At 48.7% G+C, this 70,381-nt stretch overlaps 3 protein-coding genes across 3 annotated transcripts; all 3 read left to right on the top strand.

The window, feature by feature from the left end:
- The first annotated feature begins 25,585 nt into the window (after positions 1-25,585).
- On the top strand, positions 25,586-52,895 carry MTMR8 (myotubularin related protein 8). Its single transcript, XM_058032740.1, has 14 exons — positions 25,586-25,632; positions 27,417-27,539; positions 28,414-28,576; positions 30,675-30,832; positions 32,331-32,459; positions 33,880-34,014; positions 36,322-36,454; positions 37,854-37,963; positions 39,605-39,730; positions 41,292-41,341; positions 41,951-42,151; positions 42,500-42,628; positions 43,824-43,950; positions 47,682-52,895. Exons 1-14 carry the CDS (start codon positions 25,609-25,611, stop codon positions 47,907-47,909), a joined length of 1,836 nt encoding a protein of 611 aa, XP_057888723.1. The 5' UTR covers positions 25,586-25,608; the 3' UTR covers positions 47,910-52,895.
- Positions 52,896-60,199: 7,304 nt separating this feature from the next.
- Positions 60,200-62,012, top strand: ASB12 (ankyrin repeat and SOCS box containing 12). The gene is made up of 2 exons (XM_058032876.1): positions 60,200-60,992; positions 61,851-62,012. The coding sequence occupies exons 1-2, from the start codon at positions 60,200-60,202 to the stop codon at positions 61,982-61,984; spliced, it is 927 nt and encodes a 308-aa protein (XP_057888859.1). The 3' UTR covers positions 61,985-62,012.
- Positions 62,013-66,058: 4,046 nt separating this feature from the next.
- Positions 66,059-69,241, top strand: AMER1 (APC membrane recruitment protein 1). The gene has a single exon (XM_058032813.1). It carries the CDS (start codon positions 66,059-66,061, stop codon positions 69,239-69,241), a length of 3,183 nt encoding a protein of 1,060 aa, XP_057888796.1.
- Positions 69,242-70,381: the final 1,140 nt, after the last annotated feature.

Below are 70,381 nucleotides of genomic sequence, written 5' to 3'. Positions count from 1 at the left end.
TGCATGCCCACCCTGCCCCAGGTGCTGAAATCTCTGCTGTTCTCAGCTGCCCCACAGCCCCCACCTGGAACAGCCTGGATTCCAGCACAAAGGAACATCCTCTGGATTTCTGTTGCTCTTCAAACCCCAGAGCACGACTGAAACTTCAATTACTGAGGCAAAGACCTCGGGGAGCTTCAAATGAGGATTAGACAATTACCTGAATAAGAATGGGTGAGATAAAAAGATAAAGGCTGTCGAGTTCCCTGCATCTGCTTATCAATTCCTCACCAGCATCCAAGGAAAGCAGAAATCCCACAAGCACTGGCACCAGTGCTCTCCTGCAGCAGTGACTTTGGGCTATCTCTGGGTTGCTAAGAGATGTTTTGAACAGCCCTCATGTTTCAGGTTTTGCACTCTCTGCCATCCAGGCTTCTTTGTTGTGGGAAGAGATGATGCCTGAAATAGCTCAAGCTCTTGGAACAAGAAGGGTGTTGCCAGTCATCTGGGGCTTAGCTGAGCTCCAGATAGGTCGATTTTGCTCATATTTTTAAATTTCTGCCTAATATATGTAGCAATTATTCCCCAATGCCTGATGGGAAGGGAGCAGGACCCCAGCAGTCTTGGCACTTGCACAAATGCTACAAAATCTGGAGGAAAAGTTTTGGTTTTAGGTTTGTCTTCCCCCAAGTGCCTGATAGTGAAATATCCTTCTGAAGGGAGCAAAGAGGTGCAGCTCTCTGGTAAAAGCTTGCCTTGGTGTCTGAGTCAGCTCCTGCAGTGCCTCTGTCCAGGTTCTGCCTCCAGGGAGAGCCAGAGCTGGGATACCCAAGTGCAGCTGGAGTTCATGGAGGCTTTGTGGTTCTCCTGCCTTCCCAGTTCCCATCCCTGAGCCCAACTCTGTCCCAGCTCTGTCCCCCTGGGCTGTGCCAGCCTGGCTCCAGATGTGTACCAGCATCTTCAGGGATGTTTCCCAAACACATCTTTCTGTTTTCCCCTCTCAGGACAGCCCTGAACCACATTTGTGGCTTCCTGGGCACTCCCAGTGCCAGCAGCACATCCACTGAGGTGTCTTAGGGCACAGGATGTTATTGGGGTGTGTGTTCTGTCCCATCTGTCAGCGCTGGGGCAGTTCCCTGCTGTCCATGGGCAGTTTTTCCTTTCTCTCTCCCACACCAACCCTCCCTGCAGGAGATCTCTGCTGTCCATGGCCACTGAGTGTCCCTGCAGGGCTGATCCAATCCCAGCATCCCATGGGGAGCTGCTCCGCCCAGGGGAGGAGCCAAGCATTCCTGCCTGGATCCAATCTGGGCCTGGCACAGCACAGCAGCCTTTGCCCCCTGCATTGCCAGAGGAGCAGCTTTCTGCTGCCCTGCATGGCCAGAGGGAGCCCAGGCCCATCTGCAGCAGCCCTGGAGCTGCAGAGGAAAACTCCCCCCTTGTGCAGGATCCCTGCTGCAGCAGAGCCACAGCTGGCACTGCAGGAGGGCTGAGCCCCCATGGCATGGGGCTGGGACACCGCCCTGGCACACAGGGGGCAGGGACTGCTCTCACTCTGGCAGTGGGGTTTTGTACTATTCCACTTGTATTTTAATTTTCCTAATAAATAACTGTTATTCCTCTTCCCATGTCTTTGCCTGAGAGCCCCTTAATTTCAAATTTATAATTATTATAATAATTATAATGTTATAATTATAATATAAGATTATAATAATTATATAATAATATAATTATTATATAATAATGTTATAATATAATAATTATATTATAACAATTATAATGTTATAATTACAGATTATATATATATATATATATATATATATATATATATATATATAATATGCTGTTTGAGGGTCTCCAGAATGAGGGAAGAGATGAGAATCTCGACTCCATGTTTCAGAAGGCTGATTCATTATTTTATTATATACATTATATTTTAAAAAATGCTATACTAAAACTATACTAAAAGAAAGATAGAAAGGAGACATCAGAAGGCTAGAAAAGAATGAATAATAAAATCTCATGACAGACCAGAGTCCTGACACAGCTGGACTGGGATTGGTCATCAGGTAGAAACAATTCACACGACAGCAATCCCAGATGCAACTGTTGCATTCCACAGCAGCAGATAACCATTGTTTACATTTTGTTTCTGAGGCCTCTCAGCTTCTCAGGAGGAAAATCCTAGCAAAGGTATTTTTCAGAAAATATGTCCATGACAATATAATTATATATTATATAATATTGTAGATTGTGTAATATTTATGTTATATAGATATATATATGTTATATAGATAATTATTTAATATTTATATTTTATGTATAATTATTTGGAAGGAGAGGATTTATATTTTCCATTTCAATGCAAGCTCCTGTCTTCTTTAGCAGACACCTGGCTTTTCAAACCCAGACAGTCAGATCCTCCTGAGGCAAAAAGAGGCTCCTCCTTCCCAAAATGGGGATCCTTTCCCAAGAAATGGGGAACACATTTCCCTGAGGTTGTGTCACCCCAGGATTTGTGGCACACAGGAACAGTTTGGGTCTCTCCAGCAGAAAGAACTGAAGCACACACAAAATCAGGTGAGAACAATGTTGTTCCCTCTGGTTTGTGAAATGCCACTCACTGAGGGGCTAAACCCACAGAAATAACATCTAACAAAATCCAGTTATTTTAGATAAATCTCTATCTCAGTTACCTACAGACAGCCTCTCTCACTGTTCCCCTCATTTCATGCATCATTGGCCAATATTCCCATGCAGCCATCTCCTAATAGAAAGGAAAGATTTCCTCCTAGGCGAGGGGAAGAGAAATGAAAATATTATTTGCCGGCACAGATCATGTGGAGCAGGGAAATCAGGTGGGATTATTTATTCAGCAGAAGAAGCAGGAACACCAATGACAAAGAAAAATATCATTTATAACCCAGGAGACACAAACACTTTCCCTACCTGTGGAATCTTGCTTTTATTTGTAGTGCTTGTGGCACTGATGCGTTTATTTAATTCCAATACTGATGTAAATGTGATTTCCTGTTGTGTTGTTATCACTCAGGCAAACTTCAGGGTTGCTGGATGGGCATCTTTGCTCCTGAATTCTTTTGTGATTGCAACTTGAGTAGTTGTGTTTATCTCTGAATAACTGATTGCAATAATTGTCTCATTGATCAGGGCATCCTGCCTTTCCCAGCTCTGGGGTTCCTCTGGCAGGGATTTCTGTCTCCTTTAAGCCCTCCCAGCACCCTCTCCATGGCACTCTGGTGTGCTCAGCAGCTCAGGGACATTCCCATGCAGTGTCTGGGTATCTGAGCTCACTGCCTGCAGCTCCTGTGGCAGCCAGGGCTCAGCTCCCAGGGGATTTCCAGCCCCAGAGCGGTGTCAGGAGGTGCTGAGCCATCTCCTGCAGGCAGCAGAGCAGCTCTGATCTCATCCTGCCGCTCTCCACAGCCCCAGCCCTCACTGCCACTTTCTGTAGGGCCAGCTGGATTCTGTGAAACTCCGGATTCACCCCCCTGAAAGAGCCAGGAATGATCAAATTATGACTTTTTCCCTACAAATGAGGCCACTTGGATATAATAGGAGTGTAACTGTAGGACTTGGTGCTTACCACAACTCTGATGCAACACTCTGAAGTAAAATAAATCAGTGTAAGGTCACTTTTGTTTATCCAGAGTCTGTGAATGCCCGAGAATTACAGGAGACATTTCCAAACTTTTGATTTTTCCAATCTGCTGTTGGATAGGCAGCACTTGGAGGGGGAAAGCTCCAGCATTTCCTTCTATAGAGATAAGATTTGTAAGGGCTCTGCTCCTGCTGGTGACACCTGTGGAGTCCTTTTAACAAGCCAATCCCTGAGGATTCCCAGCTGGCAGGAGCTGCTAAAACACTCCAGCAGAGACTTGTGGATTTTGACAACTCCTTCCCATCAGCATCCCACTGGGAAGGGCCTGGCTGCAGCCAGGAGTTGCTCCTCAGGAAAACTGCCTGGAATCTCACTTTGTTCTTCCCTCACCCTTTAATTCTTCAGGCATTTGCAGTGTCCAGTTATGGGAAAAAAGGAAAAAAAAAAAACCACCACCAAGCCACTGGAAGAGAGGAAGCAACACATTTGTGGTTTTTTATATTTGCGTAGCATCTGTACTGAATTACATTTCAGTGAAATCAGAGCACTGAGAGTCCATGAGGGACAGGGCAGTTTCACCATCAGTTTCCTCCTGGAAGTGAGGGGTTAAGCCCAGTCCTGCTGTGCTTTACAACCCCACAATTAAAAGCCCCACAGAGGCACTGCCCTGTCCCGAGCTGCTGAGCAGTGACAGCCACAGAAACTGAGCCCAAATCTCTGAGATGTCCCCAGAGGGTGGCATGGCAGCCTGAAAGGACCAGGGGAGGCTGGAGCTTGTTTTTACAGCGTCAGTCAGGCCTTGAGCAGGTGTGCAGGCACCAGGATCTCACATTAAAATAATCACAGAATCACTGGGTTGGAAGAGACCTTCAAGACCATCAAGTCCAGCCCAGCCCAAACACCTCAGCTAAACCCTGGCACCCAGTGCCACATCCAGGCTTTGTTAAACACACCCAGGGATGGGGACTCCACCACCTCCCTGGGCAGAACATTCCAGAAATTTATCACTTTTCTGTAAAAAACCTTTTCCTGCTATCCAGCCTGCATTTCCCTTGGCACAGCTCGAGGCTGGGTGCTCTGGTTGTGTCAGTTCCTGCAGACAGAGCCCAGCCCCAGCTGAGCACAGGCACCTTTCAGGAGCTGTGCAGAGCCATGGGGGCACCCCTGAGTCTCCTTTTCTGCAGGCTGAGCACCCCCAGCTCCCTCAGGGGCTCCTCTCAGGGTTTGTGTTCCCAGCCCCTCTCTCTGGATGTGCTCAGTGTCCCAAGGTCCTTCCCAAGCTGAGGGGCCAGAGCTGGGCACAGCACATTCTTGTGGCCAAAATGCAGGACTGGGAACCTGGACTTATTAAACATCATCTTATTGGACTTTGCCCATCCACCCAACCATTCCAAGTCTCCCTGCAGAGCCCTCCTACCTTCAACAGATGGACACAGCTCCCAGCTCAGTGTCGTGTCCTGGTTTGAAAAGCCAGGTGTTTGCTGAGGAGGGCAGGAGCCTCCCCTGAAATGGGAAATGTAAACCCCCTCCTCTGAATTATTATAATTTTGAAATGAAGGGGCTCTCAGGCAAAGGTACAGGAGTAGGAATAAGAGTTCTCCTCATCTGCAGTTACTAAGTTCTCTCCAGCATCCAATAGAGAACAAAGGTTGGTCTTACCCTTCCTTTTCCTATTAATGTATTTGTAAAACCATTTTTTATTATCCTTTACAAAAGTTGCCAAATTAAGTGTGAACTGAGCTTTGGCCTAATTTTTCCCCTACATGCCCTAGCAACCCCCTTAAATATTTCCTGAGAGACCTGACCCTCCTTCAAAAGATGATACATCCTCTTTTTATTCCTAAGTTCCTTCAAAACCTCCTTGCCCATCCAGGCTGGGTGTTTGCCTCATCAACTCATCTTTCAGCACACAGGGACAGTGTGATCCTGTGCCCTCAGGATCTCTGCTTTGAAGCACACCCACCCTTCCTGATCTCCTTTGTTTTTAAGGGCTGCTTCCCAAGGAACTCTCTGAATAAGTCTCCTGAATAGGCCAAAGTATGCCCTCCAGAAGTCCAGTGTGAAAGTCTTATTGATGTTCCTCCTCATTTCACCAAATATTGAGAATTCTATAATTTCATGATCACTGTGCCCCAAGCAGCCTCCAACACCCACTTCTCCCCCCAGCCCATCTCTACTTGCAAACAACAGATCTAACCTAGTTCCTCCCCTGTGACAAAAAGTTGTCCTCCACAAACTCTAAAAACTTCCTGGACTGCCTTTTTTCTGCTGTATTGAGTTCCCAGTCAATATCTGTCAGGTTAAAGTCACCTACAAGAACAAGGGCTGATGGTCCTGAAACATTCTCTAGCTGTTTATAGAATGAGTTCTCCACATCCTCTTCCTGGTTGGTGAGCGATAACAGACTCCCAGCAGGATGTCAGCCTTGTTTGCCTTCCCCCTAATTCTCACCCAAAGGAATTCAACTTCATCATCATTAATTTCAATACCCATGGCATCCAAAGCCTCCCTAATATAAAGGAGCACCCCTCCACCTCTTCTCCCTTTCCTGTCTCTCCTGAAGAGCCTGTGGCCATCCCGTGCAGTGCCCCAGCCATGTGAGCCATCCCACCACGTTTCCCTGATGGCAATTACATCACAGCTCTGCTGTTGGACCATGGCCTCCAGCTCTTCTTGTTTGTTACCCATGCTGCATGCACTGGTGTTACTGGGCTTGCAAGGGTGTTTCAGGGTGAAGAGAGAGACGAGAATGTTGACTTCATGCTCAGAAGGCTGATTTATTATTTTATTATATATATTACATTAAGACTATACTAAAAGGAATAGAGAGAAAAGTTCTCAGAACCTTACTAAGCTAAGAATAGAAAAGGAATTCTAAACAAAGGAGCTCTCTCTGATTCTGTCCCAGAGAGAGCTCGGTCTTTGATTGGCCCTTAATTGTACACATCTAACATGGGCCAATCACAGGTGCACCTGTTGCATTCCACAGCAGCAGATAACCATTGTTTACATTCTTTTTCTAAAGCCTCAGCTTCCCAGAAGGAAAAATCCTAAAGAAAGGATTTTTATGAAAAGATGTCGGTGACACACTGGTATACATGAACTCAGCTGGGCTGCTGATTTCACCCCTAACTCATCCTTACCCCCCTTGGGCCTGCTTCCAGCCAGCCCAGCTGCATCCCCTTCCCCTTCAAACCTAGTTTAAAGCCCTCTTAACAAGTTCTGCCAGTTCATGAGCTAAAATTCTTCTACCCTTAACAGAGAGATGGAGCCCACCCAGTTCCAGCAGGTCAGGTGCTGTAAAATTGCCCTGCAATCAAAGAATCCAAAATTCTGCTGATGACACCAACCCCTGAGCCACTCGTTGACAATGTGGGCTCTCCTAATCCAAGTTTAAAAGCCCAAGAAGAAGTAAGTTCTAAAATGTTACCTTCAGAGCTGTAAAAAGCCAAAATCAAGGCACAAAATTGCTTAAGATTGAAAATTTTTGTTTCAGTCCCAGAGAACTCCTTATGATGAGGTGGGATCTGGCTGAGTGAAGCACCCTCAGACATGAACAGCTGGGACAGGACAGGGTCGGCCAGTGTCACCCCGATGGGGACAGTGCTGGCCCTGTGTCCATGGGTTTTGGGGAAAAGAGGGGCCCCAAGGGCAGAGTGGTCATTGGGGACCCTGTGGTGGCCACGGGAGGGGTGTGAGGGCTCTGCAGAGGAATCGAGGGTCTGGAGCCAGCCCTGGGACAGGAGGGGACAGGGACACACAGGGGCTGCTGCTCTGGGGGCACTGCCACGGAGCTGGGCAGGGCACAGGGCACATCAGCTTCCAGCAGCCACATCTGGCCAGCCCTGAGTCCACCTGGCTGCCCCTCAGGCAGAGCTGAGGCATTTGCAGCAGCAAATTCCAATGCAGGCACTGCCAGCAAACATGACAAACACAGAGCTGAGCGGGAGGGAGGGCAGGAACCCGGGCACTGCAGGGCACAGGGACAGCAGCCAGGCATTCCTGTGGGGTTTGGCTTCTGTTCCCAACCCAGTTCCAGGTTCTATCCCCATGCCCATCCACATTCGAGGTTCTATTCCCATCCCTTTAGCAGTTCCAGGTTCTATTCCTGTTCAGATTCCAGGTTCTATTCCCATCCCCATGGGGGAGTTTCAGGTTCTATTCCCATACCCATTCAGATTCCAGGTTCTATTCCTATCCCTGTGGAGTTCAGGTTCTCTTCCCATACCCATTCAGATTCCAGGTTCTATTCCTGTTCAGATTCCAGATTCTATTCCTATCCCCATGGGGGCATTCCAGGTTCTATTCCCATTCACATTCCAGGTTCTATTCCCATTCAGATTCTAGGTTCTATTCCCATCCCCAGGGGGTTCTAGATTCTAGCCCCATCCCCATAAGGTTCTAGATTCTTTGCCAATTCAGATTCCAGGTTTTACTCCCATCCCCATGGACTTCCAGGTTCTATTCCCATTCCAAGTTCTATTCCCATTCACATTCCAGGCTCTATTCCCATCCCCGTGGGGTTCCAGGTTCTATTCCTGTTCAGACTCCAGATTCTATTCCCATCCCCGTGGGGTTCCAGGTTCTATTCCTGTTCAGACTCCAGATTCTATTCCCATGCCCGTGGGGTTCCAGGTTCCACCCCCATCCCTTAGCATACTCCTTCTCTAGGGTGGTTTTACTCTCAGCTCTTCTCTTGCTGCAGCAAGGAGGTTAAAAGCTGGCAATTGCTGCAGCACCTTGAAAAAACTGAAGTACAGGAGCTCAGAGCAGGCAATTACTTTTTTGCTTATTAACAGGTTGTTATTCTGTATTGATTGGTCACTCCAGCCCTCGCTGCCACACTTTAATTGTGCACCAGTTAGAAATTCAGACTGCTGACCCAGATTTGCAGTTAGGGCTGGCACTGGTGCTGGCTTCCCTCTAGCTCGGGCTTTGGGGGCTGCAGGGCAGAGCTGGAGCTCAGCCCAGAGGTGTTGGTGGGGCAGTGACACCCAGGGACACCCAGTGCTCACCAGGGACAGCCACTCCCAGCTGGCTTTGGGGGCACCTCCGAGGCTTCTCCAGGAGGAGAACTGACAGAAAACTGAGTGGAACCCCCCAGGTTATTCCCTGCTCCCAGAGACTGGAACAGAGCAGCTCTGGCCATGAACAAAGGCTGTGTCAGGTGGGACAGGGCGGGAGGTGGCAGTGCCACAGGGGAGGGATGCCCAGGAGTGCGACCGTGTTCACAGGGGTTTGAGGGTGAGGGAAGAGACGAGGATCTGACTCCATGTTTCAGAAGGCTGATTTATTATTTTGTCATATATATTATATTAAAATTATACTAAAAGAATAGAAGAAAGGATTTCATCAGAAGGCTGGCTAAGAAGAAAAAAAGAAAGAATGATAACAAAGGTTTGTGGCTCAGCTCTCTGTCCATGCCAGCTGACTGTGATTGGCCATTAATTAGAAACACCCACATGAGACCAATCCCAGATGCACCTGTTGCATTCCACAGCAGCAGATAACCATTGGTTACATTTTGTTCCTGAGGCCTCCCAGCTTCTCAGGAGGAAAAATCCTAAGGAAAGGATTTTTATAAAATGTGTCTGTGACACAGGAGCACAGCTGGCAGTGCCCGGGGCTGGAGGCCCTTACCTGGCACAGGTGTCCCTAGCATGGGCAGTGCCCCAGCCCAGCCATGGCAGAGCTCCCTGCCCAGGCACAGCCATGGGAGCCACCGCCGGCTGCCCTTTGGATTTTCCCGGTGATTTTGGGAGCCAAAGCTCAGGGACAGGAAGTTTTGTGCCCTGCCCTGGGACCTGCCCCAATCCCCTCTTTGCAACAACAAAAAAGGAGCCGCTGATTGAAACCCACTCGCAGCTCCTCCCGCTCCACGTTCCTCATTTCCCTCCTGCATTCCCACTCCCAGTCCTGCTGGAAGTGGCACTGAACTGGTTGGACTTTTGTTCTCGGGTTTCTGTGGTTGAAATGGCTCCCGAGGTATTAAAAAGTCTCTTTTTTCCCAGCCCCGCGACTGAAGAAGTTGAGATTCCTCAGCTCTGTTTTCAAGGTTGTTTATTTTCTCTTTTCTGTTCCATTCTTTCTCTGACCCTCTGAGCTCTGTCCAGCAGGTCGGGTTGTGGCACAGCCCCTGCCCTTGGGGTGGTGTTGGCTTTTTATACTAAGAACTACCTGTACTTTATTTACAATAATTTTCCAATACCTACCACCTATGTAAGACAGTCTGTCTCTACTCTAAACCAATCCAAAAGTGTCACCATCCCAGCAGGAGATGGAGGCCAAGAAGAAGGATAAGAAGGACAGGACACACTCAGATTCCTCCATCTTGCCTCTTGAACCCCCATTCTAAATCCCCAAAATTCTACATTTTCACCCTGTGATAAATTATCATTCTACTCAAACTTTTGTGGCTTGTAAATCTTCACATAAAGTTGGTAATTGTTTCTATGGACTAAAGTCAAAGGCCCAGGTGTTTTTGACTCCATGCCAAGGTCTCTGAGCCCCTGTCAGGGTCTCAAATCACCCAGAGGAATGTTCTGGGTCCCGATAGTTTCCACTTGTAGGGAAGTGGGATATGGAAAACCCTGGTGCCAAAATTTCATTCCTTCAGGGTCTCTTTAGTGGCTGAAGTGTTAAACTTGGGACAACTCATGGTGACAAGCAAGAAATCAAATTTCTAGAGCAGGAATAAAACACAGGGATGGATAATCAGCTCCTGGTGGGCTCTGAGGTGTAACTGATTCAAACTGACTCAAGGTGATTTTTACCTGGTTAACATGGATAATCCATGGCATAAATATAAGGATTTTCATCTGAAAAGGCAGGAAAAAATAATCTTGAAAACTTTAAGTTGGTTTGGTTTCTGTCTCTATATTTGAAGAACTGGAGGCTGAAAATCTGAAAAGGTCTTTGACATTTCTGCTTTGTCCACACAAGGTGCAATCCCTAAGTTAAACTCTGTGGGTCAGAGAATAAAATGTCTGGTTTAAGATCTCCAGAAGTTTCATCTACACAGGAAAACCTGAAAATATTCCAAAGACCCCCTGGCAGCACAGGAATGGTGGTGACCTATGAGAATAAATCACACAGACTCCATTTTCTCCATGGTGGAAAAGCCCCTTCTTTATCCACACAATTCCTTTTTATCCACTTCTACAGACCTCCAGCTGGTCAGGAGCTTTCTTGCCAATCACTTTATTGGTTATTAACACGTTGTAATTCTGTATTGATTGGTCACTCCAACCCTGGGGTGGATGTGCAGGAAAAGTTGTTAGTGAGAGGCAGTTTTCATTTCTCTATCTCACGGTGTAAAGCCACTTTGTACAGGTGTAAGTTGTTTTTTACCCAGGAACAGATTGTTATGCTAACAAAATGCTCACACCAGGATTGCTTCCACATGGGAGCTCACAAAGTGCCAGCTTCAGAATGCCAGCCATCGATTTTATAAGGCTTTTCTTTATAATTTCTCTACCTTTCTACACCAGTGACCTTTTCAGCTCTGAACTAAAATTAAACCCAAAATTGGGTCTTTCAGAGCCTTCTGCCATGTCCAAGTGCTGCTGGATTCCCAGGGCCCTTGTCTGGAGGCCTCCTTGAAGACCTCAAACATTGAATGTACACAAAAGCTGGGCCCACAGGAATTTTTTTAGCAGTGTTGCTATTGATTGTTAAGGGAAGCTGTCCAGTGATGCCAACTTTTAAAAAGATTTGCACCAAAATATCTCCTTTCTGATGGCTTTTGTTTTAATATGTGAAAACAGCTTGTGCATTTCTGCTTTATTAACTGTGCTGTAGGTTCAGCTGAGTGGTAATTTAACCTGCTTAAGACATCAATTGCTCATCACCTCTTGTGCATCATTTTTAGTTGGCTTTTTGGCAGATCCTTGGATTCAGGGATGTTCAATGTTTGGAAGCAGGGACACTTTGGGATGTGCCTTTGCCCTGCTCTAAGGTTGGCTGCCCGTGTGGGACTAATCCTGCAAATCCCTGGGAAGGATTCGGGAAATCCTGAAGCATTTCCAGGCAGCCAGGGATGAGAGATGAGCTACCAAATCACTGAGGTGATGCTGCAAGTCCAAAGCTCCTTTTGCCTTCAGGTAAATCCTGGTTCATTCCCACATTCTCTCAGCCCGGACCAAAGCCCAGCTTTCATTATTTGTTGCTGTGGGAAAAGCAGCCTGAGCCAGGCTCCTCCAAGTGCTCAGAAGAAAATGGACCTCGGTGAAGATAACTGGATGCAATTATTTCCTCCCATTTTCCAGGTTAAAGGAGTTCAAAGCCTCCTGCCAAGGCAGAAATTCAAATGCAGGAGATTCCTGGAGGTGAATTCCATTAACACTTCTTGCCTGCCCTGGCTGATCACCTCTCTCTGCATGCACAACAATGTGGATTATTTTCCCTCCAAGGGATTACCCTGCCTCATTTTGCAGGGATAAAATCCTGGAAACTGAATGGAGAGTTCCTGTTCAGGGTCAGAGTGTGTTTGGGTAGCTTTGTGAGAGGTTTCTCTGTGTGCTTCAGGGGGCATTTTTTCCTCATTTCAAAATATTTCACCTTTATTTTGCCATGGACTGTTGTGTGCTGAAATGTCCATCAAACCACTGCAGGGGCAGATGTATAATTGTATAATATCACACAGAATTGTGTATAAAATCACATATTCTTACATGACTTGGGGCTCCCTCCAGGTTCTGCCAGGATCAAAAGGGCTGCATGGATATAGGGATGATGGCTGTGAACTACCAGGTGAAACCAGGAAGAATTTTCCCAATTTTCCCCCTAGTTCCTGCTGTTCTGTCACTCTCAGCTTTCTTAGCTTGCAGCTGCCAGGGTGGAATTTTGCAAGCTTGTCCCCTGCCAGCTTTGGGGAGGTTTTAAACCAAATCCAGCCTGATTTGCATGAGAGGACAGTGATGGTTTCATAATTAACAACAACCTTGGTACCTTTGCCAGTACTCCTGCAGCCAAAACAGCTGGAGCTTGGCATTTACACGTTGCCATGGAAATAGCCCTTGGAGAGAAGCCTTTTTTCCATGTGAGGCTTGTTTCTCTTATTTAGGGAAATGCTCATTCCCCTCCTGTCAATTTGATGTAGGCAGGAAGGTGATTAAAAATTCCTGTTATTCTCCAGGCACAAACTGGAAACTTCCTAATGTGCAGCTGCTCTGCCTTCCCTGCAGAAGCAGGGAATGGAATCAGGATTTTCCAGGGAATTACTGAGTGGAGAGAGGCTCAAAGGTGGAGAATCAGACCTGGCTGAGCAGGGAAACAAATGAGCTGGAGGTGGGAGCTCATTCTCAGCAAAGAGAGGGGGACAGAGGTGGCTGAAATCCATGGATTTATCCCCTCTGGGTGTTCCTGTGCTCACATCCATGGATTTAACCCCTCCAGATGTTCCTGTGCTCACATCCATTGATTTAACCTTATCACATGTTTCTCTGCTCAGATCCATGGATTTAACCCTATCAGATGTTCCTGTGCTCAGATCCATGGATTTAACCCCTCTGGGTGTTCCTGTGAAAATTGAATCATTGCTCAGACAAAATAAACCTGATTTTCCAGAGCAGAGTCCTGGTGGCTTCTTTGGGAGGCAGCAGGAGCTGCTGGAACTCTGTGCAAGAACCAGGTGAGCTCTGTCTGTGCTGGAAATTAACTAATCTTTAATGAATTGTTTTAATTAATGGTAAGCCATGCCCACTTTTAGCAAGCATCAGTTCATTTTTTTCACAGCCTTTTGTTGTTACATTGATCATTAAATCACCAAAACTTTAAATCTGCTAAAAGTAACACTGATGAGCTTCAATAAGCAGAGCCAAAGGGGGTGAAGGTTGGACATCTGGGATCTTTAATTTATGACCCTCCAAGGATGTTGGAATAACCAGAAGATACAAGAAATTAAGGCCTGGAAAGTTGGAAATTCCTTGTCTGAGCTAAAAATGACAGAAGGACTAAAGAATGTGGCCCACCCTAGCTTGAAGAGAGAAAAAAATCAATAACCAACAAAGGGTTAGTTATTAATAGTACTGATTAATGAAGAGAATTATGTGACTTAGAACCAATGAACATTCATTTCTTTGTTAGAAATGTAGAAATAAATAAAAAAGTTTTGCATCAGGGTCTCTGAGGAGGCTGGGACTTCGTCAGCCACACACAAATCCTAGCCAAGAATAAAGTAATGCCTGACTTGCAGTCAATAAAAAAGACACTAGAAAGTTAGGGAAGCTCATCTTTTCCTGTGTTTTCAGAGGATTTTGGTAACATCCATGGAAAGCTCTGGCCCAGGTGGTGCTGAACATTGCAGGTGGAACCAAAAATCAAACCCAGGAAGAGCTGAACCAAATCTCTGCTGCCTCAACGTCTTTGGATCTCAGACAGGGCTGCAGATTTCTCAGGTTAGGCAGCTGTAAGTTTCCTTTTCTGAGATGCAGCTCCTCCAGAACTGAAAGGATTAGAAGCCTGAAATGCTGCAAATCTCCCAGGAAAACTTGCTCTTAAAATCTCCAGCTCTGAACTGGCCGAGTTGTTTTGCGGAGATAATCAAAACTCTACAATTTTTGTGAAAGTTGTAAAGCTGGTATGTTTATTACAGGGCTGGACATATGTGGGAATTGTTCTTTTAAAATGACATGTGTACTTCTGGGAACTTTTTTTATCTTTTCCTCAGATACATATGCATACAGTTTCACAATAGGTTCATACATGTTTATTTTTACGAATTTCTTGTAACATTTGCTGCTAGTTTTTCTTCATCAGAAAGAATTCTTAGGTTAGGTTGATTTGCTCTTATAGCAGTTTCTCTGTCTCTATCACTTTGTGTCTTCTTTCTCTGTCTTTCATTGAAGCAGTTTCTTTTGAGCTTAGGCTTTGCAGTCAGGCTACACAGACTTAAAGATGTACATTTTACTTAAAGTAATTTTTACTTAAAAATTGATTTCTATTCTGGAGAATTTTTACTCTGTCTTAGAGTCTCTGACCCCTGGGCTCTGATGATTTTCTGCTGAATTTTCCTGCAGCAGGATTGCTGAGCTGAGAGTTGAACACTGCTGCCACAGCTTGGCTTTGCAGCTCTGAGGGGACCCTGACAGCTCCAGCTGTGCTCTCTGCACCACTGGGGCTCTCCAGAGCACAGCTGTCAGGCTGGGGAAGAGCAAATTAATTTGTATTTCTGGCTGTGCATTCCCTGCCAGACAGGAGAGCTGGGCAAGGTGCTGGAAAATAACCCAGGAATGATTTCCTGAGGAGCTCGTGATGGAGCAGAGGGGCTGGGGATGAGCTCAGGGTGAGATGCAGCTGCCAGCACAGCAGAGATGCTCTGGAGGAGGAGCTGGGCACCTTTTCTCAATCAGGGCAGTGGAAAGTGCACAAAAACCCAATTTCACTGAAGCTTTAACAAGCTGGAGGCTTTCTGTGGGCTGGCAGGGAACTGCAATGAGCAACCTCAGAGCAAAAGGTGAAGAGCAATCATGAAGGTTTTGGAAACTGGTTGAGGAAAAAGCTGTGGAGATGCTGGAAATAAAGAAAAGAAAGTTATTGAGAGGAAAATGTCAGCAGGGAAGAGTCAGAGAGAGGTTGGAGCAGACAGAACTGGGTTATATTTATCAAGGTGATAACCATAACAATATGCTGGAAGTCTGGCAGGGCTGCTCCCAAGAACACTTGAAACACTGAAAATCAAGACAAGAAAATTACCAGCTAATTTCATGCAGGAACACATCCTTCACAGTTATGTTAAGAAAAGAAGATGGGATAATGGAGAAGCTTTGCTAAATGGCTCTTTTTTTTTTTTTTTTTTTTTTTTTTTTTTTTTTTTTTTTAGACAAGGAATGAGGTGGTGCCACAAATGGAGATTTGGGAGCCCAGAGCTGCAGGACAGACACAGAGAATACACAAAGAAGCAAAGAGCAATTCTGAATAAAACACTCAGTGTGCAATGGCCTGTGGGGATGAAATCTTGAAACTGGGCTTGAGAAGGCTGCAGAGCCCTCCCTCCAGGCTGCTTGTCCTGAATTCTCCCAAAACAAAGTCTGGGCAAACCCTGGGAATGTGGATGTTGTTCCACACTCCAGCCCCATCACCCAGGCTGGAATAAAAGCAAGACTCAACGGGCTACAAAATCTGGGATAGCACAGGGATCAAATCTTTTCCTGGTGCCCCTCTCTCCTTTTCCCTCAAAGTTTCACCAGGGATGAATTTGGATCTGGAGATCTCAAATATCCTGACAAGATCTATGTGAACACAAAACAGTGAGCTCAGGAAGGAAAAGCAGCTGGGAAGTCCCTGAACCACAAACTGTGGCATGTCCAGTACAACTGAGCACCTGGAATTTAAGCAAAGGCAAATATTTAAGGCCAACAGTTCACCAGACTGTGCCCACAAATATTTTAAGAAATTCAGAAAAGTTCCATTCACTTGGTGTTTTTACTGTATTTTAATTTTTGCTCCATGGCCATTAAAATAAAATCTGATTGATTTTGAGTAGAAAAGGAAAGAAAATGGCCACATTTCATTGTATCCCTATGCCCAGGGAACAACAGAAAATGTTGGAAAACTGAATTGTCCTTCCTGTCCTGTTAACCAAGAGGCTCAGAGCACTGGTATTTAAGGATACTCAATCAGAGCCAAACCTCAGCCTCTGAGCCTCTTTCAGCTTGATGATTACTACTATAAGTGATGTTTTAATTTTCATCTAAAGCCAAGAAAAGTGTTTTATTCTCCCCAGCTGGCTCAGAGATAAGGACTGAATCCCCAAAGAAGAAGTCATTGAGCAGTTCTCATGTGTTTCTTTATTCCCCTGCTCAAAGCCCTTCCCTGGTCTCTGATAAGAATGCAGAATAATCAGAAAAGGAGGAGAGGGTTTAAAATGTGGCTTTGAGGTCTCTCCCACGTTCAGGGCTGTGGCCTTTCTCTCACCTGCCACCTGAGGGGTTAGCTCAGATCCCTGAATTGTGTCAGGGAACATTCCAGGAATTGAAGTGTTCCCTGATGGAATGCCCACTTTTAGCCAGCACCAGTTCAGTTTTTTCACAGGCTCCTGTTGTTACATTGATCATTAAATCACCAAAACTTTAAATCTGCTAAAACTAACACTGATGAGCTTCAAAAAGCAGAGCCAAAGAGAGGTGAAGATATGAGATCTTTAATTTGTGACCCTCCACTTTCACTGGGATTTGCCTCTGATTTCACCAGTGCAGGGAGGCTCTGCCACGCTCCCAGCAGAGATCAGCCCTTGCTGGTCCCAGGATCTTGCCAAGACCCACCACAATTCCAAGGGCTCCAGGACAGGTTCAGGCAGTGCCTTCAGTGCTAAAAGAAATTCCTCTCCAAGAGCCCAGCTCTGCCCTGGTGCCTGAGCAATGAAACGCTCCCTGAGAGCCCTCTGACACCAGAGGGTGCCAGGCACTGGGAAACACGGATTTCAGAGCTCCCAGTGCTCCTGAGCACGGGGGAATGCACAGAGATGAGAAAATCGGCTTTTACTTTCAGCTCCCTCCCTGGAAGGGGAGGTGTTGAGCCTTGGCAGAGCTCAGGAGGGCTGGACACAAAGCCCCAGCACTGGCACCGAGGTTTTGCAGGGGAACAGCCAGGTCCAGCCCCATTCTCCATCTGGATCCACCCCCAGGTGTTCTCAGAGTGTGCAGCTTGTAAAGGACCTCTCTGCATTCTAAACCACCACCAAGACCTTTGGAAGGCTTTCCCAGAACCACAAGGCTGGAAAAGCCCTCCCAGACCATGGAGTCTGTTCCCCCAGCACTGCCAAGCCCAGAACAAACCCCTTTGCTTTCCCCAAGTAAAGGGAAAATTGAAAGGGCAGTTCCTCACGTGAAATAAAACTTTTCAACTTGATAAATTATCAGCTGAAGGTTTGGCCTAAAATCTCTCATTTCTTTGACAGAGAAGATAAAAATAATTCGTCCTTCTCTGTTCATATATTTTTACCTGTCCCAGCAATGGCAAATTTACTCCTTTTTCTCCTACCAGCCCTCTAGAAAGACCAAGGTGAGAAACCACCAGGCTGGAGCTTGTTTGGCCTTGCCTGATACCAACCTGTGGGTGACAGGAATTTCAGCTGCAAACCCAGAAGTGAAATTCCCTCGTTTTCAGATCCTGTTCCCATTGACACATCCCCTGACAGTGGCAAGGTTGAACATTTGAAATGAAGGGTGGTGTTTGGTCTGGAAATCTTTAATTCTAATCAAAGGGCTGAGCATGGAGAAATATCCATGGGGTGAGTCTGTCTGTGCTGGGATGGGGATTTATACATAATGGAGCTGGAGCTCTGGGATGGGATTTTATTTCCCCATTTATTTTAGAGAGCTCCCCTTTGGTGCTGTAACCAATCCCTGAGCTCTGCTGCAATGTCAGGCAGGAATCACCTGCAGCAGTGAGAGGCTGGGGGACAGGGACAGGCAGGACTAATGAGGCAGCCTTCATGTGCTGGGGGGAGGCAGATGTGATACAGGAATGAGCCTGAGTCTCATCTGGCTGGCATTTCCCAGCTGCACAAGTGTCACTGGAGTGAGTGGCACTGTCCCCATAGGAGGGTGATGCCAGGAAGGGCTGGTGGTGCTGGCTCAGGCACTGGGAGCCCTGGCACTGGGTGAGTCTGCAGAGTCGTGTGGGCAGTCCCTGCCCTGCCCTGGCACAGAGAACCCTGAGCACGCTCTGGGACCACTCGTGGCATTCCTGGCACCCCCAGCAGCTGTGGCAAACCTGGGCTCTGCCAGCTGCTCCTTAACTCAGGAGCTGGAACTGAACTTAGAGAGGCACAGAATTGTTCAGGTTGGAAAAGCTCTCTGAGAACATCAAGTCCAACATCCCCCAGCACTGCCAGGTCCCCCAGTGCCACATCCACACAGCTTTTAAATCCTCCAGGGATGGGCACTCCAACACTGCCCAGGGCAGCCCTTTCCAGGAAGGAATTTCCCCCAGTGACCCATCTAACCCTGCCCTCTTGCAACCTGAGGGTGTTTCCCCTTGTGCTGTCACTTGTTACAGGGACAAAGGACTGACCCCACCTCATGCCCTCCCCAACAGCTCCAGCAGCCTCTGGAGATGTGGCTGCCCCAGGATCAGGGAGCTGGTGCTCTGTACACAGCTTTCCTTGGCCATGGCACAGGAGAGTTGGTTCCAGAAAGAAAAATCCTCATAAATAATAAAAAAAAAATAGCTTCAAACCAAGGGGATGTGGCAGAACATCCTCCCTGCCCCTCGGGGTGCTGTGCTCCTGCTCTGGGGGTGATGGATGGGGTTTGAGTCACACAGGGACTGACAGAAATCACTGCCTGGCATGAGCTCCCCAGCCAGGCTTTTTTTGTTTATTGACTCCCAAATTGCAATCAAATCTTGGTTCTTGGTGAAGCCACTGCTGTCCCAGCTGATGGCCTTGGAGAGGGGGTGGCAGCTCCCACTGGGGCACATTAAACTGGCTCTAGGACACACTGATGGATGGCTGGGCTGCCTGTTTAAGGCTTGATGTTCTTCTTCTCTGTCTTTAAAACTGCTCTGGTTTGAGTCTCACAGCCAAAAGCAATCAATATAACCCACAAATGTGCATGTTAGAAAAGAAAGGTGAAATAGGAGAGCACAAGGAGGGTGAGGAATTGTTCACACTCAAGGCAATAATGGATTTCCTGAAGGGGATGTCAGCTTTAGGGCTGTGAGGCACAGAAGCACAGCTCATCTTGTGGCAACTTTCCTTCCTCCTGCATTTCCCAGCCTTTAATGGAGGTAATTATCATATTTCCATTAATTGACCCTGTCAGCAGTGAGCAGAGGTAGCATGGAAGTTCTGGGATGGTATTCCAGATGGGAAATGGAACCTGAGAAAGCACTCTGCCCCTCTGGAACAGGGCAGCTGACTCTGGAAAGATCAGGGAAACCCTTGGGATCAGGGGTGAGTGGGCTGATCAGGAGAAACACCCACGTTCAGTTTGCCTTCCCTTGAATCTGCCTTTGTACCTGTGGATAAAGCCACAAATTTCAGCAGAGTGTGTTTGGTTTTCCTGGCTAAGGACAAAGTCACCTCGCTGTCCTTTCTCACCCAGAGCCTGAGTCCTCCCCACGCTGCTGGTGACACACCCTGCACTTGTCCCTGTGTCCCCCTGGTGCTCCCCTGACCCTGGGCTGACTCAGCCCAGCCATGTGTACTGGCTGAGCACAATTTCACAATAAAATCATCGGTCACTTCTCAAAAAGGGGCACATTTACTCAGCCACTTGGAAGAAAAAAGGGAAATGCAGCCTATAATTCCTTTTATTTACAGTGAGAAATGAGGCATGAGTAAGATGATTAGAACTGTAATTAAACAAGAGAGTCAGACCCACAGATTGGCACAAGATGGAGAAGGAGGCACTTGGAGAGAACAGCATCCTGAATCCTCAAGTATTTTTCCCACTGCAAGCCCCAGGGACACCTCTCCTTAATTTGCTGTCTAACAAGAAGCTCTGCCCCAAAGCCCCTCTGTTTACCTAGGAATGAAAGCTGGGCCTGAGGAAAAGGTCGAGCCAATTTTCTCACTGAAATATCCTGCACACAGAGACATGCAGAGATCCTGAAATCTGAGCTTCATTACAAAGGGAAAAACAATTTCCTAAGGATGACAGGGGAAAAGCCCAGAGGAGACTCTGTCTGCAGCCAAGTAAAACTGGAGTCTGGCTCCAATCCTGAATTCTACCCCTCTCTGGCACTTGCCAAACACCAGCTCAGCTCTGCAGATGCCATGAACATCCTCACACCATGTTGCATTCCCGTGCCATGACTGCTCTCCTTCCTGGATGATGCAGTTCTTGGCATGTTTTCCACAGCTCTCCCGAGCCCACATCCCAATTCCCTGGGATAGGTTTCGGTGTCCTGCTGGGAGACAGATAATCCACCCATTGTCACCAGGGATTGATGCCTCAGAACAACTCCATTGCATCAAAGAAAAGCAGTTAGGAATAAATTTGCCACTGCTAACAAGCTTGACTGGGTCAGAGCTTTGTGTGCTGGAACAAAGAGTTTAAGACCCTGGAACATGTTTGGATTGCAGAGGAAATTCCATTCAGTCTCGGGAATGGATCACTTGAGTTTGTAGATCAGATCTTGCACTGGAGGAAGATCAGACCCTCATAGGGCACCTGCTCTGCTCTAGAGCTGGTTCAACAAGATCTGGGGTTTTTTGAGGTGTCAGTGGCAGACAGAAGGCACCAAATTCAGCACAGTGCCAAGGGGAAGACAGTAATTCCCAGCTCTGTCATTGGCTCATCCATCCATGCAGGGCTTAAATCCAGCTGGGAGCCCAGTGTGCAATGGGAGCTGCTACAGAAGAGTTCCAGGAGACAACTTTGGCACCTGGCAGCGGGGTGAGGAGAGCAGCTCTGTCCTGGGGGATCCAGGAGGGTGGAGAATGATGGGCAGTGCTGTGCAGCAGTGACAGACACGCTGCACTGCCGGAGATTTGTCTGGAGCTGTAAACACATCTGCTCTGGCCTTGCCCAGCCCTCCTCCCGCTCCCAGCCTGTGGATGCTCATGCCAGGGAGTTCTCAGGAAGCTGTCTCCTTGGGAAAGGCAGGCTGTTTGCTCAGCTTCAGAGCAAGGAGAATTTCTCTGAGTGTGTCTTGGGATGCTCAGGAGGCTGTTCCCACTCAGGAGGGCAAACCATGCCCCTGAATTATTAGACTGTTAAAAACAAGAAGTGCAGCTCAAATTGCAAGACAATAAACAAGAAGATTCTTGCAGAATAATTTTGAAACTGAGAATAATCACAACCTGCTCCTGGCTGCTCACTGAAACAGAGAAGGAAGTTCCTTGTGTGGGCTGTTTGTTCATACATCCAGTTCAGCCCCAAGAGTGACAGTGAAACTCTGTGTTCTTCACTTCCCTTCCTGGACTCTGCTGGAAGAGGACACAAGTGTCAGGTGATTCCATCACACCCACTAAGATGACATTTTAGCTTCTTTCCATTAAAGCCATCCAGCCACAGCAACTGTGAAGGGAAAAAAACCAACTCTACCAAACCTTTGCTTCCCTCAGAGCCCCTCAGTGATTTTCCATCTCGGCAAGTGATGCTTTAATTAATGCCATCTCCTGCCTGGGAGCAGGGTGGGGGCTGTCCCAGAGCCCCAGCACAGCGTGGGGAGCAGGTCATTAATCCGAGGCACAGCAACACAACCAGGGAGGCTAAAAATCCCCAGGACACCTGATTGCTCCACCTGATTGTAGGGAATTGAGGGGAGGAGAGGGTGGGCCCTGCATGCTGAGTGCCAAGGCTGCTGCAATCACAGCCCCTGCCTGCTGGAAAACCTCTGGAAGGGAGAGCAGGGCTGGGATTTGGTGTTACTGCAGCAGGAGCAGCTCAGAGGCAGCACCTGTGGGGCTCCTTCAGCAGCACAAGGGATGAGCTGATTGTGTTCAGTCCAGCAGGTCCCTGGATATCCCATGGCATGGAAATCCAACCCCAGAACCACTGCACTGCCCCAGAGTGGTGGCACTAACATCATCACTGTCCAGGGATGGCAGCAGGAAAAGGTGGAAGGAACAGCAGAGATTATTTTCCATGAGGTACTTTCAAAACCTTCAGTTGCATCATTTCAGGTCTGTCAGCACAGGCTGTAATTATAATCCCAGAATCCCAGACTGGTTTGGGCTGGGAGAGACCTCAAAGCTCATCCAGCCCCTCCCTGGCAGGGACACCTTCCCTATCCCAGTTTACACAGAGATGTGTAATTCCTCACAAGGACCCTGACACCAGCTCAGGAGAGCAAAACTCACTTAAAAATCCCCTGGGGATAAGGAGAGTCCCAAGGGTTGAAGTCCACAGGAGCCCCTGCCCAGCTCTGCTTTGTTCCTCTCAGCAGCCTCACATTCCCTGGATTAAGCTCCTTGTGTGTTTCTCCTCTCTGGGAAGATACTTCACAGCCTATTTGTGACAGTCAAAATTCTAAAATACAGGCAGGATCTGTTCTCCCTGAGGCTCTTTTTGAGAGAGCTCTTTCTTGACTATCCCTCAAGTGAGGAAAACAAACTCCAAAGGCTGAATTCCTGCGGTGTTTCAGCTGCCCTTGGCACCCTCTGCACATTCCTTGGGCTCTCTGCCTCCCAAATTATAGCACCCAGTGTTTGGGCAGGTGCTGGGGGTAGAATTGTGTCTAAACTCATCCTCTCAGGGTATTTTTGGCAGCATTCTCTTGATGACACTTGTACACAAGGCTTTGCAACAGCCCCTCTGCCACTCAGTGTGGGTGTCTGGTAATGCCCCCTCCCACCTTCTCGCAGTAAAAATAGCACAAGAAATTGTTCTTTTCTCAAACATCTCCCCCCAGAATGTCATTTTCATCTGCATCACACAAGATTTTGCTGTTTTGTTGATAGGGATTTATTGTGTTAGATTTTATCTGCCTGTTAAACACTTCCTAAGTGGGGAGTGAGTAATAAAAATGAGATTACAGGAATTGCTTGGTGGGGAACAGACCAGACCTACAATTTAGCTTGCTTGTTCCTGTAAACTAAGGAACTTCAAACTGATCTGCAAATTGCAAAATAAATTTAGAAAATCACTTTTCTAAATTTTCACAGCACAAAGCCTGTCCAGCAGGGTGAGAGTGAATTGCAGAATCAATGCCAATGTAGGGAACTCAGAGCAAGACCAAAAGAGTTACAGATTCCTGTAGCACAGGGGAAATTCTGGAATAAATGTGACTTCAAATGACATTAAAAAATGGGTATCCTGAAGATGCTGTGGGCAGTGCTCAGCAGTTCAGTCAAGGATGGGACATTGCCGTGGTGGCCTTGGACAGGACATGTCCAGCATTGTGCCAGTCTTCCTTTCCCTTTCCCTTCCTTTCCCTTTCCCTTTCCCTTTCCCTTTCCCTTTCCCTTTCCCTTTCCCTTTCCCTTTCCCTTTCCCTTTCCTTCCCTTCCCATCCCATCCCAAACCTTCCCAAACCTTCCCTTCCCAAACCTTCCCAAAATTTCCCCCTGGAGGAGAGGTACAATTGCCCCTTTAAGTCCAATTCTTCTCTGATCTGGGTGGGTTTTTATGCATTCAGCTTCTTCAGATGTACCCAAAGTGCATTTTCTAAGCTTCACATCGTGGCCTAGTTCTCTGTTTATTTTCTTCTGACATCTTTGCCTCATCTCCTCAGGCTCCATAAATGCAGATTTCAGATAGAAGATGGGCACAACCCATCTGTGACTTGGGAAAAGCTCTCTGGAAGAAGTCAGCTCTCCTTATTCCCTGAGATTCCCACTCAAACTGATCCCCGTGGCACAAGTTTGGGGAGAAGCTGTGAGGGTGGCAGTGCCTGGCTGAGCAATGCAGCTGTTCCTTCAGCACTCCTCATCTCCACATCCTTATTTCTTCCCTCATTTTTTATTTTTGTCTTGTTTTTGCACTTTGCTTAGGGAAGAGGAGGAAGCTGCATTGCTATTCCACAGGTACATTTTGTGCAGTGCTGCAAAGTCCCCTAAGTGATGCCCACCCCGTTTATTATTAACTTTAAAAACCACGCTCATCCTTCTGCAAACCCCAGGAGAAGCTACCGGGAGGAAAAACGGCTTTGGATCACGTGGAGCACAAACACAAAGCCTTAATTAACGAGCGCTGCCCCCACTAATTGCAGAGGAGGAGCCTGTGCTGCTCCGCACCGGGAATGACAGGGAATTACAGCCCGTGTGTTTCTTCTTGCCTTGATCTCAGGCTGTGTGGGTTTGTACGAGCGGTAGAAATTATACAATATGGAATAACAGCCATGGAAGGTGTCCCAGCCCATGGCGGGGATTGGAACTGGATGAGCTTTAATGTCCCTTCCAACCCAAACCAGTCTGGGATTCTGATTTTGCTGTAATTAAAAGCTGTCAATTCTCATGCTCGATACAAGATCACTAATAATTAAAACCTGTAAATTTTCAGGCTCGCTACAAAGTCACTAACATTTAAAACCAGTACATTCTGAGGCTCCTGAAGGGAATTTTTCGGCAATTCAAGGTTTGGCTTGGAACAAACGCCTGGGAGCTGCTGCCCTTGGGGCTGTGAGACACCAGCAGTGAACAGTAATTCCAGCAGTTCCTCGGGCTGGGCACCCACGGGACACAGCACCGTGCTTGGAATTTCAAACACACGGCAAACAGGACCAACAGGTGTCACTGGCTGTGGGAAGTGTGACAAGTGTTAAAGTGACAAATGTGCCTGCAACCCCTTTCTCCAGGGGAGGATGCTGTCAGCCTGCTGCTCACCCAGACGGCACAGCTGATGGCCGCATGCTTTGAGGGGGGGGGGGGGGGGGGGGAAGGTGTTTTTTTCCTGAAATATTCCCTGAGAGCTGCGCGATCGCCGGTGTTGGGAGGGGAAAAGACACGGGGAGAGAGTGGGACTGCAGCAGGATGGAGGGGAGGATGAGGAGGGTCCCGGGGGCTCCGGGCACATCCCGAGTTCCGGGCATATCCCGGGGGCTCTGGGCACAGCTCGGGAGTTCCAGGCACATCCCGGGGGCTCCGGGCACATGCCGGGAGTTCCAGGCACATCACGGGAGCTCCGGGCACATCCTGGGGACTCTGGGCACAGCCCGGGAGTTCCAGGGACATCCCGGGGGCTCCGGGCACGTCCCGGGAATTCCAAGCACATCCCGAGGGCTCCGGGCACAGCTCGGGAGCTCCAGGCATATCGTGGGGGATCTGGGCACATCGTAAGAGCTCTGGGCATATCCTGGGTTCCAGGCACATCCCGGCCTCCGGGCACATCCTAAGGGCTCCGGCCGCGTCCCGAGGACTCGGGGCAGCAGGTCGGGGCGCATCCCGTGCTCTCTGGGCCCACTCCCCGCTCTCCGGGTCCATCCCCTGCTCTCCGGGTCCATCCCCTGCTCCCCGAGCCCATTCCCCGCTCCCCGGGCGGGCTCTGCCCTCAGCGCTGCCCTCAGCCGAGATGGCGGCGCTGGCGCGCGGCTCTCGCGAGGCGGGCGGGGCCGGGCGGGGCGGGGCGCGCGCGCCCTGATGGCGGCGGGGCGGCCCCTCACGGCGGGGCCGGGCGGCCATGGAGCACATCAGCACCCCCAAGGTAACCCCGCCGCCCTCCGCCCGCGGCCCCGGCCCGCTCCCCGCCGCCGCCGCCTCCGCTCCCTTCATTCCCCCGCCGCGGAACGGCCCTCGGGGCTGCGGGTGGGGGGGCACAGCCGCGATCCCCCGTGTTGGTGGCTCCGGCGCTCTGTGGGGAGGGGGCTGCAGTGCTGGGCAGAGCCCCCCTTTGGTTGAGGTGGTTTGGGGGTGATTCCGGAATGTTTCCTTTCTGTCAAAGCGCGGAGATTCCTTCCAGTCCCAAGGAGGGAACCAAAGGGTGCTTTTCTTTTTTTTTTTTTTTTTTTTCTTCCATTGAATTAAGTCAAACACGAGCTCCGGGAATGCTGTGCTAAAAGGAATTGCATTTATTCAAGCAGCAGTCAATAATTTAATTTTCTCCTTCACTGCAATTAAGGTTATTGTTACTCGTTTTATTCTGTAGGACGTTAGTTTGGGGATGCTCCTCACCCCCTGCTCTGAGGTGCTCTGCTGGTGCTGCATGTCTGTACTGCCCTGAAAAGGGCAATATTGTATTTGATAGTTATATCTGCTGAAAAATAAACCTTCTAATAGGACACCGAGCCCAGGCCTCAGCTCTCCAATTTATTTGCTGAGATTTTCCATTTGCACTTGAGACATATGGAAGCTTGCACATTCAATACCCAGAACTGATCTATCATTTACTGCTAAAACATTTGTTTTCATTGTCCATCCAATTATTTTTTCCTATTATTTCTGCTTAATGGCGAAAGAAAAATTCCATCTACGTTCATTAGGCGGCAAATAGGCCAGGAGAAAATCAATCCAGTTCTGTAACATATTTTATTATGTCTGTGCTGAGTTCTTTAAAGCTGTTTTTTATTAATTAGCTTGGTGTGGTTTATGAAATACACTTGGAGGCCAGGAAGTGAGTTACAAGAAGTAGCTACTAACAGGGAATGAGCAGTGGGAAGTCAGACTGGAGAGGGCTGTTCCTTTCAGAGCAACATGTTGATCACCCTGAGCACAGGCAAGTCTTCCCTTTGCAGTTCTTTGGCTTGTTATTTCTGCAGCCTCACGCAGTAACAAACTGGGATCATCTTGGCTACAAATCCAGTAATCTTGTTAGGGTTTGCTGGTGTTGAACCACGGCTGTTTGCTTAACCTTCATGGCTTTAATTCATGGAGAAATAATTTGAGTTTACGGTGCAAGGCTGGCTTGGTGTTGCAGGGAACAATCCTTCAATTCTCTCCCCACCAATCCACCCTGTGACCTGAAGCAGCTTTCCCAGGTGTGTTTGCAGGCATAGCCACCCTCCCAGGGAACAGTTCCTAATTCCCAACATCCCATCCATCCCTGCCCTCTGGCAGTGGCAGCCATTCCCCTTTGTCCTGGAATTTAATGCTCTCATTTCCAGAATGAGCAAGTTTGGGAATTCCAGAGCCATAGCGGTCTTTTAGAGCATTTTGATCCCAAATGCTTCCCAGAACAGCTGGTTTGGAAGGAAAGACCTTGTGTTTTTCTGTCTTGCTTCATGAGCTGTGTATTAGAAGTTGAAAGAATGGAGCTCAATGGGTGTTCAGGCAGTGCTTCCATCAGAGCTGGACTTGGAGGAATTTCCCCTTGGAAGGGGCTTCCAGAAAGGTTTGGAGTCCCAGTCCCTGGGGTGTCTGAGGAAAAAGCGGATGTGTGCTGGGTGACAAGGTGGGAATTGGGCACAGGCTGAGCTCCATGATCCCAGAGGGCTTTTCCAGCCTCAGCAGTCCTGGATTCTGTGCTGTTCTCACGCTGTGCTCCTGCTGCAGGTGGAAAACGTGAAGCTGCTGGATCGCTACGCCAGCAGGAAGGCGGCGAGCGGGACCCTGTACCTGACAGCCACACACCTCATCTACGTGGATACCTCTGCTGAAGTCAGGAAGGAAACATGGGTATGCTGGCCTGCAAACACACCTGGGAAAGCTGCTTCAGGTCACAGGGTGGATTGGTGGGGAGAGAGTTGAAGGATTGTCCCTTTTCCCCCCTGCGGGGACACCTCCCACCATCCCAGGCTGCTCCAAGCCCCAACGTCCAGCCTGGCCTTGGAACTTCCAGGGGCAGCCCCAGCTGCTCTGGGCACCTCCCCACCCTCCCAGGGAACAGTTCCTAATTCCCAACATCCCATCCATCCCTGCCCTCTGGCAGTGGCAGCCATTCCCCTTTGTCCTGGAATTTAATGCTCTCATTTCCAGAATGAGCAAGTTTGGGAATTCCAGAGCCATAGCAGTCTTTTAGAGCATTTTGATCCCAAATGCTTCCCAGAACAGCTGGTTTGGAAGGAAATGAGCACAATGGTGACGTGACTTGATAAAGTTCACTTAAGGAATTAGTGTCAGTTCAAGGAATGTAGAAAACTAATGTAATTTCCTGTTTAAAACTCAATATACAAGACCACTAAACGTGAATTTGCAGCTTTTAGAAGTGCAGACTTAGCCTGAAATGAGCCTGTTTTGTTAATTCTAAGGTGAAATGGGAATGACAGAATGTATTTCATGTGGAAGTGAAAGCAAAGCAAAGTGCATCAGGTAAACTGAGCTGCACATCTGTCTCTGAAAGCAATTTATGTAACTCTGTGGTTTTTCAGTCCTGCTTTAGTTCCCTGGGTTTTGGGTGCAGTTTAGGTTTGATGTCACAAATAAACCCATTTCCTGCTGCTCTTTAGCTGCAGGAAGCACAAACAGCTGATTGTATTACAGAGGTTTCCTATCTGCTTGCACTGCTCACAGCTTTATCAGTGACAAATGATGTTTATTCCCTTTTCTGCAGATCCTGCACCACCACATCTCCAGCGTGGAGAAGCTGCCCCTGACCACGGCTGGGTACCCCCTGCTCATCCACTGCAAGAACTTCCACGTGGCTCACTTTGTCATTGGGCAGGAGAGGGACTGCCACGACGTGTTCACCTCCCTGCTCAAGCTCTCCCAGCCAGGTGCAGGGCTTGGGAGCTTGGGAATGTGAGCTGGGAATGTCTGCAATGCTCCAAGCTGAGCCCTGGGAAAGCTCTGCTGCTTTGGGAGGGAGGAGTGGGGTCAGAATCGGCATCCAGGGACAGTGGCAGGGCTCAGGGGCTGAGCTCTGTGGAGCAGACATTGCTTCCAAACCAAACACAGTCTTGGGAGCCAAGGAGGATGGAGAGAGATTGTTTACAGGAGCCTGGAGTGACAGGACAAGGGGGGATGGATTCACACTGACACAGCAGGGTTGGCTGGGGGGGTTGGGCAGGAATCCTTCCCTCTGGGGGTGGGCAGGCCCTGGCACAGGTGCCCTGAGCAGCTGTGGCTGCCCCTGGATCCCTGGCAGTGCCCAAGGCCAGGCTAGACACTGGGGCTGGGATCAGCCTGGGACAGTGGAAGGTGTCCCTGCAGGTGTGGCACTGGATGGGCTGATCACCTCTCTGTGATTTTGTCACTCTCTGGCAGTGGGAGTGACGTGGTCTCCCATGAGGAACTTTTGGAGAGCTGTGCAAAGTTCATATCCCTGACCTGGGCACTGCCAGTCCCTTGTGTCACCCAGCTGTTGGCTGTGTGCAGTTCTGCCCTTTGCAGCTGATCCAGGCATTCACAGAATTCCCAAATCCCACAGTTTGGCATCTTGGCTGTGTTTCAGCAGTGTGGTTAGGCTGCTCTGCAGTGTTTGCTCAGAGAAGCCTCTGCTTCATCCTGCCCTGACTTGGAGTCACTCTTGCAGTGTGACCCAGACACCCTCAAACCCCTGTGCTCTCTTCTGGATCCAGCTTTTTATTCCAGCATGGATGAATCTTCAGGCTTTTCTTGCAGGACAGCATTCCACTGAGCTCCTACCTGGCTTCTGCCTCTGGCACCCTCTGCTTTTGGGATGCTGGAACCCATTTTGGAGTTGTGTTATTACAAGGATGTCATTTGTAGTTGCAATTTGTGATGGTGTCACCAGGCTGAGGGAGGGGAATTAATGGCACCAGGGCTGGGCTGAATATCCTGTAGGAGAAATGGTCTTTGCCCAGTTTAGATGTTCTTTGATTTGATATTAAGGGCTGTGTCTACTCCCAGCACCCCCCTTGTGCTCTTTGGAGTTATTTTAGTTCTGAAGTTCTGCCTCTGACGCTGTAGCTGGCAGATTTGTGGTGTTATGTTTAAAATCTGTCACTGGTTTTTGAGGTTTGAAAATTAGAGGTCTGGGTAGTGCCTGATGTGTGGGAGGTGTCACTGCAGGGGCTCACACCAGTTTCCTTTGGTCTCTACTTCACTGTGTAAATGCTGTAGCTCTTTCTTTTCTTCTGCTTCTTGTTTCTTAACAGCACATTTTTGTTGTTTTAAGATGTCTGAGTGTGCTCCCTTCATGGATTTTTGGCAGAGCACATCATTGCTGGTTATTTGCACACATGTGATGGACAGCTCTGGGTTACCTACTCGGTACCCAGCTGCTTTATCAGCCTCTGACAGGTTTCCCTCTGTCTCTGGAGCTGCCTTGGGAATCACCTGGATGAGTTATTGGTTGGATTTGCATTTTATGAAGAGAGGGAAGGAGGTTGGGATGGTAAATGGGCACTTGTCAGAGCCAGCCTGAAGCCTTTGTTTGGCAGACAGCAATATTCCAGACACCCCTCACGTCTTCCAGTCTCAGAATTTGTTGCTGAGCAATGATCTTACAGGTGTGCAGGGGCTGTTGTATGAATTCTCCACAGAAAACAGATCTTTTAGTCCAGGTTTTAATGGTGATGATATAAATCCCATCTAACATGCTTACTGCAGTGAATTCAGGAGGAAATCATTAGTTTAGGAAAAATTACTTCTTCCAACTTGGGCTAAAACACTTTGTTAGAATTAATGTATCTCGCTGCATTGGGGAACTGAGTATTGGAAATTCCTGAGGATTTCAGGATGAATTTCAGCACTTGGTACTATCCCAAACCAAAAATCTATAAAAGTTGAGAAGTCTTAAATACTTTGAATGCTCCTCTGTAGCACTCAGTCATTGATCTCCAGAAGTTTTGGCCTCCCTGGATATCTTTGCATCTCTAACTTGTTGATTTTTTTCTTTCCCCTTCCCAGTGAAACCTGAAGAACTTTATGCTTTCTCTTACAACCCCAAAATGTCCAAAGAGAGCCGGGAGATGGGCTGGAAGCTGATAGATCTGAAACTGGATTATCAGCGCATGGGGATCCCCAACGACTGCTGGGAGATCACAGATATTAACAAGGACTATGAGGTAATTCCTGCCCAAGGAGCCATTCCTGCCCTGTCTCCTTGTTGTTATTAATGACAGCCCTGCACTGCCTCTGGGGAGGAAGGAGCTCTCTCAAGCACATCATCTTGATGGGGAGTTGCAGCTGATGCTCCAGGAGAGTCACCTTGTTGTGTTTGATCCCCCTGGCAAGGGAGCAGAGCCTTGTTTTTCTGCAGAAATGTCAGCCCATCTGTTAGGCAAAGCCTCAAGTACTCTGAGCTGCTTTTGGTATTTCCAAGCCTGTCCCACCTGGCTGGTGACAGATGTGGAGGAGAGAAGGAAATGGCAGCAGTTTGGGTTGTTGGGAAATGAGGCAGAGTGGAGAGGGACTAGGGAAGGGAGGAAGGGAAAACAGCAGTGGAAAACAGAGCCTTTTTTGCTTTCTCAGTTGGATCTTCTACTACCTAAGGGCCCTCTGTCATTTCAGTCTGAGCTGCCTGCTGCTGTTATTTTCCCTGAAAGGCCAACTTGGATCTAAACAACATGAAACAAAAGCATTTGTCAGCAAGCTTGTTCAAAATCCTGCTCCACATTATTTCCCTTTTTATTTCCTCTGGGGCTCTGTGCAGTCAGACCTGGCTGTTGAAAAGCAAGGCAAGCAACTTCAAGGGAGACACCAACATATTCATAACCCTGAATCTCCTTGCCTGGTAACTTTCTTTACTTTAAGCTCTGGATTGAAGAAATACAAGCCTGTGCTGTCAGAGGTGGCTGCCAGTTTTACCTGCCTGTGCCTGTGGGGCCTGAATTGAGCTCTGATGTGAGAGGTGCTGTTTCCAGAACTGCTGTGGCCTCTCAAATCAGTAATCACCCAGAGGCTTGCTGCAGTGGAACTCTCAGGTGCTTTAGAGTTTCCTCACAGTTTCCAGCCTGTGTTTTGGAGTTGTCAAGCCTGATGTAAAGCCAGGCTTGGAGAGCAGCTTATCTTTGAAGTCCATGCTGCACAGACTGTGCTTGTTTGAGGAGAAGAGATGAGGCTGCTCTCTGGGGATTCCACCTGAGTGCTGGAAGTGACTTCCAAGTTACAGAACATTTATAGAGAACTTTTTAAATAGTGTTAATTTCTTTTTTAGAAAAAGAATGGAAAGGAGTTCTTGCTTGTGAGGGTGGGCAGGCTCTGGAATAGAATTCCCAGAGCAGCTGTGGCTGTCCCTGGATCTCTGGCAGTGTCCAAGGCCAGGCTGGATGGGGCTTGGAGGACAGTGGAAGCTGTCCATGGCAGGGTGTGGGATGGCTTTAATGTCCCTTCCAACCCAACCCATTCTGTAAATCTCATTTAGAAACTTCCATGACATTTCTGCATTTAAAGAACTTATTTGAAGCTGCTTTGTGTCCAGTTTTTAGGTTCGGCTGCAGCATTGATTGTTTCCTGCATTGTTTTCCTGAACACCTCGTAACCTAATAAGCTAAAGATGAATTTTTCATGAATTTTGAAGTGCTCAGGAGCAATATGTGGTTTTTTTGCTCTGTTCTCCCTCAGGTTTGCAGCACCTACCCTCCTGAGATCGTGGTGCCTCGAGCTGCCACCAAGGCCGTGGTGATGGGAAGTTCAAGGTTCAGGAGCCGAGGGCGGATTCCGGTGCTTTCTTACTTGTACAAGGAAAACAATGTTAGTGCTTCACTGCCTGCTGCCTGGGGGGAGTGAGGGCTCTCCTTTTTGTCCACTTCCCTTCTAATGGAAGGAAAGAATAAGATAATTATTAGATTTGAGGCCTTTGAGAACTGTGCTTCTCTTAATGGCTTTCATTCTGAGCCACAGAATGAGCTGAAGGCAAACACTTGGAATGCATCCAGAGCTCTGCCAAAAGCACAGACTTTCCAGGCTTCCTGTTGGGAATTTTTTCTTAATCAGCTTTCAGCAATTCCTTCTGATGTGGGGTTTTTTAATCTCCTCTTTAGCTATATTGAATAATATACCAAGTTATATGTTGACTCTGCTGGATTTTCTTAGTATTGAAGAGGAGGAACCACCCTGAAATAAATCCCCACTAGTTCAGAATAAGTGAAGGTTTCATTTTTTTTTCCACTGAAGACCAGAATGTAAATTTGTAACTTTGCTGCCTCAGCAGTGTTTTAGATGCTGATCTTAGGAAAATTCAGTCACAGCCAAATTGTTGTTTTCCTGAGGAAGCATGCCTTGACCTGGGCACTGCCTGGAGCTGTGCTGAAAACTAATGAAATTTCCTTAAAATACACCCTGTGCTGCTCTGAATGTCCAACAGCAACTGATAACAAAAACTTCAAAGAATGGTTTGGAATAGAAACCAAATGGAAAACATGAGAAATTGCTGCCTTCCAGTACTTTCAGGAGGCTCATGGAAAGGAGGGAGAGGGACTTTTATATGGGAACCTAGTGACAGGGCAAGTGGGAATGGTTTTAAATTGCCAGAGGGCAGGGTCAGATGGGATATTGGGAAGGAATTGTTCCCTGGGAGGGTGGGCAGGTCTGGCACAGGGTGCCCAGAGCAGCTGGGGCTGCCCCTGGATCCCTGGCAGTGCCCAAGGCCAGGCTGGAGCACCTGGGGATAGTGGAAGGTGTCCTTGCCCATGGCAGGGGGCAGAATGAGATATTTTGAAGGTCCTTTCCACCCAACCATTCTGGGATTCCATGAACTGCTGACATTTGGGGTGGTGACCGTCAGGCAGAGCAGGTGGAACCTCCTCACCCTCACTACTGCAAGTTGCCTGAATTTGTCACTTTGTGGAATGTCCCAGTGTGTGTCCTGTGACTCTGAGGGGTGTGGGGCAGGAGGAGAGGCTGGAGCTGTGAGCCCAGGGGCAGGAGGAGAGGCTGAAGCTGAGCCCAGGGGCTGTGGGGCAGGAGCAGAGGCTGAAGCTGAGCCCAGGGGCAGGAGGAGAGGCTGAAGCTGAGCCCAGGGGCAGGAGGAGAGGCTGAAGCTGAGCCCAGGGGCTCTGGGGCAGGAGCAGAGGCTGGAGCTGAGCCCAGGGGCTGTGGGGCAGGAGCAGGGCGCTGGCAGCAGGCTGACCCTGTGTCTGTGTGTCTGTCTGTCTGTGTGTGTGTGTTGCAGGCCGCCCTGTGCCGCTGCAGCCAGCCCCTGGCCGGGTTCAGCGCGCGCTGCCTGGAGGACGAGCAGATGCTCCAGGCCATCCGAGAGGCCAACCCCGGCTGCCCCTTCATGTATGTTGTAGACACGAGGCCAAAGGTACCTCCATGGGCTCTGGGCTGCTTTTGAATCTCTTGTGTGAACGTGCAGTGCTGTTTCCAGTCATTCTGTCACCATTCTGGATCAGTCAGTCCTGCAGAGGAATGTGGGATTGGGCTCCTGGTCCAGAGTGTACAAATGGAATGTGAAGTTGATCCTGAGGATTTTTGCCTCTGGGAATATCCTGGGTTTGAGGTTTGACGAGGTCTCTTGTGTTGAGATGACCCCAAGGTGTTAGAAAGTCTCTTTTTCCCAGCCCTGAGACTGAAGAAGAAGACAGGATTCCTTGGCTCTTGTTCCCAAGGCTGTTTATTTTCTCTTATCTAATTCATTGTCTGTCTGATCCTCTGAGGTCTGTCTGGCAGGTTGGGTTGAGGGACACTGACTGCCCTTGGGGTGGTGTTATTTTTTTGTCCTAAAAACTGCCTGTACATTATTTACAATAATTTTCCAATACCTATCACCTGTGTTAGGCAGTCTGTCTCTAAACCAATCCAAAAGTGCCACCATCACAGCAGAAGATGGAGGCCAAGAAGAAGAAGGAGACAGACTGGACACACCCAGATTCTTCCATCTTGCTTCCTGAACCCCCATTCTAAAACCCCAAAATTCTACATTTTCCCTCTGTGATAAATTCACCATCATTCTACTCAAACTCTTGTGGCTTGTAACTCTTCACACAAAATTGGTAATGGGCTAAAATCGAAGGTACAGGTGTCTTTGACTCTGTGCCAAGGTCTCTGAGCCCCTGCCAGGGTCTGGAATCCTCCAGGGCAGCCAGAGCAATGTCCTGGCTCCTGACAGGTTTGTGTTCAGGATGACCTGATGGAGCTGGCAGGTGTGAACCTGGCTGGGACAGTGAAGCATTCTCCTGCAGAGTCCTAAAGGATAAAGGAGAGAACTGGAAGTGGAGTTGGAGAGAAGCCTCAGGATTCAGTTCCACAAGGCTGAAGTGCTTTTACTGGCAGATCTGGGAGGAAGTGCAGCTGTGAAAAGCAATCCCTCCCCTTTTCTTTCCTTTTAAAAATAAGACTCACGATGGAGCTTAATACAACCCAGCCCCACGATTTGGGGCTAGAGCTTGAGAGCTGAGGGTTTATTTGAAAGGAAATATTTGCAAAATGAAAATTTTAATGACTGTCATCTTGAGAAACTGAGTTTAGAAACCAATTGCAATGATTCTCCTGTAAACATTTGGATTAGAAGTGTTGTTAGAAACCAATTAGAACACAAGGGTTTTCATAGCTCACAATTATTTAAATGCAAAGATTTCAATTGCTCTGATTATTTGAAAATGGAGCTTTCTGAGAACCTGCTTCACTGTTCAGATCTTGCAGTTATTTCATATAAACTACAAGATTAGTTAAACTGTGGCAAGGGCAAGAAAAAAAGTGTATTTTTGGGGAAACAAGGAGTGTTTCCCACCTTGCTCCAGTGTGTATTTTGGTTTTACTGTGACATTCCCTGGAGATCCCTGTTCTGCCATGATATGTGCATTTCTTCTGGGACAGACAGCTGCCAGTGGCAGGGATGTGCCACTGAAATCCATCCCTGGTGGCAATTTGTGCTAAAGCATTTGGTGACAAGGGGAGAATTTATAATTGGTGGCACTTCTTGTAAGCCATCCTGTCCCACTCTGGCAGAACTGAGGCACTGGGGTTATTTCACAGTTCTGAAGGTGTCTGCACCACATCTGACTCTTCTCTCCCAAAAGCTGCCCAAATTGATAAGGAGGGGTTGAGCTGCTCTGTTTTGTGTCCCCACCAGAGATGTCCTGGTAGCTCTTGAGCTGCTTTGGGGAATGTTAAAGCAACTGATTTCCTTTCTGCTTCTGTCTTGCAGTTGCTCTGTTCTTTCTGCTCAACTTCAGTGTTTCTGTGTTTCCCTCAGGTGGTTTCATTTTCTCTGTGCATGTATGTCTGAAAATTGGGAATTCCCTTGCTATTTCTATACCATGTATGTAAAAATGTTAAAAATTACTTTCCAAGTTCTGCTTTCCTGTGCCTGTCTCTGAATTTCCCTAGATAAACTCAGGGCAGGTTTAGTGTCTCTGATAGCAGAAACTGGGTGTTTATACTACCCTAAGCAGGGCTTTAATGAGCCTCTGACTAATGAACTGCAGTAATTTTAATGAAACAACTGAAAGAACTGTCTGGGAGGTGGGAAAGTACAGCTGAGTAACAGCTTTGTCCCGAACTTTTCTGGGAGATTTAAACAAAAAAAAAAAAAAAGGACTTGTGAAACAGCCTCTCTGAATTTTGTTGTGATTTTCTCTTTCTTTTCTCTTCTGCTCCTTGAATTTGCCAGTTGAATGCCATGGCCAACAGAGCTGCTGGGAAGGGCTATGAGAATGAAGATAATTATGAAAACATTCGTTTTAAATTCATTGGCATAGAGAACATCCATGTGATGAGGAGCAGCCTGCAGAAACTGCTGGAAGGTGGGTACAGCCCTGGAGGGCTTTGTCTTTCTTACCCCTCTGGACAGAACTTCCTGCCAAACATCCAAATATTCTGTGCACAAACCTGTTCTGATGGAAGCAAAGTCAGCATCTTGTTTTGTTTGCTGCATTCAGGTGGCTGAAAGTGTTAATGCTGTTCAAATGCTTTCCTGCCTGACATTTTCTTTGTTCTTGGTTTTATAGTGGTTCAAAAATAGCAACTTACACTAAAAGCATTCCTTGATGAATGTGCTAAATTAATAGAAAAAGGTTAGAGAAATATTGCATTTTGCAGCTAAGCCAGTGTCATTGCTGCTTCATGACTTATTGAAGGAAAACCAACGGAGGTTGTTCAGAAATGCTTTTTGGGGTTTGCTATATTTGGATTATTGACAGTATTTCTGAGTTGAGATGCATGATCTTCCAAAGACTTGAGTCTCATACATACTTCATTCTGACTTTTCATTTATTTCTGATTCCTTTTAACCAAACTCCTTTAAAATGTATTAAATTAATGTTTTAATATATAAATATATGAAAATGCAGAGTAATTAAGCTCATTGTGATCATAGGGAGGAATGCAAAGCACAGCAAAAGAGTCACCTGAGATTGGGAATTGAGAGGGTAATGAGGCCCAGAGTTTCACCGATAGAATTTTGGACAATTGTGCAATTCAAATCCTCCAAAATAGGAGTTTAATATTTTAGTAAGCACCATAATGCTCATCTTTTTTCCAAAATAGTTGGGTAATTGGTGTTCCCAGGTGGCCCTGCAGGATCCATGGTGACCTTGGACACAAATGGGGCTGTTCCCCCCACAAAAGAGTGGCCTGATCACAGCTCTGAGTCCTCAGTTGCCTCTTCCTGACAGATTTATTGTGTGCTGGGAGAAGAGGCAGAATAAAAACTTGTTTGCTCCCATGTTCTTCTCCAGCAGTGATAAAATCTCATTCACTGGGGCTTGTGGAGTGTTCTGAACTTTATTACTCCAAGTGTTTTTTGTGCTGGGTTTCATTAGAGCAGCTGAGTTGCCTTCAAGGTTAGATTTGTTATTTCTGCCTCTAAATTAGAGAGAAATAACTTCAAATCTTTGGCAAGTCAGTGAGTGGTGGTAGATGTGATGGTGATGTAGAGTGAAGCAACATAGCTCTTTGCTGGAAAAACCACAGCTGAATAAATAATGAGTTACCCTTTAAACAAAGAGCAGGAGGAGATTTCCAGAGCCTCAAATTTGTGAGAATCGCTGGTTCTCGCAAAACCAGCGATTTTTTTGTTATGAATTTTAGATACACAACAATTAGTGTGTCCTATAGACAGGATATTGCTGCAAGCACTTTAAATATTCAGGGGGATGGTGAGGAGTGCAGGGGATGCTGTTCTGACTCTGTGTGTGCCCCCAGTGTGTGAGATGAAGTCTCCCTCCATGAGCGATTTCCTGACGGGGCTGGAGAACTCGGGCTGGTTACGGCACATCAAGGCTGTCATGGATGCAGGTGTCTTCCTGGCCAAGGTAAAGCTGCTCTCCAGCTGCATTCCACAATGCCTCCTGCTCTGCTGGGCACTGCTGCAGGGCTGGGAAGGTGGCTCTGAGGAGAAGGTGTTGTTCAGGTTGGTTTAATCTCTCCATAAATGTTGGGTTGTGCAGCTGCTGGGCAAATACAGGTCCTGTGCCATGTGTCAGGACTTTCTTAGAGCTCATGTGAAACACAAGATCACAAAATGTGAATAAATTACCTTTATAAACCTTTCTATATAGCAGTGCAAACAACTAACCCTGTGCTCATTTTACACCCACTGCTCTGCTTGAATTGAGGGACTGTTTTGACTGATTTGTTTTCTCCTGGTTTGATGTGATGTGGACACTAATTTTGATTGTTCAACACAGTCCTCATTTCTGCAGAGCTGGTGGCTTTGCAGGTCAGGCAGAAGGAAGGAAATCACTCAGGAGTAATACAGGGTGTGCAGGAAGTATGTGGTGAGAGGAGTGAGTAGTAAATGTTGGTTATCTCACAATTTGCCCACATCACCAGCAAGAAACTTTTGTTTCTCTCCTGCCCTAAGTGGCAGAAGGTGATGGGATAGGGGGAAGCTGGCATCAACTCTTCTAATTTATCTTGAAATTCTAATCCCTGGGTGTTCAGCTGTTTTTTACTTGTCCACCAAATTTTTTCCTCAGAGGAAGAGCCTGGGAATCCTTGGCCTTCCAGAGATCACAGGGGCTGTTTTTTACCAGCCTGCTGCAGCACTTGGCTGTAGCTGGGGCTTCTCTTGATGAGCTGGTGCATTTCCACAGGTCAGGGGAGAGATGGCCCCCATTCCCCTGGGGTTTTGGGGTGGTGCAGGTGACACAGCCTTTCCCTGAGCCCTGTGCTGTGTCCCTGGCAGCATCTCTCACAATTTGCCCACATCGCCAGCAAGAAACGCCTGTTTCTCTCCTGCCTTAAGTGGCAGAAGGTGATGGGATAGGGGGAAGCTGGCATCAACTCTTCTAATTTAACTTGAAGTTCTAATCCCTGGGTGTCCAGCTGTTTTTTACTCATCCACCATTTTTTTTCCTCAAGGAAGAGCCTGGGAATCCTTGGCCTTCCAGAGATCACAGGATGTGACAGTGCTCACAGGGGTCTGAGGATGTGGGAAGAGATGAGGATCTGACTCCATGTTTCAGAAGGCTGATTTATTGTTTTATGATGTATATTATATTAAAACTATACTAAAAGAATAGAAGAAAGGATTTCATCAGAAGGCTGGCTAAGCATAGAAAAAGAAAGAATGATAACAGAGGCTTGTGGCTGGGACAGAGTCTGAGCCAGCTGACTGTGATTGGCCATTAATCAGAAACAACCACATGAGACCAATCCCAGATGCACCTGTTGCATTCCACAGCAGCAGATAACCATTGTTTACATTTTATTCCTGAGGCCTCCCAGCTTCTCAGGAGGAAAAATCCTAAGGAAAGGATTTTTCATAAAATGTGTCTGTGACAACAGAGGCTGTTTTTACGTGCTGCAGCACTTGGCTCTAGCTGGGGCTTCTCTTGATGGACTGGTGCATTTCCACAGGCCAGAGGAGAGATGGCCCCCATTGCCCCGGGGTTTGGGGTGGTGCAGGTGGGGAACAGCCTTTCCCTGAGCCCTGTGCTGTGTCCCTGCAGGCTGTGAGGGAGGAGAGGGCCAGCGTGCTGGTGCACTGCTCCGACGGCTGGGACCGCACAGCCCAGGTCTGCTCCCTGGCCAGCCTCCTGCTGGACCCCTTCTACAGGACCTTCAAAGGCTTCATGGTAAGGACATGCTGCAGTTCCAGAGCCAGCAGGCCCTGGGGAAGGGCTCAGGCCATTTCCTGGGACAAGTATGGGTGACCTACATGAAGCAGCTTTGGTTCTGTAATGAGCTGGAATTGCTGTGAGCAGCACAGCAGCAGCTGATTGACAATTCCCAAATCCTTGTTTCCTGCAATGTCTACATGGGAGCCACTAATGAGACATCTCAGCAAAGGATGCAGCTCTGGCAGCAATCCACCAAAAAGTGCTGGAGGAGTTTGTCCTGCAGGTCTCTTACCTGCTGGGATTTGAAATAGGGTGAACTCAGCCCTGTCCATCAGTCACATCTCCATCATTTCACACCTTTTTTAAAGCCATTTAGTTTTCATTTGGCTGTTTGCTTCTAGTGCAGGCTTTTTCTGAATTTGCAGCCATCCCTGCCTGAATTCAGGGCAGTCTGTGATGTTTCTTTCCATTCATCTCTGGTTAAATACCTGAGGAGCTGCTCTGTCTCAGGAGAGCTCCTTGAAGGAATCCCTGAAATCAGAACAATGCAGATTTTGCCTTTTCCAGTGCCAGGACTGTTTCTTTGCACTCCAGGCTGGTTTTATTGTTTCTATTTTTATTTCTGGATTATACTGCAGTCTTTTAACAGTTAAATTCCATCAGCACATGAAACATCTGCCTGGGTTTTGTTGCTGAACAATCCTGCATGAGCTGAGAACAGGATTTCACTCAGGAGCAGTGACAAAGACACATGCCTGTCTGTCCTCATGGTTTGTGGGCATAAGTCCCCTGACATGGGCTTATTCCTGAATTAATTCATCAGCAGTGCAAGGAATGGAAAAATTCAAAAAGCAATTTAAATGAAGTTTTCTAAGAACTCTGTTGTGAGTTTCTCCCTTCCTCCTCTTAATCTGGATCATGATAGCAGGAATTATCTTTAAATATGATCCAGCAAAGTAATGATGGATGCAGCTTTAGTCAGGTGGTTCCTTGTGAGACATCTGTAAGGAAAACAGATTATTTTATCATATTTATCTGTAAGGAAAACAGATTATTTTATCTTATTTTAAGGAAAACAGATTATAACAGTTACTATTTTCTGTAACTACAGGAATCTATTTTGAAAATGCCACATAGTTGTTCTGATTTCATCCTGAACTCCTCATTACACAGCTGTACTTCATATATTTCTTTTTGTCTGTTAAACATTTGTTGAACTCCACTTGCTGATTTATTTTGCTGAATATTACAACACTCTTTTCTAAATTAAATAGCACAGTGTAATATTAAGCTGATAATTCTTTGAGCTCAATATATTTATATATTATGATTTTAATAACTTAGAAACTCCCTCAAAATGATAGTTTTGAAATGAGTTCTGATTCCAGCAGGGCCATTGCCTTGGTAACTGGATAATCTATAAATCACAGTTGCTGTTCCCATTGATTTCTGGGGATATATTCATAGCAATAGGGTCAGCAGGTTGTCAGCTTTTTAGGCTTTAACATCAAAGGTTTCATTTTGCTTTTTTAACCAAATTAATGCTCTTTTCTTAATCCCTGCTTCGAACCTGCAGGTCCTGATAGAAAAGGAGTGGATTGCAATGGGCCACAAGTTCTCACACAGGTGAGAGGGGCACATTCCTCTGGGGTGGGGGAGTGAAACCAAAACTGTCTGCAGGTTTAGGGGATCCCATGAAAAATTGAAATTGAAAGGAGAAAATGTTGGGAAAATATTGGCAATGGTGACACAGAGCCAGGGTCTGCTAAGGCTAAGTTATAATAACTGCTAAGTTATTTCATCACTGTGTTTTTATTGCTTTACAAAATCATGGATTGAATTCTGGGTGTTTTCCTGCCTGCAAAATTCTGTTATTTGAGGAGTGCTAATCATGGAATCACAGGACCATGCAGGCTGGAAAAGACTTCCAAGATCATGAAGTTCAGCCAGCACCCAGCACCAGCACTAACCCTTGTCCCCGAATGCCACATCCACACATCTGTTGAGCATTTCTAGGGATAGTCACCCCACTCTGTCCCCTCCATAGTCCTCCAGCCAGACCTGGTAATGCTCCTGGTAAATCCCTGGGAGAGCATCCCAGCCACTTTCCCAAGATCAAAACATAAACCTGACCTGGAAGAAAAGGGCTTGATTTGGATGGATGACAGAAGGATGGCAAGGGGATGTTTTGTGGTGGGTGACAGAAGATTTATTCTGCTTTTTGCACCTCTGTAGGTGTGGCCACCTGGATGGGGACCCCAAGGAGGTGTCCCCTGTGTTCACACAGTTTGTGGAGTGTGTGTGGCAGCTGATGCAGCAGTTCCCCTGCTCCTTCGAGTTCAGCGAGCGCTTCCTGCTGGAGATCCATGACCACGTCTATTCCTGCCAGTTTGGCAACTTCCTGGGCACCTGTCACAGGGACAGGGAGGAGCTCAGGTGAGCTGGGGGCTCCTGGAGGCCACACATCCCCTGGAATGGCTGCAAAAGGATGTGTTTTATGGATTGGAGATTGTGGATCATAACCATTTATCAAGGCGGTGTTACCCTTAACCTATGGGAGAAAAAAAATAATTATATCCCTAAAAAGGTGTTTTGCTTTGGAGCACAACAAAAACTTGCAGATATCCCTGAGTGTCCATTTTAATATCCTGTGTTTATGAAATCAATCAGATCCAGCATAAAAACAATTCTTAGCTCCCTTAATCTAATTCTGCTCCCAACAGCTGCAGTTATTAATCCACTTGCTGCTTTTTTTAGTGATCAGATGTTCTTTGTACTTGCCAGAATCTTTGAGAAGACCCATTCCCTGTGGCCTTTCCTCTTGCAGAGGAAGCAGGAGTTGAGAAATCCTTTGTACAGAGGATTTACAGCTTACAAAGAGCTTCAACCAAACACTCTACCTTTCAGTTTCCAGTAAGTGGCTCAGCTAAGAAGGGGAAGGAGGGGGACATTTCCTTCATTAATAACTCATGTTAAATAAAATAAATTTGCCCTGATTAGCTTGGTTTGTTTTACCTTTCCCCTCCATTCCTCAGGCATAAGCTAAGAGGAGCAGTGCAAAGGTAAAATAAATCCAGATGCTGTAATTTAAAATAATATTTGTAATTTGGTGTTGAGAAAAGAGGGTGGGGAAAGGCAAAGAAAAGCAGAACTTCAGACAGAACCACATGCACCCCCTGACTGCTTGCTCTGTCACACTGAAGTGTGAAACAGTTCCTCTTTTCCTCCTTTTTAATGTATATTAAGGAAGTCTTTCAAGCAAGAATTTTGGTGCCCAGTTCAGGATTTTTCCCAGGCTTTGTTTCTGCCTCACTCCTGGGCCCTGCTGAGAGAGAGGGAGATGAAAATGAGATTTTAAGTACTGTGTGTGCAAATGAAAATTGAGAGGTTTGGGCTGATGCCTTGTGAAGGCTGACCTAGAACAGAGACTACACAGAGCACAGAATAAAGCAGGGATTTATTAAAAGGCCTCAATGGATCCACCTTGGGCAGCTCAAGAGCCCAGCCAGGGCTGCACCCAAGATGAACCAAAATGGTCACAAAATGCACAACTGGTCACAGTTCTGTGATCAGTTCTGCTCCATTTCCATGTTGCAGTTCATTGTCCCATTCCAGCTTTAGCCCCTGCAGTCCCATCCTGCTTGTTTTTCTCTCTCAGCACGGTGTTTGTGCTCTTGGACTGAGATTTGGGTCATTTGTCCTTGGTCCCCAGCTGGAGCAGGAATTGTTTTGTCTCCCTGCTCTGTGCAGAGAGCTCACCATCCCCTCATATGAAGCCCAGACCCTCAAACCAGAGCAGCACAGAACCGGAAAAATAGAAAAGCTCAAACCTGAGGCATCAGGGCAAACTAAGGAGTGGAAGATAAGCTGCCCAAGCTTCCAAGAAATCAGCTATTAAGAAAAGTATTTTCATCCTATTCTAATATTCACTGCCAGATTTTTTAACTTGAAGAAAAGTTGCCCATTGCTACCGAATTTAATAATCCAATGCCGTGGCAGGTTTTCAAATGAATTCCTAATCTTGGTTTGTTATAAACAATACCCAGCATCTGTTTGTTGGCAGTGATGCCCAGCTGAGCCCCTAAGTGCTGTTTCTGGCTGGTTTTAGGTTCTGGTGTGGGATGTACAACCGCTTTGACAAGGGCATGCAGCCCAAGCAGAGCGTGCTGGAGCAGCTGCTGAGCTGCCTGAGGCACAGCGTCAGCCTGGAGGAGAGCGCGGCCCAGCTGGAGAACGTGAGCCAGGGGGGACAGCCTGTGGTGAAAGGGTTAACTGGGATTGGTGTTGGCCTTGGCATGGGAATATTGGAATGGAAATATAGAAATATGGGCCATTAATTAGAGAAATTAATATTATATTAATATTATATATTAATAACATGTAATATATAAAGATATATTATACATAAATATATGTAATATAAATATAGAGTGAAAGTATATTAAATAAATATACTCTGTAAAAGTATATATAACATAAATATAGAAATATTGGCCATTAAATAGATAAATTGTACATGTATTATATAAATATTGTACATGTATTATATAAATATATTATATATATGATATATGAATATATATCATATACATATGTAATGAAAATACATTAAATAAATATACGGTATAAATTTATACATATACATATTTTATATAATATAAATAGACAAATATTGGTCATTAAATATAGAAATTGTACATGTATTATATAAATACATTTTATATATAATATAAATATAGAATGAAAGTATATTAAATAAATGTACTGTATAAAACTATATATAATATAAATATATAAACATTGGCCATTAAATAGATAAATTGTACATGTATTATTATATATATAATATAACTATAGAATGAAAGTATATTAAATAAATGTACTGTAGAAAACTATATATAATATAAATATATAAACATTGGCCATTAAATACACAAATTGTACATGTATTATATAAATATATTATATATATGATATATGAATATATATCATATACATATGTAATGAAAATACATTAAATAAATATACAGTATAAATTTATACATATACATATTTTATATAATATAAATAGACAAATATTGGCCATTAAATATAGAAATTGTACATGTATTATATAAATACATTTTATATATAATATAAATATAGAATGAAAGTATATTAAATAAATGTACTGTATAAAACTATATATAATATAAATATATAAACATTGGCCATTAAATAGATAAATTGTACATGTAATATATAAAGATATATTATACATAAATATATGTAATATAAATATAGAGTGAAAGTATATTAAATAAATATACAGTATAAAACTATATATAATATAAATATAGAAACATTGGCCATTAAATAGATAAATTGTACATGTAATATATAAAGATATATTATACATAAATATATGTAATATAAATATAGAGTGAAAGTATATTAAATAAATATACTGTATAAAAGTATATATAATATAAATGTAGAAATATTGGCCATTGAAAAGATAAATTGTACATGTATTATATAAATATTGTACATGTATTATATAAATATATTATATATATGATATATGAATATATATCATATACATATGTAATGAAAATATATTAAATAAATATACAGTATAAAATTATACATATACATATTTTATGTAATATAAATAGACAAATATTGGCCATTAAATAGATAAATTGTACATGTAATATATAAATATATATTATACTTAAATATATATAATATAAAAATAGAGTAACAGTATATTAAATAAATATACTGTATAAAACTATATATAATATAAGTATAGAAACATTGGCCATTAAATAGATAAATTGTACATGTAATATATAAATATATATTATACATAAATATATATAATGTAAATATAGAATAGAATATACATGTTGGCCATTAAATAGATAAATTGTACATGTATTATATAAATATATTATATATATGATATATGAATATATATCATATACATATGTAATGAAAATATATTAAATAAATATACGGTATAAAATTATACATATACATATTTTATGTAATATAAATAGACAAATATTGGCCATTAAATAGATAAATTGTACATGTATTATAATATATATATAGTATAATTATAGAATGAAAGTATATTAAATAAATATACAGTATAAAACTATATATAACATAAATATAGAAATATTGGCCATTAAATAGATAAATTGTACATGTATTATAATATATATAATATAACTATAGAATGAGAGTATATTAAATAAATATACTGTATAAAACGATATATATAACATAAATATATAAATATTGGCCATTAAATATAGAAATTGTACATGTAATACATAAATATATATTATACATAAATATATATAATATAAAAATAGAGTGAAAGTATATTAAATAAATATACTGTATAAAACTATATATAATATAAATATAGAAACATTGGTCATTGAATAGATAAATTGTACATGTAATATATAAATATATATTATACATAAATATATATAATTTAAATATAGAATAAAAGTATATTAAATAAATATACTGTATAAAACTATATATAACATAAATATATAAATATTGGCCATTAAATAGCTACATTGTACATGTATTATATATAAATATATTTTAATTACATATTTATATTATATATTATGAATATATTGTATAAAGCATATTATATAAATATATAAATATACAAATATATAAATACTGGCCATTAAATATATAAATTACACATGTATTATATAAATATGTATTATACATATATAATATAAATATATATTATGAAATTATACATATATATAAATATAAATATATAAGTATTTGCTATCAGATATAGAAATTATACATTGTACATATATGATAGAAATATATAATATAAATCTATGCTAAAAATTTTTACATGTATGTATAATATATAATATAAATTTATAAATATTGGCCATTAAATATATCAATTATACATATATGCTAGAAATATATTATATAAAGATATTGTATAAATATATATATATACTGTAATAATGCAATATAAATATATAAGTCTTGGCCATTAAATATGCTATATATTATAAACATATATATTATATTAATATATTGTATAAAATTATACTTACATATAAAATGTAAATATTTAAATATTGATATTTATTTCCCCATTTCCCATCACATAAAATCAAATCAGATAAATATACTGACAATTCATGCGAATTTATTAAACAGGTCTTAAAATAATGTAACCAAAGACATCTCTTCATATCTCTGCTAGGAAAAAGAATCCTGTTAAAATTTTAGTTTAAAAATGTGAGTGGAGTTGTTTTGTCGGGGATTTTTTTGCCATTCAGTGTTGTGGGGCCAGGATCCAAGTCAGATCATTTCAGAGTAATGCCTTCCTTCCTTTGCTCCAAACATGGGTACTCCATGTGCCTTGGATATTATTTAGAGCTCCATGACAATGAGTGATGCTTGTGCTATTTCAGGCTCCTGGAGCTTTGTTCTGTGCCTGTTCTCCAGGGCACTGCAGAATCCTTGGGCTGAGGGCAGGAGATGCTGCTGACACCAGGCCAGTGGAAATGGCAGAGGAATCAAACCCCAGCTGGGTGGAAATGAGGGTTCAGTGAAAACCTCTGTGTGATAAAATCCCCAAAACACCCCCAAACAAATCAAAATACAGTTTTTAAAATACACCAGTGAGAAGAACATCAGTGCCCTTTGCTGGGGTAATGTGAATACTGAAAAGTTCAGCTTTATTCAGCTTTATTGGTTAAACACTGATGTTTGTGTCAGACATGGCAGGAATATCTGGACACAGATCCTGATGTTTGTGTCAGGCATTTGAGGATTTGTGTCCAGCTACTTCAGACCTGGAAAAGAGGCACTGCCACAGGGCTGTTGTTATATTGACACCTGGTTTTTGTCCCTCTCTGGCATCTAGGTATTAATTATTTGTTCTTGTGCCTTTTTATTTGTGCAGAAACTCCCTATCCTGGACAGCCCCTTGCCCAGCAAAGGCTGCACCTCACCCAAGGCAGGAGCTGCTGCTGCCAAAGCCCCGACTCCTCCTCAGGACTGTGCAGAGGGAGCAGCCCCTGTGCTGAGCAATGGCCCCTCCCTGGGGCAGCAGAAGCACAAGGAGAGCCCAGCCCAGCCCCAGGATCCCGGAGCCTGCAGGGAGGATGGGCAGGCTCAGCACCAGGGATGAGCTCTGGGAGCTGCTGGGAGAAGCTCTGGGGAGCTGCTGCAGCCCCCATTTGCAGCTGAGTGTGAGTAGGGGTGTGCAGGGCTGGGGAGCAGCTGCTGGGGGACACCTCCTGCAGCTCAGGTGATGCAGAGCTGACAGGAGCCTGCCTGGCATCCCTGGGACCTTGGCTTTTCTGAGGGTTAGGGCTGCCTGCCAGCTCTGCTGTTTGAGGCTGGAAGAAATCTTGCCAACTCCATGAGGAGCTGGGCAGTAACTGCAGGAGGAAGGATGCAAATCCCTCTGTTCTCAGTGGTGGTCCAAGGTCATCTTAAAACAAGAAAAAATTTCAGTCTGTCTTCAAATGATAAAACCCCCCAACCTTTCTTAGCTGTGAATGAATCTCTGCATGGACCCTTGCCTTGTAGCAGAGCTGATTCATGTTTTGTTTCCTATGCATATTTGTTACACAAAACCAAACCCCCTGTGCCTTCTCTGAGACTGTGTCCATGTCCAGCCAGGCCACTGCAGGTTTGGTGCTGGAGTTTGCAGTGTGCTCTTGGTCCTGTCTGTAGTCAGTGTTTGTGAGAGGTTTTCTTCTGCTGCAGTTTCTCCAGGGTTTTTGCTGTTCTTCTGAGTTCAGCAGCTTTTATGGAGCTCCTTTATTGATGGGAGTGCAGAGCCAGCCCATAACACGTGGATTTGTGATAAGAGGGAGGATTGGAAATGAGAAAAGGCAGCAGAACATTTATGTGGAATTTTTCTCTCTTATTTTATGATCTTGGTTAAACTGAAGCAAGAGAGTAACTCTGTTCCAAGGTGGAATCATTGATGAGACAGCAGTTACAGATGGGGCTGTGTTCTGGTGTTGAAATGGGGCCTGAAATGATAAAATCACTTGCTGAGTGATTCTAGGGAATGTTCAGATTCCAGCAACTTTAGGGATGTTTTGTCTGTCTCATGAACAGTATCTCTCATGGCAATGAACTTGGGAAGAAACAGAAGCAAGGACTTCTCTCCCAGGGATTGGGGGTCACAAATGAGTGCTTGAAGGTCACCCAAAGAATCCTTGGGAGAGGCATCAGCAAAAGCAGGTTTGATATAAAAAAGTGTGACCAAATTCATTAGCAAGTTTCACTCTGTAACTTATTAAATGGTTAAAGCACACAGAGAAAAACTAAAATAGAAAATCAGGCAATCTAAAACTACAATCAACCAGCATGGAGGCTGGGGATGGAAAAGGGTCAGGATGAAATGGAATGAAATAAAATGAGGGAGATTCTCCTGTTGAGTCACAGGGTTCAGAGTGGAGCATCCTCCCAGACTGAGCCCTGGAATTATCAGCAGTTCAGGCCTAAAGGTTTCCTGGAATCAGAGAATCACTAGCAGCACTTGAACTCAACAGCAGTGAATCAGCAGGTAAGGAATTGAACAAGGGGTTTATGTGGAATTCCCTGTAAGCACAACAGGAGCTCCCTTAGAGGCTGAACTCACAAATCCAAAGTACTCCATAGTCCAGGAGAGCAGCATTGGCAGTGCTTTGTCTCTGGCACAGCCCCAAGGACCAGGTCCAGGTGTATCCCTGGGGAAAATTCAGTTCCCTGTTTATAGAGAGCTGCTTTTATCAGAGTCACTTCCCAGCCTGGCTGTAATTTGGGTCAATACCTTCCTTTGAAAGGTCAATAACAAAAATGTTCCACTTGCCTTGTTATTCAGGCAAGAAAAATCAGATTGCAGGGCTGGTAGCTAAACCCAGGAGTTTGTACTCCAGCCCTGGGAGCAGCCAGTGTTCCTGATAAGCTCAGGGTGCTGCTGCTTATCAAGGTCAAGGCCTGAGGACATTTCTGAGATGGTGGTGAGGCTTTGGGAGCCTGGAGGGTTCCCCTCCCCAGGAAAGCTGTGCCACTGTCCTTGTTCTGTGCTGGATTGCACTGAATCCCCCTGTGCAGCTCTGTTCAGGATGCTGCTCTGCCCTCTTCTTAAGCTGTTGTTTCAGTTAGGTGCTGCCATTAAGTTTTCAAATCAGATTTGCTCTTTTATAAAAAGCTTGGAAGCCAAGTGAAAATATTTGAGCCTTCCCAATCTCCAGTGAAAGCAGAAACATTCCATTGTAACAGCAGAAAGTGCAATAACTCTGCTCATGTGCTTTTAACCCTTGGTGAAATCACTGGGTGGATCCAGTGTCCAAAACCCAGCCCAAACCTCCCTGAGTGGCTGTTCTGGGTAAGAAAATACCCATTTTATAAAGCACATGAAAGATCCAGGGAAAAAGAGAGCACAGAGTTTTGCCACTGCCTGGAATGGCAAAGAGGAAGATTTTTAGTATTGAGGGTTTGTCACACTTAAATAAAGTTGTTAAAGAAGAAGTGGGAGCTGCAAGAGGGATTGATTAAAAATGGAACACTGGAAATACCCAGGTGTGAGTGATGGATCAGCCCTGTCTTTTCTTTCCAGGGGCAATGGGCAACATCCATCCCCAAATCTGAGAGAAAATGGAGCATAAGCCAAGACAGGCACTTCTTAGGACCAGTTATTCTATGGATCATCAGTTCTTTGAATATCTTTAGTAAATTCTCTAATTTTCATTAGAGATCTAAAACTGGAGAGGGTTTTGATTGACTACTGAAGGACTTAAAGGTGCCATTGGTTAATTATTGTACAAATCCATCTTGCAGAAAGCTCCTGGAAATGTTTGTATGGTGCTTTGCCTTTGGAATTGCCATTGGAGGAGTTTAATAATCTTTCCTTGTTCCTAAAAAGGTTGTCTCCACAAAACTCCAGTGTTACTACAAGTGTGTACAACCACCACCAGGTTACTCAGTGTTGTAAGCTTGGAGTAATCTGTTGCTTTTAATTTTTGGGTTTGGCACAACAGAGCCAAACCCAAAAATTTATGTCTTTCAAACCTCTTGGATTTCATGTGTGGAGTGTGAGGCAGAGGCTGCAGTGTATTAAAAGCCTTTCATGCTGGAGCTGGAATTTAGGGGCTGGAAAAGATTCCAGGGTTTCCTCTTTTTCCACGAGCCCATGGTTTGAAAACCAACGAAGGAGAAGCTTTTTGGGTTTGGTGGCAGCTCTGGGCTGTTTGAAGAGCAGAAGTGAGAAGCTGCTCAGAACTCTGCAGTGTCCTGAGCTCAGCTGGGATGTGCTGCCCAGGAAATGTGTGTTCCCTGCCCCTGGAGCATCCTGGAGCATCCTCTGCTCCCTGGAAGTGTGGGAGCAATGGAGGAGCTGTTACTGCTGTTGGCAATCTGCTGCTGCTGTGGAAAGTTCCTTTCACTGATGGATTCCTAGGGAGCAGCTGTGCTTTGTGAGGGCAGAAATCCTGCTGTGATTTGGAGCTGTGCAGTTCTTTCCATTTGGATTCCTGACACTGGGAGAACTGGGAGGGAAGAGGGATCAGATTTGCTGCAGTTTGTGGAAAACTCTCCCTTTTCTGGAGCTGCTCCTGCCTCACCAGGACATTCCATGGCCTCACCAGGACCTTCCATGGTTTCTCCAGGACATTCCATGGCCTCACCAGGACCTTCCATGGTTTCTCCAGGACATTCCATGGTTTCTCCAGGACATTCCATGGTTTCTCCAGGACATTCCATGCCTTCCTGCCTTTTCCCAGTGTCTCCTGTGCTACAACCAGGTGTAACCTTGTAGTGGCCTGTCATGCTCTGTGTTAAAACTCCTACTCTGAAGCACAAGAGGGACTCGTGGAGCTTCATTTGAAATGTCTTCAATGTGAACTTTGTTCTGTGGATTCTTAAATAGGGGTTTTCTTTTGCTGTTGTCGCCTGTGGGAGAGAAAATCCAATTGGTGCTGTTTCCTCGGCAGGGAAAAAGGGGGAATAATTGGGTTGTCCATAGTTTTAGTTCTCCATGGCCTCTTTAGGGGTGAGGAAAAGCAGTTTGTAAAAGCTTTTAGGTCTGTTCTTGTGCTTAGTGATTGCCTTTCCAAGTGAATTCCTTGGAGTAAAAATCCTCCTGCTCTGATCCAGAGCCATCCTGGCTGGGCTGGGAGGGAGCTGGGGACCTTCAGGAGCTTCCCCAGCCCTGCAGAGTGGGATTTGGCAGGAGCTGAAGGTGCCCAGAGCCCCACAGGATCTCCAGGTGGGAATGTTGGTGTGGAGCAGCCCTGGGGTGTTGTTTCCATCACCTCTGGGAGCAGAGAGCCCTCAGAGGTGCCCCCAAAGCTGAGGCAGCCCCAGGAACAGCCTTGGAAAGGGAAAAGCTCCTGCTGAGGCTCCTTCAGCTCCTGGCCTTGGGCACTCAGAGGAATTTGCTGGCAGGATGCAGTGCTGGGTACCCAGGAGTGACCAGGAACATTCCAGAAGGGTTCTCCTCTCCTCTCACCCCTCTGCTCTGGGCTGGGCTTGTTTTTATAGGGACCTCTCCCAGCTATTCTGGTTTCCATCCTTCCCTCATGCACACCCAGCCATGCCCTGGGGGAGGAACCTGCTGTGCATGTCCTGTTTGTGTTTAATTATCAGCCAGCACTTGATTAATTAGCTGAGGAAGCAGGGAGTGATAAAGGCCGTGCTTGGCACCAGGCAGCCAGGTGGGCCATTCATTAGGGCAGGTTTGCTAATGACTTTAATTAATGTGAGCCCCTGGGAGCTGCAGGAGCAGGGCAGGACCAAGGGCTTGTTTTTATATCATTTCTGTATTTCCATCTAATTATTGTAGCAGAAACTACTGGAGTAACTCAGCACTGGATCCTCTGGCTGGATTTTCCTTGGCATCCCCAACCTGATCCTTGTAGGAATGTCCCTAAAACTGTGTCTGGTGCTGGCTGGGAGTGTCCCTGTGGCTGTTTGTGTCTGTGTCACTGCTGGGGGACATTTGTGGGGGGAATGAGCCCCAAATGGGTCTCTGTGGGGCATTTCAGTTCCTGCACTGCTTGAAGCTGATCTTGTCTAGAGGAGAATTGTGTCTTTTCTGTTTGTCCCATGGAGTCTCTCTTGGATTGCAGGTATTTTTATTCCCTACAAAAATAAACACTTGGCCTTTTTAAAGGAAGTGGCTGCTCTGGTTATTGGGTGCTAACTCAGAACCCCACCTTGGAAAGGTGTAGTCACTTAAAAGATCTTAATTAGTAAAGTGAGTGTGGAGCCACTTCCCCTGTACAGAACAGAAATGGGGTGATCCCCCTGGTTTGGGGAGTGCAGGGTGTTAAAAACAACCCTAAAAGCAACATAACTAATGGAAAAAGGGAAAATAACCAATGGCACTGTACAAATCTTGGTGTCTTCTGCAAATTGTGCTATTCTGGGTCTTTTTATTTAATTTAAATTTTCCTTTCTGTGTTAAACCCAAGTGTCTCCTCAGTGTTCCCTTGCTCCTGGAGAGCTCTGTGCCTCACTCCCCTGGCCACAGGTGTGTCCAGGCTGACTTCCCCAGTTTTCTGAGGAGCAGCCAGAGCTGCTGGAAGGAGCTGACTCCCAGTGAAGAGATGTTTTCTGATGGCTTCAGAGTGAGGAACCCACAGCCCAGCTGCTGGAAAAATCCTCTTTTATCCCATTCTTTTTAGTCATGGGTAGTGAGGTGCTAGAGATTTGAGTGCAGACAAATTCAGCTGAGATGAGAAGATGCTCAAGAGGGAGATTCCAGGTACAAAACTTCCCTGGGAGCCCTGGAACAGACTCCAGACCCATCAGCCAGCTCCTGATGAATAATTTACACCTTAAAAATGGGAATTTTCTATGTTTTAAGGGCCTGGCACTGGAGTACACTCAGTCCCTGGGTGTTTCTCAGGCTTTTTCACTTCTTGCTAATTTTAAATGTTCTTAATGCTGCCAGTGAAATCCTTCATTTACCTTAATTAGACTCGCTTTGCATTTAATTGGATTATTAGCATTAACACTGGCTAGAATTGCTAAAGCTGCAATTTAATTTGGGCAAAATTTGGACAAAAGGTGTGATAATTGGAGCTGCTTTGGATTCCAGTGTTCTCCTGGAATTTTATTTTCCTTTTCTGTGGAGGAATGGAGGGTATGAGAGGGGAATACAAACCTCTCTCTCAACAACAGGTCTTGGAGCTGTGGGAGGGAGGGAAGGGATCCAGTGTGAATGGGAATCAATAAAAATGAATCAATAAAAACCTATAAATAATCAAAACCTCCCATGGATGGAGCAGGGGGCTCTGGGCTGGGCAGCTGTGGCTGCCCCTGGATCCCTGGCAGTGCCCAAGGACACTGGGACACCCTGGGACAGTGGGAGGTGTCCCTGCCATGGCAGGGCTGGAATGGGATGGATTTTAAGGTTCCTCTCCACCCAAACCATCCTTTTATCCTGTTTTCCAAAAGGGAAGGTGCAGTGGAAGGAAAGAGATGAACTCCTGGGGCTGCCAGAATTCCTCAAGGAATGACTCACGGAGGAGCAGCAGCATGGCTGGATTCACCATTCCTTTCTAACTCTGTATTTTGTGTGTGGATGCACCAAATAAATCAGGAATTTCCACCAGCAGGGCCCTGGCAGGGATGTGCAGTGCAGGCAGGGGATGCTGGGCTGCTGTCCCTGCCCTCTCCTGGGTAACTCCTGGAAAACACCTGAGTAACACCTGGATAACAAACATCTGGGTAATTCCTGGATAACAAACATCTGGGTAATTCCTGGATAACAAACACCTGGGTAATTCCTGGGTAACACCTGGATAACACCTGGATAACAAACACCTGGGTAATTCCTGGGTAACACCTGGATAACAAACACCTGGGTAACACCTGGATAACAAACACCTGGGTAACTCCTGGGTAACACCTGGATAACACCTGGATAACAAACACCTGGGTAATTCCTGGGTAACAAACATCTGGGTAACTCTTGGGTAACAAACACCTGGGTAATTCCTGGGTAACAAACACCTGGGTAACACCTGGATAACACCTGGATAACAAACACCTGGGTAATTCCTGGATAACAAACACCTGGGTAACACCTGGATAACAAACACCTGGGTAATTCCTGGGTAACAAACATCTGGGTAACTCTTGGGTAACAAACACCTGGGTAATTCCTGGATGATTCCTGGATAACAAACACCTGAGTCACACCTGGATAACAAACACTTGGGTAATTCCTGGATAACAAACACCTGGGTAATTCCTGGGTAACACCTGGATAACAAACACCTGGGTAACTCCTGGATAACAAACACCTGGGTAACACCTGGGTAATTCCTGGGTAACTCCTAGGTAACAAACACCTGGGTAACACCTGGATAACACCTGGATAACAAATACCTGGGTAATTCCTGGGTAACATCTGGGTAATTCCTGGATAACAAATACCTGGGAAATTCCTGGGTGATTCCTGGGTAACAAACACCTGGGTAATTCCTGGATAACAAACACCTGGATAACTCCTGGATAACACCTGGGTAATTGCTGGATAATAAATACCTGGGTAACACCTGGATAACAAACACCTGGATAACAAACACCTGGGTAACATCTGGGTAACTCCTGGATAACAAACACTTGGGTAATTCCTGGATAACACCTGGGTAATTCCTGGGTGATTCCTGGAAAACACCTGGGTAATTCCTGGGAAACTCCTGGTTAATTCCTGGATAACAAATACCTGGGTAATTCCTGGATGATTCCTGGATAACAAATACCTGGGTAGCACCTGGGTAACAAACACTTGGGTAATTCCTGGGTAATTCCTGGATAACAAATACCTGGGTAACTCCTGGATAACAAACACCTGGATAACTCCTGGGTAATCCCTGGTAATACATCTTCAGTACCTTTTGTCATCCTGGTGTCTAATAAATCATTTTGGAGGTTGCAAATGGCCATTTGTATCGCTCTGAAGAGGGGGAGGGAGGGCTGGAGGGGGGTTAAGAGGGAATTTGAGTGCCTGGCAGCAGCCAAGGTATTATCCCTGGGTAATTCCTGGATAACAGACACCTGGGTGATTCCTGGACAACAAATGCATGGGTGATTCCTGGGTAACACCTGGGTGATTCCTGGGTAACACCTGGGTGATTCCTGGATAGGAATTATTATTCCAGGTGCTGCTGGGGCCATTCCCAGTTGAGAGAAGCCCAGGGCTGAGGTCTGGGATGTGGAGCAGAGCTGAGGGCACAAGAGGGAGATCCCAGATTCCAGAGCTGTGCTCTGGCAGCGACTCCCAGCCCAGAGGCAGGAGACACAGCAGCCCCATCCCCAGCTCTGCTCTCCCAACCTTGAGCACTGTTAGTAAATCCCTAATCCCTGCAAAATCATTTATTTGGGACTGTTTAGCTCTAAACTTTTAACTGCTGAGCCCTGCTAAATCCACAAGCTCATTAGCTCTCTTCAGCTGCGTTAATAACGATAATCTCTTTAATGGCAGCAACTCTGGACAGGATTTACCTTCCCAAAAACCCATGACTGGCACTCAGTACCCTTCTGCCCTCCAATTCTTCCCCAATTACCAGGGAGCTGATCAAGCTTGAGGAGCAGAGGCCAGCTCAGGAAGCTTTGCCCAGCTCCTTGTCCTTCCCTGGAGACTGGAGCATGGGAAGCTCATCCCCACTGGCTCAGGCTGGAGTGTCACCCCTGCCTGGGCTCCTGCAGGCTGGGGCTGCCTCTGCTGCTGGGACATCCCCTGGGATGGATGGAGAGGTTCCTGCTCCTGGCTGGGTGGGATTCCAGCTGGGCTGGGGGGGTTTGCCTCGTTAGAACTGGGTTTAATCTGCTCCTTGTGCCTAAGATCTCTCTTGGTTAACAACTAAACAGCAGCAGCGACAACAAAAGAACAAGAGGTTTATCATTAATTTGCCTTTCGAGGATTTTCCTTTCATCTTTAAGTTTCCTACATTTCACATTTTCTAGCACTTCTGTTGTCTGCATTCCCTTTTTTTCCCCCTTTATAACAGTGTCTTTTTAATGGCTGCTTTGATTTCTGTGGTTTGTGGAAGGGGTTTCCAGCCAGGCTTGGCTTTTGTGGCTGCAGCATCCCTGTTGTGGTTGCATCTTCCTGACACTCAGGAAAAACAACCCCAGACTCCCCTCTCCTGCTCCAGGGTTCATCCACATCCCACTCCATAATCCCGTTCCTGTGCTGGCTTTGGGTAATTGACCTTTGTGAAGAAATAATCTGGTTTTGAGTGAATTTGGAGAAGAAAACCAAAAGCCCCAACCAAACCAATGTTGGCCATTTTCCTGCATTCCAGGCTCCAAAGCAGGAATGTGGTGGTGGCACAGATCAACACACTTCACAGAGCACCCTGATTTCACTCCTTGCACAGTGGGGATTTTCCTGCTGGGTAATTTGGGTCTTTCTCTTATCTCCTGCCATGATAAGGCGGCCCCAAACCCCCAGCCCATTCCTGCTCCAGTGCTGAGGAGTTTGGGGAGGGTTTAAAGGGACTGGATAAAATAGGATTGCAATTCCCAGCTGACAGCTTTTGATAAGAGCCCCAGTGCTGCTCCCCACTCCCTTTGTTTGCCCTGGGAGGTTTTTCCTGCCTTCCTGGGTCCTGGGCAGCCTCAGGAACCCTGGCTGTGGTTCCTTCTGGCAGATGCAGCTCAGGTGGGAAATCTGGACCATCTTCAGGACCTTTTGTCATCCTGGTGTCTAATAAATCATTTTGGAGGTTGCAAATGGCCATTTGTATCACTCTGAAGAGGGGAAGGGAGGGCTGGAAGGGGGTTAAGAGGGAATTTGAGTGCCTGGCAGCAGCCAAGGCGAGGTAGAGGCTGGTGCTGCCCTGGCAGGGACCCCAAACCTCCCCATTCCCTGCGATTCCTGCAGGGAAACAGCAGAGAAAAAGCTTTGGGTGTGCTCAGAGGGGTCGAGCAGCCTCCAGCACCTGTCCCAGCCTCCCCCCACCCCACTGCCCTCTCTATATTTACCCAGGGGGAGCTTTCCAAGAATGGAAGTGGTAAGATAAAACCCCAGAGGGGCTAAAATTAGCCTCAGTGCCCCGGGCCAGTCCCGCCGTGGCATTTCAGCTGTGAGTGAGTGCACAGCCCCAGCCCTGCCAGAGCCTCTCCTGCTCTGCCCTGAGGGGCTCAAACCACGGCAGGACCCCCATGGGACCCCCCTGGCCCCGGGGGCTCTGAGCATCCCCCACGCCCAGGTAAGGTGGCACCGGGACCTGCTGGGGTCAGGGGGCACTGGGACCCAGAGGGACAAATGTGGGCCCTGTGTGCTCTGTCACAACCTCACTTTGGGGTCTGCAGGTGCTCGGGGGGTGACAGAACTGTGAGGGTGGGCAGGCCCTGGCACAGGGTGCCCCTGGATCCCTGGCAGTGCCCAAGGCCAGGCTGGATGGGGCTGGGAGCAGCCTGGGACAGTGGGAGGTGTCCCTGCCCATGGCAGGGGTGGGATGAGATGAACTTTTAACTTTTTTTCAAAACCAAACCGTTTTTTAAAGTTCTTTTCAAAAGAACTTTCACCATTTTGTGATTCCATGAACCCTGGTTTGGGCTCTCCTGGTTGAGGAGCCTGCCTCAGCCCAAGGAGCCTCCCTTTGGAGATGCTGTCTGTTTGTTCAGGAGATGTCACAGCTGCTCTTTTCCTTTCCCACACCATTTCCCTTGGGGCTCTAACTGGGAACTGTCTTTTTGACTCAAACCTGCAGCAACCCCCAGCCCATTCTCCATGAGGGTGGGTGATCCCAAAGCTCCAGAGCTCATCCCTGGTGTGTCCAATGAGGAGCAGCAGTGTTGGAATTTCCCACATTTGTGTATAAATTGGGCTAATGGGTGGCAGCCCGGCAGAGCTTTGGTGCCATCAGACTTGTCCCAGTGTCCCCAGCTGTGCTGGTGGCCTGGCTGGGGTCCCCCAGAGCTGGTGGCCGTGTCCCCATGGGTGATGTGGGACGGGTCCCCATGACTGCCCTGGACAACGGGGCTAATTGCTCCTTCTGCTTATCAGATAATTAACTGTTTGCTATGCCTCCTTTGCTAATTAATTGCCCCGTGGAGCTCCTTGGCCTCTCCCAGGCCAGCCCAGCCCCGGCTCTGCCTCTCCCAAGGGAACCCGAGCTGTCCCGGGCTATGAGACATTCCTGTGCCCACCCCGAGTGTTTCCAGCTGCTCAGGTGCCAGCCGGGACACCCCATCCCTGTGGGACATCCCATCCCTGTGGGACATCCCATCCCTGTGGGACATTGTCGCAGACATTTCTCCACAGAAATCCTTTCTTTCAGATTTCTGTGTCTTTGGGAGGCCAGAGGCTTCAGAAGACAAGGTAAACAATTATTATCAGCTGCTGGGGAATGCAACAGGGACACCTTGATTGGCTCATTTCCTATGTTTATAATTAAGGGCCAATCACCAGTGCAAGCTAGGGGACTGAGTCCTTGGCCACAACTTTGTTATAGATTCTTGCTATCTATTCTTAGCTAGCCTAGCTGCTCTGCAAACCGCTCTCTATATTCTATTTAGTATAGTCATAATGTATTATATATAATATCTTAATAAATCAAGCCTTCTGATCAAGATACAAGATTCACTGTCTCTCTCTCACCCCACTCAGGCGCGGTAATAGGACATCCCATCCCTGTCCCCACTGTCCTGAGGCCACATCCTGTGTGCAGAGCCCAGGGAAGCCCCAGGGTTCAGTGCCACTGGTGTGATCAGCTCAGCATTTCCACCCTTCCTGCCCCAAATCCCTGAGCAGAAACATCCCAGACCCTTCTGCAGCCATGACCAGGGGGCTCCGGCAGGAGGAGGGAGGAAAACAGTGGGATTCTGACGCTGGCATTGTTTGGGAAGGGAGATGCTGGGAGATGTTTGATCCCTAATCAAACTGACTGCTTCACATTCACCTCATCCCTCAGGATTGGGGACACAGGACACAGGGAATGGCTCCCACTGCCAGAGGGCAGGGATGGATGGGATATTGGGAATTAGGAATTGTTCCCTGTGAGGGTGAGCAGGCCCTGGCACAGGTGCCCACCCTGGATCCCTGGCAGTGCCCAAGGCCAGGCTGGACACTGGGGCTGGAGCAGCCTGGGACAGTAGAAGGTGTCCCTGCCATGGCACTGGGTGGGCTTTAAAGTTCTTCCCACCCAAACCATTCCATGATTTTATGGGATCCTGACCCACATACCCACAACAGCACTGAGCTCCGTTGTTCCCTCAGCCTTTCACCCACGTGGATTTCCTCATGTGGTGCCAGGGCACATCAGCAGCATCCTCATCCAATGTTTGTCAATTTTTTTGGCGAATCTTCCTTTTGTTGAGTACAAACTTGCACTAAAATGCAGCTGTGGGTGTCAGGGACTGGTTCTAACCCGGGTTTAATGCCGATTCTGCCATCCCGTAGATCTTCGGCTTCATCCTTTACCATGCGAGCGGCACATGGAGCCCAGCCCCGACAAGATGACCCTGATGGACATCAACAAGATGTTCTCGCTGCTGCAGCCCGGGGATGACGAGGAGGCCAGCGGGGAGAGCGAGGAGCTGAGCCGGGCGGTGTGCCGGGATGACCACGAGGCGCTGGCCCGGCTCCTGTCGCAGGACCGCTACCGGCGGCTGATCAACCGGCGGAGCGGCTGGGGCGTGCCCAGCACCCCGCTGCGCCTGGCGGCGGCTCGGGGCAGCGAGCGGAGCCTGCGGCTGCTGCTGCAGCACGGAGCGCTCGTGGACAGCCTGGACGTGAAGGCGCAGACGCCGCTCTTCGTGGCGGTCAGCAACGGGCACGGCGAGTGCGTGCGGCTGCTGCTGGAGGCGGGCGCCAGCCCCGCGGGCAGCGCCTACAACAACTGCTCGCCGCTGCTGCTGGCGGCCCGCGACGGCCGGGCGGGCATCGTGCGGCTGCTGCTGGAGCACGGCGCCGAGCCCAACGCGCGGGCCCGCCTGCCCGAGTGGGCGGCCAACACCGCGGCCTGCTCGGGCCCGCTCTATCTGGCGGCCGCCTACGGGCACCTGGAGTGCTTCCGCCTGCTGCTGCTGCACGGCGCCGACCCCGACTACAACTGCGCCGAGCCGGCCGTGCTGGCGCAGATCCGCGAGCCCAAGACGCTGCTGGAGACGTGCCTGAGGCATGGCTGCCGCCCCGACTTCATCCGCCTGCTCATCGACTTCGGGGCCAACGTGTACCTGCCCGGCGTGCCTCACAGCGACCGGCCCGGCCCGCGCAGCGAGGGGCTGGAGCTGCTGCTGCACGCCAGAGGTACCGCGATGGTGCCCGGGGCTGGCACGGACGCAGCTCGGCTCCGATTCCCCCTTCCCGACAGCCACACCCGCGGTTCCTTCAGCCTCGGTCCCCTCACGGCGTCACTGCGCTGTTCGGGCGTGGGGCTGCCCCTGGATCCAGGGAATTCACTGAGGGAACCCAAAGGGGTTCGGAGTTCCAGATTTAGGATGGGAAGTCAATGATCTATGATGTCCTTCAAAACCAAATCAGCCATGGGTTCTGTGGTTTGGAAGGGATACATGGAGGCCTCCAGCCCAATTCTCTGTTTGGAGCCAGGCCAGTCAGGGCAGGTTTGTGCAGTGGAGTGTGAAGTGGGGCTGGATCAACCTGGGATAGGGGAAGGTGTCCCTGCCCATGGAATGAGATGAGCTTAAGTTCCCTTCCCAACCTAAGCCCTCCTGTGGTTCCATGATTCCCACAGCCTGGGTTTCCCCTCACTTGTGGGGTTACCCCCTGCTTTTCACCCTTGCTCTCCTTTCTGCTGCTCAGCTTGGGCTCTCCTGTACTGCCCAAGTTTCAAATCTTGCACCTATTTCCATGTGGGTATGGGAGATTTCTTCTCTATGCCCATCTTCTGTGGGAGCTTGTGCCGGAGTCCATAGCCCCAGCACAGAGGTTGATCTGTGGGATCTATTAATCAGATGTTGAGTTTTCATAGGATCATGGAATTTTTATAGAATTATGGAATGGTTTGGGTTGGAAGGGACCCAAAGATAATTTTGTCCCAATGCTGTTGGTTTGCTCAGCCCATGTCCCTTTCTTTAGGGCAATGCTGGGTTGGAGGGCAGCAGGGCTGCGTGTTCTGAAGGTGACCATGTGATTTTCCTTCCACAGCTCATCCCAAATCCCTGCTGTCCCAGTCCCGGCTGGCCCTGAGGCGCCTCCTGAAGCAGCCTGGCCGCTCGGCCGCCCTCGGAGAGCTGGAGATCCCCACAGCCCTGGCCAAGTACCTGCAGCACCAGCCGTGATGCCAGCCTGCCCAGGGACACCACTGAGCACCCCAGTGAAAACCTGCTCCACCCTGGTAGTGAATCCCTGAGATCTGTGGAACCTCTGGGAATTTGGGGTCACAGGTTCATTTTTGCTGCCAGGTGTCTCCAGAAGGCTGTGCCCAGGTGGAGAGGTGGGAAGGGAAGAGAAGGAGGAGAGAGAACAGGAGGTCTCAGCTCTGGTTTGCTGCAGAGCAAGGATAGAGCAGGATCTGTTCCTCTAGGTTTGCTTCAGACTGTCTGTACTGAGTGATTTTACACCTTTAGCTGATTTTGGTTGGAGAAGGGGCTGGGAAAGAGTGTGGAGGAATTCTTGGCTGTGAGGATGAGAATTGTTCCCTGGCAGGGTGGGCAGGCCCTGGCACAGGTGGCTGCCCCTGGATCCCTGGCAGTGCCCAAGGCCAGGCTGGACACTGGGGCTTGGAGCAGCCTGGGACAGTGGAAGGTGTCCCTGCCATGGCAGGGGTGGCACTGGGTGGGCTTTGAGGTCCCTCCTGATTCCAGGATTCCCAGAGAAGTTCCCAAGTGCCTCCTCCAGTTGGGAGGGGCAGGATTGGGGCTGGCCCTGGCCGTGTGTGCCCACCCCAGCGGGGGCAGAGCCCAGCACTCCCAGCTGGCAGCACAGGAGGGGCTGGGAGAGTCCCAGCTCTGACCCTAAACATCATCTTCTCAGCCCAAAAGTGCTTCCTGTTGGGGCTGAGGGTCTCCCGTGGTTGGGCAGGGCTGGGGTTTGGATTAAAGTGTTCTGTTCTTGGTCTGGAGCTGCTGTGCCCTGTCTGGTGAAGCTCCCCACGCTGGGCAGCCCTGCCAGGATGGCTGGGCAGGAATCAGGGAATGGCTGCACACAGGGAATGCCAGGCTGGAGGGGGGCATCCCAGCACTGCTGTTGTGTCCCTCCATCCCTCCTGCCCTGGGCACGGGGATTGCCCTCACCAGTGGGGCTGGAGGTGCCCTCCTGGCTCTTCCCACAGCGTGATGGGAGCTGATGGATCCATCCTGCTGCTCCCTGGCAGCTCAGTGCCCACACAGCGGTGTGCTCTGGATGTTCTGCAGGCTTTTGGGAAGCAGCAGAAGTGTCCCGTGCTTCATTCCCTTCATTCCCTCCTGCCCTGTGCCATCCCAAAGGGAAGTAAGTGCTCCCAGGGCTCAAAGCTCCAAGGGTGGCTCTGGGCCTAACACAGGCACCTCCCTGCAGGATTTATGGGCCTGTGTCAGGGGCTGGGGGATCAATTAATCAGCATCTATTAATTAGGCTGTGGGCCTCTCCCAAGGGGAGCATTAGGGCTTGGAAGCAGCCTGGACAAGGCTCCATAGGGAATGATGACACTGCTGCTGCCACTTCTGTCCCCTCCCAGCCACCTGCAGGAGCACACCCGGAGCTGGGGGCTGGGAGAGGCTGTCCTGCGGGGACATTGCCATGCCCTGCTGTGATTCCCACTCGTGGCATCCTTGCTGTCATCCTCACGTGGAGATCTGAGGGGCTTTTGGGAGTTGAGGGTCCCAAAAATGGGGAGGGGTTTGGGGGTCCCAAAAATGGGGAGGGCTCTTCCCTGCCGGGCTGCTCAGTGCCCGTGAGACTGTGGGTGTGCAGCAGTGGGGGGCTGGCAGTGCCGTGGCACGGGTGACACGCCTGTGGGGTACACAGCACATCCAGGGAGGTGTCCCACGGCACACACGCCGTGTCATCCCGGTGTCACACACACTGTCACATCCCTGACCCTCGTGGTGTCACACACCAGGACAAGACAGGACATCCCCCCGTGTCCGTGACCCCGCGTGGCCCGCGGGTGTCGCTCCAAGCCACGCCCCGTGCGGAGGCCACGCCCCCTTGTCAAACATGTCCTCTAACGAAGCCCCGCCCCCAGCACGGGGACCCGCATTGAGGCCACGCCCACCCCCCACTGGGACGTCCCCCGTGGTGGCCGCCCCGGGCCACCGGGGAGGACACCGTGGGACGGTCATGAGGGGACATCGTGGGGACACCGTGGGGACCGCGCCCAGCGGCCCCGCCCCGTCACCGTGACCCCGCCCCGTTCCATTGGGCCCAATGCGGAGACCGCGCCCTCCCTCACGCACAGGCCCCGCCCCCCGCCGCCGCGCCCCGTCAATCACCGCGCCCCGCCCGCCAGGCCCCGCCCCCTCCGCCCCTCGTCAGGAGGCCCCGCCCCGGTCGTCACGCGGCGCCGCCCCTGCCGGCCGCGCCGGGCGGACCCGCGGCCCCGCGCCCCTCGCGCGGCCTGAGGGCTGGGCCGGGGCCGCGGTCCCGGGGGTGCCGCGGTGCCGCCGCCGCCCGCCCGTGGTAAGTGCTGGGCACGGGCCGGGCCCGGGGCCGCGCTCCCCGCGCCGCCGCTCCCCGGGCCCGGACCGACCCCCCCTTCCCCCCCCCGCCCCTCGCGGTTTCACGGATCCTCCCGAAAGTTTGGGAGCGCGGCGGGGGGAGCGGGGAGGGCCGGCCTGGGGGAGCGGCCCCGTGCGGGGCTGGGCGGGCCGGGGGTCCCGAGGGTCCCCTCTGCGGGTGAATCGCTGCATTTCATTGTTACCGTGCTGCTTTTTGTTGGCTTTTAAACCTCATTTTCCACGTTCTCTTGGTGGTGGCTCTTTGCCCTCGGTGCCCTTTATTTCCCTTTCTTTCATTTTTATTTATTTCATTTTTTATCCTACCCCAGCCTCCCCTCCGCAGCCGTGCCGCGGTGCTGACGTGGAGCTGGAGAGGAACGATTCCCAAAAGGAATTTTTGTGATGCTGGCTCTGTCTCGTGCCCTTCCCCTGCTGTTCTCCAGCCGCCCCTGTCCAGGTGCAGCTTTAGGCTCATTTCCCCCCCTTTTCCAGCAGCCCCGCTCCCGGCCAGGTGCGAGCATTTCTCCCAGGCCCCCCTCTCCAGCTCTCTCCAGAGGCTTTGGAGGCTCCTGGGACTCGTGGTGGGCTCTGGTGGAGCTGGACAAGCCCAGTTTGCCGCTGGGGAGGCGGCTGTGCCAGCCGGCTACGCCCCAGCTGCTGCTTCCAGCGGGACAGGTGAACGTGAGGGGTTATCAGCAATCCCAGAATTCCAGAACCACGGAATGGGCTGGGTTGGGAGGGACCTGAAAGCCCGTCCAGTTCCAGCTGATGCCAGATCAATAGAGAGGCAAAATAACCTAGGAATAAAAATCACCTGGAATTGCAGGTTTCGTGTGGGGTCCAGGAGCATCGTTTGGACGTATTTTTAATTTGGGATCTCTGGCTAAACACCTCGGGAAGGTTTGCTTGGCCTCCTGTCAGTCAGAGCTCAGCCTGGGGCACTTACAGCTTGGGAGCACATTAGGATTTTATTGCATTTAATTTCTCCACCCTCACCTCTGTAAAAGAAACATGATTATAATTGTTTTATTTCTGCTGTTCCTGACAGCAGTCCAGGGTCAGATTTCAAACCTACCTCTCTGCTTCTGGGATAATCTGATCAGGGGGTTCACAGTGGGTGTTTTTAAGGCGATTCTCTCTGGCTGCACAGATTATTTTAAAAACAACTGAAATCTTCTATTAAAAAAAGCCAGGGTAGTAACCAGAGTGATTTTTCCCCGGACACGTGCGTAGGGGGGGCTGTGTCCTGGTTTGGCCTCCCTCAGGATGCTCTTTGGAGCCTGGCATGAGGCCTGGCAGAGCTGGGAGGGGGTTTGGGAGCTGCTGGCTCTCACTTGAAGGTGGCCAAACCTGATCACCCTGGAGACAGAAAATCTGGGAAGCTGCAGGGCTTGGAGCGAGGAGGTGCAGGGGTCAGACCTGCGTGTCCCCAGGGATTTACCCGAGGGGGATGTGTGGTTTTCCTGCTCTGGTGAGCTGCCACATTTAGGCGACATTTTGGTGCCTGGATTTTGGAAGCGGAGGCAAAGCTTGGAGGCTCCTCCAGCCGGTGATGGAGACCCCGGTGCCTTCAGCTCTGCCCCTTGCGCTGCCTGTCCTCCCTCACGCGTGCCCTCTCCTGTGCCTCAGGTCGGCGGTGATGCGTCCATCCCTGCGCCCCGAGCCCCGCGCTGCCCGCGCCGCCGCTCGCAGCTAGACCCAGGCCCGCGCGCTGCCATGGAAACGGGCGGCCCGGAGGAGCGGGACGGAGCGGACCGGCGGCGGCAGGAGGGCGGGGACGGCCCTCCCGACAGCGCCGACGGCTCCGTGCTGGCGGCCGAGCCGCAGCAGCCGCCCCCCGGCAAGCTGAGGAAAACGGCCTTCAAGCTGTTCGGGGGCAAGCGCAGCATCTGCACCCTGCCCAGCTTCTTCGGCGGCCGCGGCAAGAAGGGGCTCAGCAAGTGCAAGACCCACGACGGGCTGAGCAGCGCCGCCTGTGACAAGGGCGGTGCGGCGCGGCCGGGCAGCCCCGCCGAGGGCGGCAGGGACGGGCAGCCCGGGCCCCTGCCCGGCTCCCGCAGCGCCCAGCTGGCCCCGGACAGCGGCGGCAGGGCGGAGCCGGGCCAGCAGGACGGCTCTCCCCCCGGCAGCATCGAGGGCTGTGACAAAAAGCCCAACGGGGAGAAATCCTCGTGCCCCAGACCCAAGAAGGGGCTGAAAGGGTTTTTTAACAGCATCCGGCGGCACCGGAAGAGCAAGGCAGCCGAGAGTGAGAAGGCGGAGCTCCCCGAGTGGAGCGGGGACACTGAGGAGGCCGGGAATGCCCCTGGGATGGGAGCAGAGAGCCGAGGGGCCGTGGAGAGCAGGGGAGCAGGGCCGGGCCCTGAGGCCACGGCCGGCCCAGGGGACTCGGGGGGCGACTCCAGCTGTGGGGAGGCCACCGAGCCCACGGGCCCCGCAGCTGATGGAGGCACCCCCGAGGGTGACACGGTGGCCGTGCCAGGGAACGGGGACGTTCCAGATGCAAAATCAGAGCCCGAGGCTGCTGCCTGCGCTGAGTTTGACCGTGAGAGTTTGCTGCTGGCCTTCCACCCTGACTTCATGGACAGCGAGCCTCCCTGCCTGCACTCCGGGGACCTGCTGAGCCTCATGCTGGGGGACGTCACCTCCCTGAAGAGCTTTGACTCGCTGACGGGCTGCGGGGACGACATCGCCGAGCCCGACATCGCCGAGAGCAGCATCTCTGTGGAGCGCGGCCGCGACGCCGCCAAGCGCAGCTCCTGCCTCGTCACCTACCAGGGCGGGGGCGAGGAGATGGCCATCCCCGAGGAGGCTGAGGAGTACCTGCAGCAGGTGTGGGACAGCGGCGTGCCGGGGGACAGCAGCTACGGGGCCCAGGTGTCCAGCAGCAGCCTGGAGACGCACGCCTCTCACGAGGCCGATGCCAACCCCTACGTGGGGGATGCCGTGGATGGCGTTGACCTCCTGACGCCCCAGAGCGACCAGCAGGAGTCTGCCCCAAACAGTGATGAGGGGTATTACGACTCCACCACGCCAGGGCCAGAGGATGAGGCTGGAGAGGAGCTCAAGAAGGACCGGCTGCCCCGGGACAGCTACAGCGGCGATGCACTTTATGAGTTTGACACCCTGATGAGCCCCTCTCATGGGGAGGAATCCCTGTTCGAGGGCAAAGTCCCACGCCAGGGCATCTTCAGCTACTTCATGGACTTCTGCCTCCCTGCAGAGAAGAGCCTGATCCAGCAGATGATGGATCAGAAAAGAGGGCTGATGGAAAGTGAAGAGGAGGGGCTTGCAGCCATTCAGAAAGAGCTGCTGTACTGGGAGCTGCAGAGGGAGCCGGTCCTGAAACGCCTGGATGTCTCCAGCAAGGAGAAGTGTCCCCGGGAGAAGCAGTGCATTGAATGTAAAACCAGAGCAGCCAGCTCCACTGGCAAGAGCCAGAGTGGCCTTGGGAGTGAGCAGGTGGCCTCACACACCCCAGGCCGGGCTGTCAATGGTGGGGTTGCAGTGGCTAGGGCTGAAAATGCAGAGTGGAGGGATTTTCCAGGGACTCGGTGTCTGGAAAACTGTTACAACAGCCAAAAAGCCCCTGGAAGTTGCCTTATTCAGCTGACAAAGAACAGCGCGGGGTTCGATGCAGACCTGGACTGTGGGATGTTTGGGGACCCCGTCCATGGCAGCAAGGCAGGGATGTTCCCTGGGTTCAGGCTGCCCGAGCAGGAGCACGGTGGTGGAGCAGAGCCCGGTCCTGGTGAGCCCCAGGTGGGCAGCGAGCCCGAGCACGCTGTGAACTTCTCCCAGGCTCTGGTGGAGTTTGCCAGCAGCGGGACCCTCTTCTCCAGCCTCTCTGAGAGCCTGGGGAGCTCGGCCTCCAGCTCGTCCTTCACCCAGAACCTCCCTGCCCTCCCCACCATGGTCACCTTCGACGTGGTGGATGTGGAGCAGGACGGGGAAGGGGAGTGTGAGCAGCACCCGGAGCTGACGGCGGGCGAGGACATCGCCGAGGCCTTTGACGATGGCTACGGACAGAAAGAGTCCTTGGCTGAATGTGACGAGAGAATGTCCCTGGCCTTCTCCCCGGGCTCCTTCCAGAGCTGCAACTGGGGCGTGGCCAGCCTGCCCCGCCACCTGCGCCTGCACGGCCTCAGCCCCTCCATGCCCGCGCCGCTCTCCGTGGACCGGCGGAGCCGCTCGCTGGACACCGAGAGCCTGGAGTTCGAGCTGGCCGAGCCGCCCGGGGCCCGCAGCGCCCCCCAGCCCTGCCGGCTCTGGGCCAGGAAGGACTCTGCCGGAGCCAGGAGGAGCAGGAGCAAGGAGGAGGGCGAGCTGCTGGCTCCCGAGGGTGGCCCGAGCTGGCCGGGCCTGCGGCACCTCCAGCGCGGCCCCGAGGCGGCTCCCGGCGGGATGGAGCTCTGGGACTTGGCCCCGGCTGGCGCTGTGGAGAGCGTCTGGGAGCCCTCGGAGCCGCCGGACACCGTGTCCCCGTTCCTGCCTCTGTCCCAGTGCGGTGCCGTCGGGGAGGTTCCGGAGCGGCGGCCGCAGGAGGCGGAGCTGAGCCGGCTCCCGCTCCGGCCCTGCAACCTCCCCCTGCAGGCCGAGCCCAGGCGGGCCCGGGAGGCGGCCGGCTCCTTCCGCTACCCCGGCGATGTCCCCAAGCTGTCCCGCCTGCTGCCCCTGGGAGAGGCAGAGCTGCCCCCGAGCTTTGGCTTTGCCTCCTCCCCGGAGCACCGTGCCAGGGGCAAACCTGTGGGCATTGCCCAGGGCGTGCCACAGCATCCCGGGAACGGCAGCGGGGACACCGAGAGCCCGGAGCGCTGCACCGAGCCCCTCAAGGGCAGGGCCACCCCGGGGCATGGCCCCTGCCGGGCCACCGTGTGCACTGTCACCCAGGCTGAGTAGCTGCAGGAACATCATCACCGTGTCACCCAGCTGAGGGGCTGCAGCAATGTCCCCCTGTCACCCAGCTGAGTGCAGGAATGTCACCGTGTCACCCAGCTGAGGCTGCAGGAACATCACCCTGTCACCCAGCTGAGGGGCTGCAGGAATGTCACCGTGTCACCCAGCTGAGTGCAGGAATGTCACCGTGTCACCCAGCTGAGTGTCTGCAAGAATGTCACTGTCACCAAGCCAAAAGGCTGCAGGAATGTCACCGTGTCACTCACCACGCTGAGGCTGCTCTGGGCAGGAGTGAAGGGGAGCAAAGGGAGGGGGAAAACTGGGAGCAGTTTGGGGAGGACTTGAGTTGAGCTGGGCTGATGCTCCTCTCCTGCAAACATCCGTGGCCTTGCCCCTGTGGATGCTCTGGAAGCAGCTTGGAGCTGCCTCCAGGATTCCTGCATCACCACTGAGGCACTTTGTGGTTTTCCAGCCCTCTCCAGCACCAAGTGCAGCAGCAGCAGCCCCTGGCAGGAGCTGGGGATGGACCTGGTGCTGGTGTGGCAGGCTGGGGTTTGTGCAGGGCTGGGGGAACAGGCCTTGGGCAGAGTTTTGAGGGAAGTGGGGCTGTTTTCCTCATGTGGGTGAAATGTTTTGGTTCACACTCACTTTGAATGTCTTCCAGCCCAGGCTCAGTGTGGGCAACAGGGAGGAACGTGCTGCTTGTTCCAGAGTGAGGATGGGGCAAGGCAGCTGGAAAGGGGAACTTTGCAGCAATGTTTTTATTTATTTGATTTATCCTTGCCCCAAAGGAAAGCAGGAGCTTTTGTGTGTGTGCTGATAACATTCTCCAGGTCTAGTTTCAATTTGCTCAGAAAGATGTGCTGTCCATGATGTCCCTTTGAAGAACAAAGTGTTGGTCCCTTCTTTGTTGTGGTGTGTCCTGACGGTGCAGAATTCCTGGTGGAATCCTTTCCTGGGCTCCTGGCTTCTCCAGGGCCATGGGGACAGGGCTGAGGCCTTTGAAATAAGCTACATTTGCATCATGCCTGTAGCTGTGAAGTGGCAGATGATGTTACCTTCTCAAAAGGAAGCTTTGTGGCTTTTTAATTTTATTTTATTATTTTAAGATTGTTTTCTTTGCATAAACCCACAGGAGGGAAG

Source organism: Melospiza georgiana, chromosome 12 (genome assembly GCF_028018845.1).
Source record: "Melospiza georgiana isolate bMelGeo1 chromosome 12, bMelGeo1.pri, whole genome shotgun sequence".
In the NCBI taxonomy this organism is placed as follows: domain Eukaryota; kingdom Metazoa; phylum Chordata; class Aves; order Passeriformes; family Passerellidae; genus Melospiza; species Melospiza georgiana.
The sequence above is the reverse complement of the archived record's forward strand: the minus strand, read 5'-3'. Positions and strand labels throughout refer to the sequence as shown.

Bases quoted from the DNA above. Each gene is read 5' to 3' on its own strand.
- MTMR8 (XM_058032740.1), top strand. From the start codon at position 25,609: ATGGAGCACATCAGCACCCCCAAG. The intron at 36,455-37,853 runs GTGGGTACAGCC...GTGTGCCCCCAG, and splicing joins CCTGCAGAAACTGCTGGAAG to TGTGTGAGATGAAGTCTCCC. The intron at 41,342-41,950 runs GTGAGAGGGGCA...GCACCTCTGTAG, and splicing joins GGCCACAAGTTCTCACACAG to GTGTGGCCACCTGGATGGGG.
- ASB12 (XM_058032876.1), top strand. From the start codon at position 60,200: ATGACCCTGATGGACATCAACAAGATGTTCTCGCTGCTGCAGCCCGGG. The intron at 60,993-61,850 runs GTACCGCGATGG...TTCCTTCCACAG, and splicing joins GCTGCTGCTGCACGCCAGAG to CTCATCCCAAATCCCTGCTG.
- AMER1 (XM_058032813.1), top strand. From the start codon at position 66,059: ATGGAAACGGGCGGCCCGGAGGAGCGGGACGGAGCGGACCGGCGGCGG.